Source organism: Dendrobates tinctorius, unplaced genomic scaffold, assembly GCF_039654945.1.
Source record: "Dendrobates tinctorius isolate UK_male_01 unplaced genomic scaffold, ASM3965494v1 ptg000065l, whole genome shotgun sequence".
Taxonomy (NCBI): domain Eukaryota; kingdom Metazoa; phylum Chordata; class Amphibia; order Anura; family Dendrobatidae; genus Dendrobates; species Dendrobates tinctorius.
Window position 1 is genome coordinate 23,088,603 of NW_027361733.1, and position 72,089 is coordinate 23,160,691.

Consider the following 72,089-nt stretch of genomic DNA (forward strand, 5'->3'; position numbering starts at 1 on the left):
GAGCTGTTTGGTAAACAGTAGAATTATTTGCTTTACCAGAAACTGAATGCCTACAAAGAAAAAGTATCTACAGTCAAATATGGAGGTTCAAAAGGTGTTTTGGTGCCTCAGGCACTGCATGCCTTGACTGTGTGCAAGGTATCATGAATAGAGTTGAGCAAATTTGTTTGGATTCAGATGCCAAATCTGAGTTTGCCATATTCATGCCGAATGAATGTTTGAGGATAGAAATTACCGAATGCCTGGAAACTACTCCCATTGACTAACGACGTTGGATGAATATTTCAAAAGCAATATTCGCTGCCAATCGTATTCGGAACTGAATCCAAACAAATTCGCTCAACTCTAATCAGGAAATCTGAAGCTTACCAATGGATTTTGGGTCACGGTGTAGTGCCCAGAATTAAAGCTGGGTTTAAGTCCTAGGTCATGGGTGTTCCAGCAGGACAATGACCCCATTTGGGAAAGGGGGGGGGGTAGTTCATTTGAATATTTAAACCCGCTATCATTGTTTGTACAATACCTGCACTTCATTGCAGTGAACGTTGTAATAATTCTATTATGGCAGACACAGACAATCATTAGGTTCCTACTTGCTATAACTCATCTGCACCACGCAATCATTTTAGGGGGATGTTTGGCCACGGTGACAGGTAGGCTTTTAGTAACCGTGTGTTTGAATGAAACAAAGATAACAGCATGTCGCCAGATAAGGCACGTTTTCTATAAAAATGGAGCACTTCTGCGCTCCCTGATCTGTCAGTCAAAGTGATACTGCTGCATTTCAGACAGGACAGTTGCCAAAAAAAAGCACCTAATAACATAAGCGTTATTCAACAACTGCACCATACAGCACGCAGCAGAGACTGATTGGGTCATAGAATACTGTTGGCCTTCCTCCATAAAGGGGTTCTGCGGCAGCTCTAATGGGAATGTCCAGGTTCGTGATACAGAGGACCAATCCTCAGGGTAGGTCATCACTATTCAAAATATTGTGGCAATCTTACACTTGGAAGCCCCACAATTAGCTGATCTGCAGTACCTGGCAACAGCAGCTACCCAACAGTTGTGCCATTTCAGTAAGTGAGCCGCTAACAGCTGGTTGGTGGCGGACCCCTCCAAAATGATGAATTCTAAGGTCATCAATATCACTAATCCAGAGAAACCCGAAACACTTTAAATCCAATTTCAAAGCCCAGGAATAAAGACAGTTGGAGCAACATTCACTCTTGAAATACAGAATTTTATTTAGAAATGGCTTAAAGTAGAAAAACTTGAGAAAGTAGAACGAACAGAGAGGGACAAAAATAAAAGGGTACTAAAATCTGAGAAATTGAAAAGAAAAAAAACCAAAAAACAAACATACTAAGAATTAAAGAGTCTTAAAAAAGGCCACAAGAGATTTAGAAAGCGTAGCACTGCAATGTCGGTGATGGCTTGCTACCAAGACAACACGGGTTCGATTCTTTCTAGCTTTTTCTTTTTTCATGCATTACACATTACTTTATCTTATCCAATAGTTTGTAAACAGAAATAACCAAACCATCCTTTCCCTCCCCCGGAGTGAACAGCCCAGTGATCTGGGAGGATACAGCAGATACATACAACACATTGAGATATTAAATAATAATATGTTGGCAAAATAAACTTATACAATAAAAAAAAAAAAAAAGTGACAAGGGGGTATATAGAGGGGAGGAGGCTTTAGAAAATCCCAAGAATCACCAAGCCTCAGTAAAAATTTCAACTCATTTTATTCTGGATATATATATTTAGTTTAAATTCTAACCTTGCGTTACCCTCGAGGGCTGCCAAAGGGGTCTGTATGCAACGATGCCATCTGACAGAAAGCAACAGGATGCAAGAGGTAGAGGCAGCCACACAAACCCATTCCCCTCAGCATCTAAGAGCGGGAGCAGCACGCCGGTGGGGGAGCTCTCCTACTACTTTTTGCAAGCATGAAACGATTAAGAAGAATGCGCGCCATCTTCATGGCATGCTCGGAAACTCGCTAGTGATGTGCTCAGTGGGCTGGGTTGTAGATTCTTAGGCTTCGATATGAAAGCACGTGTAAACTTAAGGCATTTTTCGGCTCCTAGTCGCTAGATTTGATCTCATTGCAAGGAATACAAGGTTTTGTTACACATTTTTTTCCTGTTCTCCCCACCGCACACTTCATTTAGCAACAATCAATTAAAACGTTTTTCAGCAACATCTCAACCTTCTCCAATCCTCAAAACGTTCCCGTAAGAACGTTAAAAAAAACAACAACATTACATTAATACTTTTCTTCGCTACAAAATGAGACATCTCCAAGGTCAAACCACTGTAAAATGAGTGAAACTTTGGCAAAGTACACTTTCAAAAAGTGAGGTGCTGAGCCAGCCCTCTGATAATAAAAGGGATATTTTACAGTTAAGCACATGATTTGGGAGGGAAACAAAATATATGTTTTTGAAAATGACTGCGTGGTAGGAGAGTACAGTTAATATTCTTCTTGGTCTTCTGGGGGAGCATCTTCATCTGGTATGACAAAGCCCTCCTGGAAAAAGAAAATCAAAATTACCCACCGCTTCTCTTTATTAACATGAACTAGCACTCTATAGCCTGATTTTTGTAAAGGGCTGTTTTAAAGTATCCCCTGTGATCAGCTAGAAATCTTTGAGATTCCTGGTAGTAAATATGCACCTACCCTGCAAGGCCACCATAAAGGGGGTTTTACACTAAGCAATATCGCTAGCAATATCGCTAAAACGTCACTGGTTTTGTGACGTTATAGCGATATCGCTATGTGTGATACTTACCAGCGACCGGCTCCCCCGCTGCTCATCGCTGATCGCGCGAGAATGTCCGGCTCCATTTCTCGTCAGGCGCTTCCTGCTGTGACGACGAGCGACGCGTGGACGCGGGCGGGCGGACGCAGGATCGCTGTGTGTGAATGGTAAGTATCGTGCGCTGCGTCGCTGCTGCATCGCTGTGAGATCTTTCTGTATGAAAGCTCACTAGCGATCATTTAGCGATGCACCAGCGATCCTGACCGGGTCGGATCGCTGGTTGGATCGCTAAATGTAAAAGGGCCTTAAGACACTGGTGATATATGCCACTAGTATCTGATCGACACGTGTCCCCCACCAATCACTAGAACAGTGTGGCCATAGCTGTCAGACACCAATCTACAAGACTTGTGTGACTAATTGCTAGGAAATGCCATCAATGTTTACTAACGCAAAATGTAAAAAAAATATTTTCGATTACCCACAAAGTCTGATGGTTCAAGAAAAACTCACGTCTGTGGCATAAAGTATGTCTACGATCTTTCGCAGCACGGGGTCACTCTCGCCTTCGTTCTCTTGACAGATCAGTTCAATATTTCTTAGCTTGCCAAAATAAAAGTCTCTTTCTTTCTCTAAGTCTTCAACGGTGATTTTCAGGACATTTATCTGAAAAAAAAAAAAAAAAAAAAAAACAACCCTCAAAACACCAGTGCATAAATATATAGTTAACATCTGTGGGCCAGACAGATCATTTTATTAACATTCTATGACCTACATCTCCTTATAGACTGCTTAGGAGGGTTGATGTTATAACATTCTCTTTAACCCCTTTCTGACATAATAGTACGCCAATGTTTGACTCCTTCCCTTTGACGTGGGCTCCGGCACTGGGCCCACATTTTTCCCAGCACGTCAGCTGTTTTGAACAGCTGACATGTGCCTCTAACAGCCGAGAGTGGAATTGCAATCTACCCACGGCTTTTAACTAGCTAAATGCCGCTGTCAAACTATGACAGCAGCATTTAACACGTGCTTCCAGCAAGAACGCCGGAAATCCTGCCCATCTGTGCCAGTGTCACATGATCACAGGTTGTGGATGGGTTGGCATGCCAACTAGAGGTCTCCAGCAGACCTCTATGGTTGCCACTGCCAGATTGCTCTGAGAGTCGCCCCGGTGGTTAGTGCTCATAGCAAGTGAGAAATTCTGTTACATACAGGCTGATCATTGTCTATGTAGCAGAGCTGATCAGACAACTGCAGCTTCTAGTCTCCCACAGAGTGTATTGAAGCATGCCAAAAGTTGGCACAGAAGTGTGGGATTGCACTTTTGCAATTTCACCACACTTGGATTTTTTTTACCATTTTCCAGTACACATTATGTTAAAACCAATGGTGTCGTTCAAAAGTATAACTCGTTCTGCAAAAAATAAGCTATATTAACAAAAAAAAAAAAAAAAAAAAAAAAAAAAGGTGGCACGCTTCATGCACATAAGACAGTCCTTTATTTAATCCATAAACCAAGTACAGAAGGGGAGGAGCTGATGCCTATAGACGACAGCAGTTTTGCACTGACTGCACTTCAACGGGTCATGTGCAAACTTCTTTTTTTGGACTATATTTGATCAGCTGACAGGTAGATTTTCAATTACAGCTGTGATAATCACAGTAGTCAGTGCCAGCAGCTAAACAAAAATACCTCCGGGGGTTAAAGTCCTCCTCTGGTACATACATGAACTACGAGGGTCTCTTCACTGCATTTTGTTATATATATGCCCTCTCAATATGCATGTGCAGAGCAGGTCCGCTGATTCGATACCTCCATGTCAGTCAGTGGCTTCTCAAAGAAGACCGATTCTAGTAATTAAAGTAAATGGAGACCAGCACTTTCCAGGGGGCTGGACGTACCACAAGATTTAAGAACCGAGACCAGTTACCTGTTGAATTAGCTCTGCAGACTCCTCTTCTCCATTTCCCACAGCTCCGGGCCTCCTGCCAACTGCTGGCGCAGGTTTGTTGGTTACTGCAGTCCTCTGGGTGGGGACAGCCCTCTGTGGAGCTGAGGGGAAAAAAAAAAAAAAATATAGTCATAGTAAGAACACTGCGGTTCAAGAGAGCAAAGTGCACAGTGCTCCCCTCTACATAACCAGGGGCCATCGTGACACCACCAAAATATGTGCACCCCACTCCCCAACACAGGTATGTACCAATTCTGGCCATTTTCTTTAACGCTTCTGTCTTTGTTGGCTTTGCATCAGCAGAGTCATCTGGAAGAGGTACAGTATTCACCAGCATCAGACACTTCCAAAGTGATAAATGCAAAAACCACAGAGATGGTGCACAATTCTCTAGCATTTTCACATGTCTGGGTGTGAATGGCAGTTTGTTGTCCTTTTGGGTGTAGGACTTATTTTGAGTCCTTTTTACCCTGCCATCACATTGTAATATATACCTGTAAAGCAGTCCATCACTGTGGGGGTTTTCTCCAACAGTCTTGGCTGCATTTCATATGCTCAGGAAAACGTTGAACAAAATCCAAAGATTAGAGTATATCCCCCCCTCTGTCTTCTACATCAGAGAAGTGATGATCTGCATGACATGGTGCCGGAGCATTAGCTTAGAAGATGCAGTGACTTATGTGCCACTGCTGGTTATGATCTGGGCATACAGTTTACACTACAAAAGGAATTATAAAGCCGTCCAAAAGTTGTATCCTCCACACATCTAACTAATCTCCCAATATCTTTTCACACTTAGGGTCCCGTTACACTAAACGACGCACCAGCGATCCCGACAACGATACGACCTGGTCAGGATTGCTGGTGCGACGCTACATGATCGCTGGTGAGCTGCCAAACATTCACACTCCCAGTCTGAGCACGCTGGTATCGAGGGTAACTAAGTGACGCGTGCGCTTAGTTACCCGCTATTTACCCTGGATACCAGCTCCCAGCTGCTTACAGCACTGGGCGCTCGCTGATCTCCCGCTGCCACACGCAGCAATGCGTGCTGGCCAGCAGGAGCCCAACAATCAAAAAAAATGGCCCAGCACATTCCTGCACAATCAGTGATACCCAGAGGGGGGCGGTCGCTGATAGGTGTCACACAGCGAGATCGCTGTTGCATCACAAAACGGTGACGCATCAGCGATCTCGCTTAGTGCGAAGTACCCCTTAATCGGAAGTCCTAACAAGATCTCCTTGCGTTCACTCTCGTATGTTCCTCACTCAATTGTCTTCCAAGGCTTTTCAAAAACATCCCCGCCCTCAGGAATCCTGTACCCAACATGTGCTATTATCTCCACAGCTTGCAATAACCCCCATTGTCACGTCACTACAACCATAGCTGGTGCAACCTCCCCAATCTACTGTCTACTCCCCTATGTCATGTAGACCAAGGCCACAAGGGCAGGGGGGTGCTGCTGCTACGACTACTTAAAAAACCAGTTGCTACTGATAACCACCATAAAAATAACGAGACTGATGTGTGATATTATGCCCGTGGCAGCCCGAATACGCCACTGAAGTAAATGGAGCTGCCACAACCGATGTGGCAAGTTTTTGGGAAGAAACTACCCGTGTTTTTCCACAAACAGAACCAATGCCGATTCCATAGGAGGATGGGGTCTTAGGTGGCAGTTTGGAGCTGCATCAAGGCTACCAATCTAACAGGTTTCAGTTAGGGTTTGTTATTTTAGACAACCCCTTTCCGACATGTGACCTACATGTATATCACGTCGGGTGCAGACAAAAGCAGAAATCAAAGCAAGCTCCAATGCCATGTGTAATGTCATGGTGTTTTTTTTTGCCATCAATCAGTCCCTACAGAAGGTATGGAGACTGCTCCTTTAAAATGGTATTTCAATGGAGTATTGAACAAGGGAGCAGGTAATGCCCAGTCTCCCAATTTGTGAGGTTACCATTCTGAGCCCCAACGCCAATTAGATAGTTATAGCTTATCCCATCAATGTGGAAGACAGGTCAAAGATAATATGCCTCATTTTTATTGTGGCCGTTGGGAATACTGCAGTCTGATCATACCTGACCCTTGGTCGATAAGAAAGTCCTATTGAGATGCAAATGAAGGGTCTTAAAGCTTGCACTCCTGCTCTAAAGACTCAATAGGATCTGTATAGGTGCAGACCCTTATAGCTCACTACAAAAGGATGTCTGGGTGTAAGACATACAGTTAGGTTCATATATATACAATTATTTAATCTGTCCAATTACTTTTGGTCCCTTTAAAAACAGGGTGGCACATGTTAAGGAGCTGAAACTCCTAAACCCTTCATCCAATTTTAATGTGGATACCCTCAAATGAAAGCTGAAAGTCTGAACTTCAACTGCATCTGAATTGTTTTGTTTAAAATTCATTGTGGTAATGTCTAGAACCAAAATTGGAAAAATGTTGTCTGTCCAAATATATAGACCCAACTGTAATACAGACACCAAAACGTAGCCATATTATAGCGGTGTAAAGTCGCCAAAAGCATTAAGAAAGCAGAGTGGGTAACTGCCAGTACCGGAGTTTGTGGATCCCATTGGCCTCTTGGGCTTGTTCATGACTGGAGTGGGGAGGACGGGTGCAGGGGCAGATTCTTGTCCTTGTCTAGCAGCAACGGGGTCGTAGTCTTTCCCATCGTAGTTTGCATCGAAGAACTTCTTAAACCACTGTACAAACTCAAAGTTATCCTGGAACTTCCCCTTCACCAACTTGTCTACTGGAATTATCTACAGAGAAAGGTTATTCAGGAACATTTATGTGAGAATGAAAACATTCATCTGATCGTCCATTATTCATAATAACGTCACCAACACATGGTAAGGTTAAAAGACGTTAAGACCTTCCCGATTTGGGTACACTTGGGTGCTGGTGGGATGGCTTTTACACACTTTTTCCTTCAAAAATATTGTTTACCAAGTACCCCATCTTATTTATATGCACTATTGCCATTACTTACAGCAGGGCATATGTTCACTTCATTTCTTAGGTTGTCTCTAATCAATAGAAGAGAAAGATGCGGCCAATGGCAATTGAGCATCCACTAGGACTTCAATAACGACGATAGATTGCCCCACAATGTATTCCCCCTACACATATAGAAGCAATTGTGCACATCTGAAAATTGCTCCAAGACTGGTGGGTCACCCATCATAGCAATGGTCTTGAGCACAAATACCATTCTTTCCAATGAAGCCATTAGGCTGTTGTGAGAAGTCTCTTGATTGGAGTACCCCTCTAAAGCATCCAATCTTCTGAAAACTCACTGCTCTGTAGGTGGGCACCAGTTTGCATTAAATTTTATATGCTAGAAGTGCAGTCGCTGCTGCCAGATCACCGCAGCAGAATCCCCTGCATGGTGGGAAGCACTAGCTAGAGCCCGCACATTTATCTAGGTAGTGGGGGGATTAAGAATATGGGAATATCAACCCTTTACTCGCTGTATCTGCCAAGGACTGGGGAAATCTGTTGTGCCTGTTCCATGCTAGCCATACTCTGGGCACATCAGGATTACAGCTTGCAAACAATGCAGTAATGACCCGACAGTTGTAGGTCAGTGCCGGACTTCTGCCCAATATGCCGCACATAAGGTCACGTTGTACTCACTTTGTCAACGCCCATCTTCTTGAAGCCAGCCTGTAGCACTTTGAAGTTCTGGATGTACTCGTGTTCAAGTTTGGCTTGAAATTTCACCTTCTTTAATGTGACTGATCCGGGAAACAACATGTCCATAAACTGACAATATACGCTACCTGCCAGGAGAAAAGTAGGACAAGCATTAATAGCTGCACATCCAGACTCTGCTCCGCTCCCACAGGCCAGACACCCGAGACAAGGTGCCAGCACTCCTAGTGTCATCCTCCTTAGCCAACCACAGTGAAGCCATGACAAGTATCGGCATTTCCTGTATGCAGAGACCCCCTTTAGTCTCCGAAAACAAAAAGGACAATAGTACCTTAACCCTTTAGCTCCAGAGCCCGTTTTCATCATCCTGACCAGGCCAATTATTTCAATTCAGTTTATATGGTAATAAGTCTGAGCTAGTCAATGGATGCCACAGATTTGGATATTTTTTTTCGTGACACATTGTACTTTACACGTTAGTGGTAAATTTAGGTCTATATATTTTTTACGTTTGAAAACCTTGGAATTTTGGCAAAAATTTTGCAGTTTTCAAACTTTTACACCCTTAAACCAGATTGCTACATCACGCAAAATAGGTAATAAATTTAATCTCACATGTCTACTTTACAACTGCATCATTTCTTTTTAAAACAATTAGTGATAGGAAGTTTGACGGGAAGGTCTTGTTTGTTAGGAAGTTAGAAGTTGATCAGCAATTTCTCATTTTTCCAACAAAGTTTTATTTTATTTTTGCTTTTAAAGACCACATTTGAAGTGATTTTAAGGGACCTATATGACAGAAAATTCCCAAACCACCATTTTAAAAACAGCACCTCTCAAAGTGTTCAAAACCACATTCAACAAGTTTATTAACTCCTTCATGTGCTTCACTGGAATTAAAGCAATGTGAAAGGAAATTTTCTTTATTCTCACAAGGGTAAAAGGAGAAAATGGACCATACAATTTGTTAATATGTTCCAGACACAATATCAAATGTGTACTTTTATTTTTACATAATATATTTATTATTTTTTTACTATATTACTCTGTATAGCCCCTGTATGCATCAGCCCAGGAAAACTGAAACCACAAACAAAAAAAACAAAAAAAAAAAAACACGTTAGATAGGTTCCCAGAAAAGAATATCACCTTGTCAAGGCTGCTGGGCACACACTGATTGGCCAATTTATGCACCAAGTATCTTTGTTTTTTTCCTATTTTCTAGAGCAGTAATGAAATCCTAATTTCATATACTTCATGTTTACAAGCTATATATAGCATTACAGAGTGCCAATTTATTTGATAATTATGTATGGATATGGCTACTCTTAGTATACACTAGTTCAGACCAGTATTCTGGTTGGGAGGTGATGGTCAATCTTTTGATGTTTATCATCAGCAGTTGTGAAGGCTTTAACATGCTGGGGATTTCCAGTGATGTTTAGAGGACATGTACCAGGATTATTCCATGGAGGGAGGAGGTTTGAATCAGGGTTATGGAGTCAGAGCCCATTTTCGGGGAGTCGGAGTCATGGCTTACCGACTCCACAGCCCTGGTATGAATTTGTGCCGTGCCTTCATTTGGTATTCTTTTTCTAACCCAGTTACATTGTTAATTCAGCTACCTTCGTGGCTTCTCTGATCTCACCAATGGAGAGCCAATAACTTATGGGCCTGAAATAGGATGCAAGAAATGTCAATTTCAACAGGGGAGTCAGATCAAACACCCCCAAAATACATGTCTTGGTAGTAGCCTGCGGCTGATCAGTATTTACTCTCACTAATGATAATATTCTGAACCAAATGACTCCAGTCATGGTGCGATCCTACACAATGTGCATGAGGTCCATCTACAGCAGAGCTTTGGCACCTGGGACAGGCAGCGTCCATGTGGATTCTACATACGAAGCGGACACTCGACTAGGGGTTTAACCCCTTAGCGACAGCCAGTTTGCAGCTTAATGACCAGGCCAATTTTTACAATTTTGACCACTGTCCCTTTAGGAGGTTATAACTCTGGAACGCTTTAATTGATCCCGCTGATTCTGAGACTGTTTTTTCGTGACATTGTACTTCATGTTAGTGGTAAAATTTCTTCGATAAGTCTTGTGTTTATTTATGAAAAAAAACAGAAATATGGCGAAAATTTTGCAATTTTAAAACTTTTAATTTTTACGCCCTTAAATCAGAGAGATGTGCCACAAAAATGTCTTCATAAACATTTCCCACATGTCTACTTTACATCACCACAATTTTGGTGAGCGCCGCTTATCACGGCCGGGTATCAGCTGATTATCACAGCTGACACCCGGCACAATGTGTCAGGGGCGGTCACGGACCACCAAACACGTTAACCCCTTGCACACCGCGATCAAACACGATCGCGGTGTACCGGGGGTTAAAGGGACGCATCGGCAGGGAGGGGGCTCCCTCCGTGCTTCCCTGAGCCCCCCACAGCAGCGCAATGTACAGCGCTGCTGCGGGGGGCTCTTTCCCTGCAGGTCCCCAGATCCAAGATGGCGACAGGGACCTGGCTTCCTCAGTGCCTGCAAAGCGCAGGCATGAGGAAGCCTTGTGCAGTGCCTGTGACAGATCGCTGATCTGTCACAGTGATCTGTGATGTGACAGATCAGCGATCTGTCGATCTGTCACAGGACAGTGATGTCCCACCTGGGACAATGTAATAAAGTTAAAAAAAGTGTAAAAATAATTTTTAAAAAAAATATATATTCCCAAATTAATTCATTTTTTTGGAAATAAAAAAACAAAATAAAAGTACACATATTTGGTATTGCCGCGTCCGTAACGACCCGCCTTATAAAACTGTCCCATTAGCGAACCCCTTAAAAAATAACAAAAAACGAAGCAAAATATAATGATTTATTATCATACCGAACAAAAAGTGCAATAACGCGCGATCAAAAAGACGCATATAAATATCCATGGTACAGCTGAAAACGTCATCTTGTCCCGCAAAAAAACGAGCCGCCATACAGCGTCATCAGCAAAAAAAATTAAAAAGTTATAGCTCGCAGAATAAAGCGATGCAAAAATAATTTATATAAAATGGTTTTCATTGCATAAAAGCGCCAACACATAAAAAAACGACCTAAATGAGGCATCGCTGTGACCGTACTGACCCGAAGAATAAAAGCGCTTTATCAATTTTACCGCAGGCGGAACGGTGTAAACCCACCCCCCAAAAGAAATTCATGAAATGCTGGTTTTTGTTCATTCTGCGCCACAAAAATCAGAATAAAAAAGTGATCAAAAGATGTCACGTGCCTGAAAATGATACCAATAAAAACGTCAACTCGTCCCGCAAAAAATAAGACCACACATGACTCAGTGGGTCAAAATATGGAAAAATTATAGCCCTCAATATGGGGTGATGCAAAAACTATTTTTACAATAAAAAGCGTCTTTTAGCGTGTGACAGCTGCCAAACATAAAAACCGCCATAAATAGTAAATCAAACCCCCCGTTATCACCCTCTTAGTTAGGGAAAAAAAATAATAAAAATTAAAAGAAAATGTATTTATTTCCATTTTCCCATTAGGGCTAGGGTTAGTGCTGAGATTAGGGTTAGGGGTGGAGTTATAGTTGGGGGTTTCCACTGTTTGGGCACATCAGATGCTCTCCAAATGAAACATAGCGTCTGATCTCAATTCCAGCCAATTCTGCGTTGAAAAAGTCAAATGGTGCTCCTTCCCTTCCAAGCTCTGCCATGCGCCCAAACAGTGGTTTACCCCCACATATATGGGGTATCCGCCTACTCAGGACAAATTGCAAAACTTCTTTTGGGGTCCAATTTCTCCTGTTACCCTTAGGAAAATAAAAAATTGGGGGCAAAAATATCTATTTTTGTGGGAAAAAATGATTTTTTTTATTTTCACGCCCGGGCGTTATAAGCTTCTGTGAAGCCCTTGGGGGTTCAAAGTGCTCACCACACATATAGATAAGTTCCGGGGGGGGGGGGGGGGGGTCTAGTTTCCAACATGGTGTCATTTGTGGGTGGTTTCCATAGTTTTGGTACATCAGGGGCTTTCCAATCGCGACATGGTGTCCGATCTCAATTCCAGCCAAGTCAAATGGCGCTGCTTCCCTGCTGAGCTCTGCCATGCGCCCAAATAGTCGTTTACACCCACATATGGTGTATCAGCGTACTCAGGACAAATTGTACAATATCTTTTAGGGTCCTGTTACCCTTGAGAAAATAAAAATTGGGGGTGAAAAGATCATTTTTGTGGAAAATATATGATTAATTGTACCGCTGTACGTTATAAACTTCTGTGAAGCCCTTGTGGGTTCAAAGTTCTCACCACATATCTAGATAAGTTCCTTGGGGGATCTAGTTTCCAAAATGGGGTCACTTGTGGGGGGTTTCCACTGTTTAGGTACATCAGGGGCTCTCCAAACGTGACATGGCGTCCAATCTGAATTCCAGCCAATTTTGCATTGAAAAAGTCAAATGGCGCTCCTTCCCTTCTGAGCTCTGCCATGCGCCGAAACAGTGGTTCCCAACCACATATCAGGTATCAGCGTACTCAGGATAAACTGCACGATAACTTTTGCAGTCCAATTTCTCCTGTTACCCTTGGTAAAATAAAAAAATAAAAAATTGAACCTGAAGTTTTTTTTGTGAAAAAAAAAAAAAAGCTTTTTTTTTTTTTTAAAATATTCAAAAAAAATTCCTGTGACGCACCTGAAGGGGTAATAAACTTCTTGAATGTGGTTTTGAGCACCTTAAGGGGGTGCAGTTTTTAGAATGGTGTCACTTTTGGGTATTTTCTATCATATAGACCCCTCAAAGTGGCTTCAAATGTGAAGTGGTCCGTAAAAATAAAATGGTGTTGCAAAAATCAGAAATCGCTGGTCAACTTTTAACCCTTATAACTTCCTAACAAGACAAAAACATTTTGGTTCCAAAATTGTGCTGATGTAAAGTAAACATGTGGGAAATGTTACTTATTAAGTTTGTGTGCCGTATCTCTGATTTAAGGGCATAAAAATTCAAAGTTGGAAAATTGCGAAATTAAAAATTTTCGCCAAATTTCCATTTTCACAAATAAACGTAAGTTATTTGAATGTAATTATACCACTAACATGAAGTACAATATGTCACGAGAAAATAATGTCAATCACCGGGATCCACGGAAGCGTTTCAGAGTTATGACCTCATAAAGGGACAGTGGTCAGAATTGTAAAAATTGGTCTGGGAGTTAACGTGCAAACCACCCTTGGTAGTGAAGGGGTTAAAACATTTTTTATATTAGCCCTTCCATTACAATAGCAGATACATTACTTCTATAAGGGAATGGTCCTCTACCATTATTCTATTCTACTGTAGTTGGCATGTCAAGCTGCAACTATGGATAAAACATCTTAATGGACGATATAAAAACGCTAAAATTGCAGTTGTTTGAGACTTCCATATACTTCCCCGTGAAATAAGTGCTGTCAGGCAGCCACAACCATCCTCCCAAATACTAAACATTTATACAATGCCAGTAATGAGGGAATTAGGGCAAGACTGATCTAAATTAGTGCAACTCTTAATCCTAGTAACTCCTTTCCACTGACAGGTTCCCTTTAAAAGATAAAATACATGAAACCAGTCAAGTGATTCATGCCACCCAAACCAAAAGGCAGCATAAATCATATCCTGGTTTCACGATTGCTGCTAGGTATATTTTTCTCTGAAATGCTCCCGTATGTTAGGGAGAATATAGTTAGAAGATCCAGCTGGGGGACCATAGACCATGCTAGTCTTGTGCGATCCCTAGCTGGCTTCTCCTGCACAGTTACGGGCAATTGACAGGTCTTGCCCTCATGTGTCCATAGAGAGACCTGTCAATCACCTGTAGCAGTGTTGGGAAGATTAACTCAGGGCAGAGTCAAACTATCATAGGCTCCAGGCCAAGGTCCTCAGCTGGAACTTATTTTCTCTGAAATGCTGAGAAAAATACACCCGACTACTATCAGGACCTGATCCATGCTGCCAGCAGGAATTGGATGACAGGTTCCCTTTAAAGGTTTTCTGGAATCATAATACTGATGCCCCATCATTAATGTAGACAAGAAATATCACATCATTTGGGGGTCTGAATTCCAAAAACTCCCACCAAGCAGCTTACTGAAAGGGATGAATCCCCTTCATTGTTTACCGGGCAAAGTTTTGTACAAAATATTTCCGCTCCATCCCACAAATGCATCAATATTGCAGTCTTTTAATCCCTTTATTATAGCCTATACATGTTTTTACTGTGGCTGTGCAGAGGCCATGTTCCTCAGCATCACAAAAGTCAGGTGTCCTGTGGAGAGAAGAGAAGCATTGCTGAACTCTGCCTTCTGTACCTCTGCATGCACAGCGCCAAGGGACGGAGGCAAGAGCCAACACTTCTGGCCATGAAAGCCAGTCCCACTGACCATAAACGGTCTGCACCATCCCAGCTGTGCACTGGGCAGTAGAGGTCTTTTTTTGGCCAAGGCTATGTGCACACGTATGCAGAAAATTTCTGCATAAAATCCTGAATCCTTCCCAGAAAATGCACATTTTCTGCGCAAAACGTGCGTTTTTTGCGGTTTATTTCTGCGCGGTTCCAGACAGAAAATAGCTAAAAAATGCGGAATTTTTCGCAAATTAATGAGCATGCTGCGTTTTTGGTATTTTTTACCGCGAAGCGGGTTTTTTTCCCACGGTAAATACCGCATACATCTGCACAAAAATTGCGGGATTTAAATGAATGGTAAGCTTCTTTTAGGCGTTTTTGACGCGGTTTATTTGGTAAAACCGCTACGTGTGAACACAGCCTTAGGGATGTTAGGACAGTGAATACATCTAATACTGAATATATTTCTGGCCCAATGGACCATAGTTAAAGTAGTTTTTAGGCCTTAGGCTACAACAGCAGACTTGTGAATATTCACACTGAGAACTTAAGGATGATTCAAGCAGCATTTGCGTGAGTGCAAGCATTGCATACAAGGCGTCACATGCTGACTAGTTGGGCGCAGCCTCGCTAAATGCAAGTATATTGGAGCAAGGTGAGATACAGTATCAGAAAATTTGGCCAGAAGTATGCAAATTGCATGCTTGCAGTCATATGACCGCCAGCTCCAGCAAATCCTCGCAGTACACGAATCCGATGCACAGTGCACGCAGACTTGTAGCCAAGACCAGACAGCCCCTTTAGAGAGAACCAGTCATCAGGATCAAGCATGACAAACTAAAGATAAGGCCATAGAGTCACTGTTCTGATAACTTAACCCCTTCATGACCAAGCCTATTTTGACCCCTTCATGACCAAGCCATTTTTTGCAATTCTGACCAGTGAGGAATAACTCAGGAACGCTCCAACGGATCCGAGCGATTCTGAGATTGTTTTTTCGTGACATATTGGGCTTCATGTTAGTGGTAAATTTAGGTTGATAAGAAATTTGACGAAAATTTAGAAAAATTTTGCAATTTTCAAATTTTTTATTTTTTTTCTGTTAAACCAGAGTGTTGTGACACAAAATAGTTACTAAATAACATTTCCCACATGTCTACTTTACATCAGCACAATTTTGGAAACAAAATATTTTTTTGTTAGGAAGTTAAGGGTTAAAAGTTGACCAGCGATTTCTCATTTTTACAATAACATTTACAAAATTATTTTTTTTAGGGACCACCTCACATTTGAAGTCACTTTGAGGGGTCTATATGGCAGAAAATACCCAAAAGTGACACCATTCTAAAAACTGCACCCCTCAAGCTACTCAAAACTACATTCAAGGAGATTAACCCTTCAGGTGTTTCACAGGAACTAAAATAATGTGGAAAGAAAAAAAATGGACATTTTAATTTTTCCTACAAAAATTTTCTTTTAGCATCAATTTTTTCATTTTCACATGGGCAACAGGATAAAATGGATCCTAAAATTTGTTGAGCAATTTCTCCTGAGTGCACCGATACCTTATATGTGGTCATAAACCACTGTTTGGGTGCACGGCAGGGCCCGGAAGGGAAGGAGCGCCATTTGACTTTTTGAATGGAAAATTAGCTCCAATCGTTATCGGACACCATGTCGCATTTGGAGAGCCCCTGTGCACCTAAACATTGGAGCTCCCCCACAAGTGACACCATTTTGGAAACTAGACCCCCTAAGGAACTTATCTAGATGTGTGGTGAGCACCTTGAAGCCTCAAGTGCTTCACAAAAGTTTATGACGCAGAGCCGTGAAAATAAAAAAAATTCCCCTCAAAATTATTTAGTGCGCAATTTTTTATTTTCACAAGGGTACCAGGATAAATTAGACCCCAAAATTTGTTGTCCAGTTTGTCCTGAGTACGCTGATACCTCATATGTGGGTGGGGACCACTGTTTGGGTACACGTCGGGGCTCGGAAGGAAAGTAAAGTAGTGACATTATGAAATGCTGACTTTGATGGAATGGTCTGCGGGCATCATGTTACATTTGCAGAACCCCTGATGTACCTAAACTGTGGAACCCCACCACAAGTGACCCCATTTTGGAAACTAGACCCCCCCCCCCCCCCCCCCAAGTAACTTATCTAGATGTGTGGTGAGCACCTTGAACCCCCAAGTACTTCACAGAAGTTTATAACGCAGAGACGTGAAAATAAAAAATAATTTTTTTTTTCCCCTGAAAAAAATGATTTTTAGCCAGCAATTTTTAGCAGGATAAATTGGACCCCAAAAGTTGTCGTCCAGTTTGTCCTCAGTACGCTGGTGCCCCATATATGGGGGGGACTATTATTTGGGCACACGTAAGGCTCGGAATGGAAGTAGTGGCGTTTTGAAATGCAGACTTTGATGGAATGGTCTGCGGTCGTCATTACGTTTGCAGAGCCCCTGATGTGCCTAAACAATAGAAACCCCCCACAAGTGACCTCATTTTGGAAACTAGACCTCCCAAGTAACTTATCTAGATGCCTGGTGAGCACTTTGGACCCCCAAGTGCTTCACAGAAGTTTATAATGCACGTGAAAATAAAAAAAAATAAAAAATTTCCACAAAAATATTTTTTTAGCCCCCAATTTTTTATTTTCCCAAGGGTACCAGGAGAAATTAGACCCCCAAAGTTGTTATGCAATTTTTCCTGAGTACGCTGATACCCCATATGTTGGGGTAAACCACTGTTTGGGCACACGTCGGGGCTTGGAAGGGAGGAAGCACCGTTTAACTTTTTGAACGCAAAATTGGCTGGAATCAATGGTTGCACCATGTCGCGTTTGGAGACCCCCTGATGTGCCTAAACAGTGGAAACCCCTCAATTCTAACTCCAGCCCTAACCCCAACACATCCCTAACCCTCTTTCCAACCCTAACCCTCTTTCCAACCCCAACGGGAAAAGTAAAAATAAAAATATTTTCTTTATTTTATTAGTTCTGCCTACCTATGGGGGTGATAATCGGGGGGTTTATTTACTTTTCTTTTCATTTTGATCACTGTGAGAGTGATCAAAATGAAAGAATGGAATCTGCAGCCGGCAGATTCGGGCAGGCGCACTGCGCATGCGCCCGCCATTTTCCAAGATGGCGGCACCCATCATCCGGACCCGAGGGACACCGGGAAGGACTCAGGAGGTACCGGGGGGGGGGCAGATCGCCGCTGTCATTCAGTTGCGGGGGGTCCTCCATCGCCGGTGGGGGGCGGTGGAATCGGTGTCTCCAGCCATGTCGGATGCTACAGCAGCGTTGGACATGGCTGGATTGTAATATTTCATCAATTTTCATTGATGAAATATTACTAGCGCTCTGATTGGCTGTTAAAAGTGAAACAGCCAATCAGAGCGATCGTAGCCACGTGGGGGTGAAGCCACGCCCCCTGTGGTGAATTACAAAGCCCCCTGTATCTGCGGGTCGGGTGACCTTTCAGTGACCTAGGTCACCCGACCCGCAGGGGTGCTTTAAAGTCATGACGCCACATAGGTGTCACTGGTCAGATTTGAACCAGGTTTCATGACGCCTATGTGGCGTCTTTGGTCGTGAAGGGGTTAATCGGTACCTTCCTAGTTATCCAATCAACAATTGAATTTGATTAAACAAGCCAATTGTTGTATCAGTGCGGCCCTGTGGGTAGGGCCTTCATCTCAGCCACGGCCCCTCACCTGCCTCTGGTGCAAGGATCTACAAACTGTTTAAAATTCCATGCCATTCTAGCCACAGGTGGCTCTCGCATAGACCAATCCGGCCACCCCGATGCACGAACAGCTTTGTTGCAACCAAAACTTCTATTGGTGTATAAATAGCCACCAGGATGAGGATTTCTACAGTGACCGTACCTATTAAAGCACGTGTCTTTAGTTTATCATGCCCGATTGTGATGACTGGTTCCCTTTAAGTAATTACACGAATTGGGATTTATTGTACTTTGATTTTTTTTTTTTTTTTTTTTTTTTTGACAGTTTAGTTCACTTTGGGACAGTTTAATATTCCTTTAACATTGGCCTAATATTTACATATTTGACTGCTGTTATCCTCCTTTATACATATATGGCTTTTCATATGACCAGGTAAAGTATACATTAGGGGCATGAGCGGTGCCGCTATATCTTTACATTTAGGGTATCAACCTCCTTTGTAAGGTAGGGACTACTAGGGTTGTGCAGGGATAGTAAATCACAATATTTCCCTGTCCTTTCTTTACTATTCACCAAGTATTTATGCTTTGTTAACATTTGTTTTTCTTGCATGTTAAACATCTGATCCATCTGCTGTTATACACCTAGATTTAATACTTAAAATGAGAAATCTTTACATTAAAGTAGGATTTTGTTTTTCTTGGTTTATTATATATTGGCCCCCACAAAGAATTGGTTCCGAAATCAACTATCCGACCGTGAGACATCACCAAGAAGCCTATTGATAGACAAGTTGTTATTTAAGGACAACCCTTCTAAAAAGGGTTAAGCACCCAAAAAGCCACCCCGGTGTTTTAAATTATGTTTTGGAAGCGTGCTGGATAATCAGATATTTTGGACTAAAAAGGGCTGGCAGGTACGAATAGAAACATACCCCATAAAGAAAGCAGAAATATCTGGCACGTTCAGACCAGACATTCATTTAATTGTTGCGTGAACTGGGAGTGACGGCTCTGGAGTCACATGGGCAATAAAGGGGGAAAAGTCTGGAGTTCTTAGACCCCACACAACTCACTACAGCTGAAGCCAGGACTAGATCCAAACAGGAGACAAAACCTTCGATTATACTCCTGGCTTCACAGTGGTGGCAGTGTATAATCCTGGTCCTGTATGGCCACGGGGCAACTGCATCTCAGGTTATGTGCCCACGTTGCAGAATTGTCCGCAGCATTTCCGCAACTCCCCGCCAAGGGTAAAAGGCATGCGTTTTCCTGCAAAACAAGCGATTTTAGCTTGCAGAATGCTAGCGCTTTTCCAAGCAATTTGAATCATCTCTTGGAAAGATGATTGACAGGTTGGTCACACTTGTCAAGCATAGTGCTTGACAGGCACGACCAACTTTTTACTATTGATGCTGCCTATGTGGCATCAGTAGTAAAAGATAGGATGCTAAAAATAGGGATATTCTTGCCCTCTGTTGGCCCCCGGAGTCCTCCTGGTCCTCATGGCGCTGGCGGCAACTTCCGTTCCCAGGGATTCATTGTGCGAATGACCTCTGATGATGTAGCGGTATTGCGAGACCATTACGTCAGAGGTCATTCGCGCAATGCATCCCTGGGAACGGAAGTTGCCGCCAGCGCCATGAGGGCTCCGGGGGCCAACAGAGGGCAAGAATATCCCTATTTTTTATTTTAATTCTATTTTTTTTACTGGGATATGGTACCCAGGGCATGGAGGAGATAGCCCCATGCATAAAGTGAGCGCTTCAATACAATCCTATGGCGACGGAATTAGTTGACATGAGTCGACGGAGTTAGTTGACATGCTGCGGATTTTACCGCTATGCGATTCCACAGCGGAAAAATCTGCAGCATTGGCACAGCAACTGCGGAATCCCATAGGATTGCGTTTTGTTAGCTCTTTTTTTTTTTTAAAGTTTCTGCAGCGGCAAAAATGCTTAAAAAACACAACATGGGCACACAGCCTTAATCTATTCCTAATATCCAAGGAAAAATGGAAGAGAAAAAAAAAAATCTCCAGCGTGTAATACAATAAAATCAATTTTTTTTTTTTATTTAAGACATGTTCATGGTATGCATGGGGGCATTCAGACACGTCTCCCAGCGTACAGTGGCCATTGCAGGGGAAATATAGCTACCATGTACACATATATGAAGGGCTGCCCACACTCTGCTCGGGTAGAAACAAGAAACACAGGAACACCAAAAATCTGGATTACAAAAAAAAAAAAAAAAAAAAATTAGTAAGGTGGCTCTTTGATTGAAAGGCAACGAGATCTGAGGTGCCTTTTATTTCTTCACAGCAGGGACTTGTGTAGACCTGCGTAAAGTAGTTATTCATAGACGCAGGGAGCTGTGCAGAATAGGAAAACAAGACCCAGGAGACCACACCGGAGAAAAGCAGATCTGAATATGGAGTTTACGAGCATCTGAGGGTGAACGAGTAAGTGAAGAAAAGGAGGAGATTTCCCCACGGGAACCACACTAGAAGTCTACCGGGTAATACTGCACAGTCCACTATATAGTGGCTCACACACATATCAAAGCCATTGTTCAGTACCAGCAGTATGCAGAGTCCTGGTTACCATGGCTATTGTGGGGGGGGGGGGGTATTGCCCCCACGCTTCATAAAAGCAAAAACATCCAACTTTAGCATTAAAAGAAACGTGTAGTGCTAAATTCTCAGCTGAACCCATCCAAAAACTACACAATAGTCATCATTTATAGTCAACACTGCACAATAATGAAAGTATTTGTCCCTGGATTTTAGGAAAAAACAAGCAAAACTATTAACACGTTCAAATACAAAGGCCAGTGACTAAGGGTCTCTAAAAGGTAAATACAATGGCCTCCGTTACATGGCAACGGTACAGAAGCCAAACCGGAGAGAGCAACAAAGCGGTACCATAGATGGTCTCTACAGTGGACACGTCAGGAGCCACTCACAACCCAAAACGTCAGGCACTGTGGCAGATTCCCATGAACACTGGTTGCCAGGCTTTGGGAATTTGCCATGTCCTGACTTGTAGAATAGAGTCCTAAATTTCATAGCAAGGGGGGGGGGGGGGGGAGAGGCTCATCATCTGGGTATAATCCTCTAAAATGCAGTTTAACTCTAGAGACTTCAGAAAAAGTGGGGGAGCAAAAAAAAAAAAAAAAAAAAAAAAAAAAAAAAACACGAATTGGACTTGGCTGAACCCCATCATTCCTGGTACTGCTCACCAAGTAACTGCTGCGGTCACTGCTGCAGCCAATTGGTCCAAGGTACTAAGGCAACAGTACCAAGAAATGGAGGGGTCCAATAGTTTTGAATTTAAAGATATAATGTATAGATATAAATTTTTTATCATATTATAATTGTATTTTCTGACCACCACAGGACCATTTTTTCATGAGTGCACCCCAGTTACGGTTATTACCGATATCTAAAAAAGTACAATGTTACTATGGTGACATTTTAGCCATGGTACTGTAGTACTGGAAACCCCCCACAGTCTCACTGAATTGAACCCAAATCACTGCATGGTCCTACAGTGAAATCAGTACAAGTCAGTAGTGGTGGAGGGGGAAAAGGCAGGAGACAGGTCAACCATCGCCACACTCATGGCAACGTGGCGATATAAATTGTGGACTGACCCCATGGTGGATCTCCACAAGCTCCTGTGGTACAGCAGCAGTAAACAGCAATCCTTACCATCAACTTCCCCAAGAGAAGAGGAAGGCTTCTACTGATTATTATGGTGTGTGCACACGCTGCGGAATGCTCTGCGGATTTGTCCGCGCGGATATAGTAAAGTCCGCAGGACAAAAGACCTGCGGTTTATCTGCAGATTAGCCCTGCAGTTTAGCATCTCTACAATGGAGCAGATGGCAAATCGCAGCAGATGCCGCATGTCAATTCTTTCTGCGGTTTTGAAACTGCAGCAAATCAGAGCAGAAAATTCCGTAGCATGTGCACTGCGGTTTTCATTTTGCATAGAAAATAAAGGTACTGTACAACACAAGAGAAACTGCTGCGGATCCGCAGGGCCAAATCCGCTGCGGATCCGCAGCAGAATCCGCACCGTGTGCACACACCCTTAGGACCTCCCTACACGGACTGTTCAGCAGAAACACAAGAACAAAGGAGGGTATCTTTGGCACCCCTCTCAGAATAAAGTAAAAAATTCTGTTGTGTGTGCCTTACCTGAACACAGATGCTCTATCTTGGTCAGGTTGAGCTGTAGAGACTCATTGATCCAGGCGAGCATGTCATGACGACTTAGATTGTCACTTGTTACCGACGTGGAATAAACATTGACAGCCATTGTTCTGGAGGGAGAAAGGATGCAGTCAGGAATCAAAAATATCATGTGCCTGCTCCTGCAGCCCCGACTACAGATCACTACATTCCCCAGTCTCCTCAAGACTATAACCCACTCCGTCACACAGGAAGAAAGAGGAACTCTAACCAGATACTGGCCATCATTCTTCCTCTTTTCAGCCTGGTTTCAGAAGGCCATAACATCCGGGCACAATGTAGTTGTACTAGGGTGGTCTAATGTTTGGGTTTTGCAGACACTACAGATGCCAAAACCTGGCCATTACAGCCAACTAAAACCAGAATTTGCCTATTAGGCTATGTGCACATGCTGCGGATTCACCTGCGGATTTTTCTGTGCGGATCCACAGGTAAATTGACCTGTAGATTGGCCTGGAATAGGTGGCAAACCACAGCGGAATCCGCAGAAAGAATTGACATGTCATTTCTGCAGATTCAAAACCGCAGCTTTTCAAAGTGTAAAAACTGAAGCATGTGCACTGCGGATAGTAAATCCCATAGACTTACATGGTATTGTACACTGTCTGCAGAACTGCTGCGGATCTGCAGAGGCCAAATCCGCTGTGGATCCGCAGTGTGCACATACCCTTAGAGGGAACCTGTCACTAGATTCAGGCTGCCCAAACCATGACCGGCATAAATCAGAGTCTGGCTGAACAATTGTGACCAGGTATGTTACTCTGAAGTGTGCTGACATTCCAGGAAAATAAAATATAGTCAGACTTAAAGCGTTATCTGTAGGCAGAAGCTGCGTATGGGACAAGTGTACGATTGCTGGGACCCCCATTCATATCGTGAACGGAGTATTTTGTCATGCATGTGCTCCACTTCTGACCTCACACTGGAGATGTCATACGCCCCCACCTTATCAGTCAGATCTGCAGCGACCATAAGACCATCTCCTCTCATGGTGACGCATTTGCTTTTAAGACAACCCCCTTTTAGTGATAAATTAGTCCAACCCATGCTGCCCATCTTCCAAAAATTGGAAAGGCAGTCATGTTTGATTTCTCCAAACCCTTTACTTTGATCCTGCACACACATGGGATAGACCTGTCAATCAACTAGAACGATGTTGGCAGAAGCCAACTGCGGGTGGCACCGGACCAGTCACGTCTATTCCGGTAGTCCCCGGCTAACTCCATGATAAGAGATATGCGCATGATCACTGGGAATCTGACCAAAATGGAGTACGGGGGTCCTGAAGTCTCCAGTGCGAGTTCAGCAGTGCACATGTATGACTCGAGCTGCATTCGCAGTATCAGTGGGGGTCCCTGATCCTGTAGGCAGAAGTTCCTTATGGGACAACCATTGTAAGTTTATGGCCAGCTTTACCCAATTCCCCAGCACTGGTGAGGTGGACACGATCTCATCTCCCACCCACTTCGGACTTCTGGTATGTTTTACGGAGAGCAGAAAGTGACAGGGAACATGGCTGTCAGTCTTCAGTGCTGCGCCTGCCTGTTACCAAGTGACAGACTACTGCACTACAGACTAGGAGACCTGCAGATATGGCAGACCCTTCATCACACAGAGCCACTCATCCCAGCAGAGGGGCGCACCAACAGGGACAAGCTTCAAGAGCGGGCTTTAATTTAACAGTGCAGTAGAGTGCCTTCAATAAAAGTCAGGATTATCAGATTGTGACAGAACAGAAAACTGCCATGTTAGACTAGACAAGCTTCAGGACCGGGCACCCAAAATGCCCACACAAGGTCATAATCACAGGAAGTTTTGCTTCCAGTCTTGTGAAATACATTAATCCAGAGTGATCAGATGGAATAAAGGAATCTAACCAATACAAATTCAGCCAATATGGCGACAGATCTGTCTTGTGCTCTTGGTGGTCCGAATATCGCTGCCCGCAGTGAGATTCTTGCTGACCCCATTCTAAATCAAGGGGCCTGAGGATTTAGGATTTATTGGGATACTCCTCTATCACAGCGGTGGAAGAAATGACAGAGTGGAGAGAGACTAAAGGGCAGATAACAGGCGGATGTATGGGGAGAAGGCGAGAGGATAATGGGGGGAAATAACAGGCAGATGTATGGGGAGAAGGCGAGAGGGTAATAGGGGGGGAAACAACAGGCGATGTATGGGGAGAAAGTGAGAGGATAATAAGGGGGGGGGGAATAACAGGCGATGTATGGGGAGAAGGCAAGAGGGTAATAGGGGGGGAAATAACAGGTGATGTATGGGGAGAAGGCGAGAGGATAATGGGGGGAAATAACAGGCAAATGTATTGGGAGAAGGCGAGAGGATAATGGGGGGAAATAACAGGCGATGTATGGGGAGAAGGCAAGAGGGTAATAGGGGGGGAAATAACAGGCGATGTATGGGGAGAAGGCGAGAGGATAATGGGGGGAAATAACAGGCGATGTATGGGGAGAAGGCAAGAGGGTAATAGGGGGGGAAATAACAGGCGATGTATGGGGAGAAGGCGAGAGGATAATGGGGGGAAATAACAGGCAAATGTATTGGGAGAAGGCGAGAGGATAATGGGGGGAAACAACAGGCAGATGTATGGGGAGAAGACGAGAGGATAATGGGGGAAATAACAGGCGATGTATGGGGAGGGAGTAACAGGAGGCAGAAAATGGGAAATGTACAAAAAGACGTTGAGAATTTAAAAGTAGGCAGGGGAGGAGGTGAGTGGTATTTTGTGTACTTGGGGCAGATAATGGGCAATGTACAGGGAGGAGGTGAGGTAATATGGGGCAGATAATGACAATGTACAGGGAGGTAATATGGGATACATGATGGGTGATGTATGATGTCTGTACTTGGGGCAGATTGGCGATGTACATGGAGAAGGTGAGGCACTAACAGGGGGCAGATAATGGACAGTGTACAGGGAGGAGGGTGACAGGTTATACGGGGCACGTACGAGGTGTGTCCTTGGGGCAGATAATGGGTATTGTATGAGGAGGAGGTGAGTCGCTAGTAGAGGGCAGATAATGGGCAGTGACCAGAGATGGGGTGAGGTGCTAATAGGGGGCAGTGTAGGAGGAGCAGGTGAGGAGCTAACAGGGGGCAGTGTATGAGGAGGTGGTGACAGGGGGGCAGATAATGGGCAGTGTATGAGGTGGTGAGGCGCTAATAGGGGGCAGATAATGAGCAGTGACCAGAGATGGGGTGAGGTGCTAACAGGGGGCAGTGTATGAGGTGGTGGTGACAGGGTGCAGATAATGGGCAGTGTATGAGGAGGTGAGGCGCTAATAGGGGGCAGATAATGAGCAGTGACCAGAGATGGGGTGAGGCACTAATAGGGGGCAGTGTATGAGGAGGTGGTGACAGGGGGGCAGATAATGGGTAGTGTATGAGGAGGAGGTGAGGCGCTAATAGGGGGCAGATAACGGGCAGTGACCAAAGATGGGGTGAGGCGCTAATAGGGGGCAGTGTATGATGAGGTGGTGACAGGGGGGCAGATAATGGGCAGTGTATGATGAGGTGGTGACAGGGGGGCAGATAATGGGCAGTGTATGATGAGGTGGTAACAGGGGGGCAGATAATGGGCAGTGTATGATGAGGTGGTGACAGGGGGGCAGATAATGGGCAGTGTATGATGAGGTGGTGACAGGGGGGCAGATAATGGGCAGTGTATGATGAGGTGGTGACAGGGGGGGCAGATAATGGGCAGTGTATGATGAGGTGGTGACAGGGGGGGCAGATAATGGGCAGTGTATGATGAGGTGGTGACAGGGGGGCAGATAATGGGCAGTGTATGATGAGGTGGTGACAGGGGGGCAGATAATGGGCAGTGTATGATGAGGTGGTGACAGGGGGGCAGATAATGGGCAGTGTATGATGAGGTGGTGACAGGGGGGCAGATAATGGGCAGTGTATGATGAGGTGGTGACAGGGGGGCAGATAATGGGCAGTGTATGATGAGGTGGTGACAGGGGGGCAGATAATGGGCAGTGTATGATGAGGTGGTGACAGGGGGGCAGATAATGGGCAGTGTATGATGAGGTGGTGACAGGGGGGCAGATAATGGGCAGTGTATGATGAGGTGGTGACAGGGGGGCAGATAATGGGCAGTGACCAGAGATGGGGTGAGGCGCTAATAGGGGGCCGTGTATGAGGAGGTGGTGACAGGGGGCAGATAATGGGCAGTGACCAGAGATAGGGTGAAGTGCTAATAGGGGGCAGTGTATGAGGAGGTGGTGACAGGGGGGCAGATAATGGGAAGTGTATGATGAGGTGGTGACAGGGGGGCAGATAATGGGCAGTGACCAGAGATAGGGTGAAGTGCTAATAGGGGGCAGTGTATGAGGAGGTGGTGACAGGGGGGCAGATAATGGGCAGTGACCAGAGATGGGGTGAAGTGCTAATAGGGGGCAGTGTATGAGGAGGTGGTGACAGGGGGGCAGATAATGGGCAGTGACCAGAGATGGGGTGAAGTGCTAATAGGGGGCAGTGTATGAGGAGGTGGTGACAGGGGGGCAGATAATGGGCAGTGACCAGAGATGGGGTGAAGTGCTAATAGGGGGCAGTGTATGAGGAGGTGGTGACAGGGGGGCAGATAATGGGCAGTGACCAGAGATGGGGTGAAGTGCTAATAGGGGGCAGTGTATGAGGAGGTGGTGACAGGGGGGCAGATAATGGGCAGTGACCAGAGATGGGGTGAAGTGCTAATAGGGGGCAGTGTATGAGGAGGTGGTGACAGGGGGCAGATAATGGGCAGTGACCAGAGATGGGGTGAAGTGCTAATAGGGGGCAGTGTATGAGGAGGTGGTGACAGGGGGGCAGATAATAGTCGATGTACGGGGAGATGAGAGGTAATATGGGGCACGTATGAGGCGTGTCCTTGGGTCAGATAACGGGGCCAGTAGGGGGCGCGCAGTGGCTGCGGGCAGGACGTGCCGGTCTCCGTACACGTTACCGTGAGATGTCGGAAATCTCAGCCACGACTCCGATAGTCTCCCGAGTGACATCGTATGAAGGACTCATGGCCAAACCACCAAGCCGCCGCCCCTACCGTACACACCCGGGCCTACCTTCCCTCTCTCCCGCCGTTGCCGTTACCTTGTACTGTGTCGTTCAAACCGGCCTCACCCGTGCTGATGTCACACGCCTGTGAAAGAACGTGCCGTACGGGGTGACATCACCTCATGAATAATTTATACGTCGAACAGTTGCTAGGTGACGCTTTGTCTGAAGCTGAGAAAAACCACACCCAAGCATCACGTGACAAATGAGAGGAAGCGAATTCAACACGACAGACGTCATTTCTCCTGTCCCGGCCACTGTAGCCATTTTCCTGAAGATTCACATTGTTATATAACGATATGTAGGCTAAACAAAAATGGCGCTGGTCTTAGTAGGTGCTGAGAGGGGTAGAGACTCTTTGGTGATCGTCACTGTCTTCCTCTATCGGCTGCGGGTGCCAGGCTGGATGTGACGGTTGGCAGGCAGACTCCGACGGACACTACCGCATTGTCAGGCTGCTGGGCGGGGCCGTGCGTACTGCAGAGAAACGCCCTCCTCCTGTGTCATACTGCAGAGCTGCACTGACAGGTGGCGGCCAATGGGGGCAGCAAAACGGCTTACCTACCTAGCCGGCGAGCTGCGCCTTGTGTATACGGGGGACGTGCGGCCGGAAAGTTGTCAGTGTGTCCGGTTATGTCACCACATGAGGTGTGGAGAAGCTCCCGTGTCTGTGGCTGCACACGAGGCATGGTAACACTCCACCAGTTATGTCTGTGACCCACAGAGGGATGGTATCCAGGCAGTCAACTGAGCTCCCCTCCAGAAGGAAGGAACACGTCCAGGACTAGTTCCACATTTTCAGTTCAGTTTTCTCCCTTCTTCCAGGAGCCATAACTGTTTTTCTTATTATTCCTCTGCTGACCCATCTAGGAGCTTGTTTTTAGCAGGACAAGTTGTAGTTATTAATGCCGCCATAATGCACCCGTTAACCCCTTCACCCCCAAGGGTGGTTTGCACGTTCATGACCGGGCCAATTTTTACAATTCTGACCACTGTCCCTTTATGAGGTCATAACTCTGGAACGCTTCCATTGATCCCGGTGATTCTGACACTGTTTTCTCGTGACATATTGTACTTCATGTTGGTGGTAAAATTTCATTCATATAACTTGTGTTTATTTGTGAAAAAAACGTTGAATTTTTATGCCCTTAGATCACAGAGATACAGCACTCAAAAAACTTAATAAGTAACATTTCCCACATGTTTACATCAGCACAGTTTGGGAGCCAAATTTTTATTTTTTTAATATAGGAAGTTATAAGGGTTAAAAGTTGACCAGCGATTTCTCATTTTTGCAACACCATTTTATTTTTACGGACCACATCACATTTGAAGCCACTTTGAGGGGTCTATGTGATAGAAAATACCCAAAAGTGACACCATTCTAAAAACTGCACCCCTTAAGGTGCTCAAAACCACATTCAAGAAGTTTATTAACCCTTCAGGTGCATCACAGGAATTTTTTTAATATAAAAAAATTAACATTTAACTTTTTTTCACAAAAAAATACTTCAGGTTCAATTTTTTTTATTTTACCAAGGGTAACAGGAGAAATTGGACTGCAAAAGTTATTGTGCAGTTTGTCCTGAGTACGCAGATACCTGATATGTGGGGGGAACCACTGTTTAGGCGCATGGCAGAGCTCAGAATGGAAGGAGCGCCGTTTGACTTTTTCAATGCAAAATTGGCTGGAATTCAGATCGGACGCCATGTCGCGTTTGGAGAGCCCCTGATGTACCTAAACAGTGGAAACCCCCACAAGTGACCCCATTTTGGAAACTAGACCCCACAAGGAACTTATCTAGATATGTGGTGAGAACTTTGAACCCACAAGGGCTTCACAGAAGTTTATAACGTACAGCGGTACAATTAAAAAATCATTTTTTCCAAGAAAAGGTTTTTTCACCTCCAATTTTTATATTCCCAAGGGTAACAGGACCATAAAAGTTATTGGGCAATTTGTCCTGAGTACGCTGATACCCCATATGTGGGGGTAAACGACTATTTGGGCGCATGGCAGAGCTCAGAAGGGAAGCAGCGCCATTTGACGTTTTTGGCTGGAATTGAGATCGGACACCATGTCGCGTTTGGAAAGCCGCTGATCTACCAAAACAGTGGAAACCCCCCCCCCACAAATGACACCATTTTGAAAACTATACCCCCTAAGGAACTCTAGATGTGTGGTGAGCAATTTGAACCCCCCAGTGCTTCACAGAAGTTTATAATGCCCGGGCGTGAGAATAAAAAAATCGTATTTTTTCCACAAACATGATCTTTTAGTCACCAATTTTTTTATTTTCCCAAGGGTAACAGAAGAAATTAGACCCCAAGAGTTGTTGTCCAATTTGTCCTGAGTATGCTGATACCCATATGTGGGAGAAAACTACTGTATGGGCACACGTCAGGGATCGGAAGGGAAGTAGTGACGTTTTGGAATGCAGACTTTGATGGAATGGTCTGCGGGTGTCATGTTGCCTTGGAGAGCCCCTGATGTACCTAAACAGTGGAAACCCCCACAAATGATACCATTTTGGAAACTAGACCCCCTAAGGAACTTATCTACATGTTTGGTGAGCACTTTGAACCCCCCAGTGCTTCACAGAAGTTTATAACGCCCGGGCGTGAAAATAAAATAATCGTATTTTTTCCACAAACATGATCTTTTAGTCACCAATTTTTTTATTTTCCCAAGGGTAACAGAAGAAATTAGACCCCAAAAGTTGTTGTCCAATTTGTCCTGAGTACGCTGATACCCCATATGTGGGAGAAAACTACTGTATGGGCACACGTCGGGGCTCGGAAGGGAAGTAGTGACGTTTTGGAATGCAGACTTTGATGGAATGGTCTGTGGGTGTCCCGATGCTTTTGGAGAGCCCCTGATGTACCTAAACAGTGGAAAACCCCCAAAAATGACACCATTTTGGAAACAAGACCCCCTAAGGAACTTATCTAGATGTCTGGTGAGCACTTTGAACCCCCCCAGTGCTTCACAGAAGTTTATAACGCCCGGGTGTGAAAATAAAAAAATCGTATTTTTTCCACAAACATGATCATTTAGTCACCAATTTTTTTATTTTCTCAAGGGTAACAGGAGAAATTAGACCCCAAAAGTTGTTGTCCAATTTGTCCTGAGTATGCTGATACCCATATGTGGGAGAAAACTACTGTATGGGCACACGTCAGGGCTCGGAAGGGAAGTAGTGACGTTTTGGAATGCAGACTTTGATGGAATGGTCTGCGGGTGTCATGTTGCCTTGGAGAGCCCCTGATGCACCTAAACAGTGGAAACCCCCAAAAATGACACCATTTTGGAAACTAGACCCCCTAAGGAACTTATCTACATGTTTGGTGAGCACTTTGAACCCCCCAGTGCTTCACAGAAGATTATAACGCCCGGGCGTGAAAATAAAATAATCGTATTTTTTCCACAAACATGATCTTTTAGTCACCAATTTTTTTATTTTCCCAAGGGTAACAGAAGAAATTAGACCCCAAAAGTTGTTGTCCAATTTGTCCTGAGTACGCTGATACCCCATATGTGGGAGAAAACTACTGTATGGGCACACGTCGGGGCTCGGAAGGGAAGTAGTGACGTTTTGGAATGCAGACTTTGATGGAATGGTCTGTGGGTGTCCCGATGCTTTTGGAGAGCCCCTGATGTACCTAAACAGTGGAAAACCCCCAAAAATGACACCATTTTGGAAACTAGACCCCCTAAGGAACTTATCTAGATGTCTGGTGAGCACTTTGAACCCCCCAGTGCTTCACAGAAGTTTATAACGCCCGGGTGTGAAAATAAAAAAATCGTATTTTTTCCACAAACATGATCATTTAGTCACCAATTTTTTTTATTTTCTCAAGGGTAACAGGAGAAATTGGACCCCAAAAGTTGTTGTCCAATTTGTCCTGAGTATGCTGATACCCCATATGTGGGAGAAAAGTACTGTATGGGCACACGTCGGGGCTCGGAAGGGAAGTAGTGACGTTTTGGAATACAGACTTTAATGGAATGGTCTGCGGGTGTCATGTGCATTTGGAGAGCCCCTGATGTACCTAAACTATTGAAACTCCCCACAAGTGATCCCATTTTGGACACTAGGCCCCCCACGGAACTTATCTAGATGTGTGGTGAGCACTTTGAACGACCAAGTGCTTCACAGAAGTTTATAATGCCCGAGCTTGAAAATAAAACATTTTTTTTCCACAAAAATGATATTTTTGCCCCCAATTTTTTATTTTCCTAAGGGTAACAGGAGAAGTTGGACCCCAAAAGTTGTTTTGCAATTTGTCCTGAGTAGGCGGATACCCCATATATGTGGGGGTAAAACACTGTTTGGGCGCATGGCAGAGCTTGGAAGGGAATGAGCACCATTTGACTTTTTCAACGCAAAATTGGCTGGAATGGAGATCAGACGCCATGTTGCATTTGTAGAGCACCTGATGTGCCCAAACAGTGGAAACCCCCAATTCTAACTCCAACCCTAACCCCAACACACCCTAACCCTAATCTCAGCCCTAACCCTAGCCCTAACCCTAATGGGAAAATGGAAATAAATACATTTTCTTTTAATTTTATTATTTTTCCCTTACTAAGGGGGTGATAACGGGGTGGGTTTGATTTACTATTTATGGCGGGTTTTATATTTGGCAGCTGTCACACGCTAAAAGACGCTTTTTATTGTAAAAATAGCTTTTGCATCACCACATATTGAGAGCTATAATTTTTCCATATTTTGACCCACTGAGGAGTCATGTGAGGTCTTATTTTTTGCGGGACGAGTTGACGTTTTTATTGGTATCATGTTCGGGCACGTGACATTTTTTGATCGCTTTTTATTCCGATTTTTGGGACGCAGAATGAACAAAAACCAGCGTTTCATGAATTTCTTTTGGGGGGTGCGTTTACACCGTTCCGCCTGCAGTGAAATTGATAAGATGGTTTTATTCTTCAGGTCAGTACGGTTACAGCGATACCTCATTTATGTCTTTTTTTATGTTTTGTCGGTTTTATGCAATGAAAACAATTTTATACAAAAAATAATTATTTTTGCATCGCTTTATTCTGCGAGCTATAACTGGTTTTTTTTTTCGCTGATGATGCTGTGTGGCAGCTTGTTTTTTGCGGGACAAGATGACGTTTTCAGCGGTACCATGGATATTTATATGCGTCTTTTTGATCGCGCGTTATTGCACTTTTTGTTCGGCGGTATGATAAATCATTATTTTTTGCTTCGTTTTTTATTTTTATTTTCTAAGGGGTTCGCTAAAGGGGTTAACTAATGGGACAGTTTTATAGGGCAGGTCGTTACGGACGCGGCGATACCAAATAAGTGTAATTTCCAAAAAATAAATTTATTAGGGAATATTTTTTTTTTATTAATTTAATTAGCGATTTTTTAAAATTATTTTTACACATTTTTTTTTTTAACCTTATTACATTGTCCCAGGTGGGACATCACTGTCCTGTGACAGATCGCTGATCTGTCACATCACAGGTCACTGTGACATATCAGCGATCTGTCACAGGCACTGCACAAGGCTTCCTCGTGCCTGCGCTTTGCAGGCACTGAGGAAGCCAGCTCCCTCCAGGCCCCCAAAGATCCCCGTCGCCATCTTGGATTCGGGGACCTGCAGGAATGGAGACCCCCGCAGCAGCGCTGTACATTGCGCTGCTGTGGGCGGCTCAGGGAAGCACGGAGGGAGCCCCCTCCCTGCCGATGCTTCCCTTTAACCCCCGGGACACGCGATCGTGTTTGATCGCGGTGTGCAAGGGGTTAACGTGTTGGGGGCGGTCCGTGACCACATTCTGCCGGGTGTCAGCTGTGATAATCAGCTGACACCCGGCCACGATCAGCGGCGCTCACCATGTGAGCGCCGCTAATCGCGCTAGACGTACTGTCCCGTCCATGGGCATAGGGGCCCGGGCCCCATGGACAGGATAGTACGTCTGATGTCAGGAAGGGGTTACTAGTGGTGCAATAGACGCTTTTTCGTGGTCAGTACTTCCGGGGCTCATTGTACGCTTAGGCTGTGTGCACACACAGCGTTTTTTTAGCGGATTTGCCAATAAAACCGCTAAAAATAAGCTTCCCATTCATTTCTATGCATTTTGCACTTTTTGTGCATACTGATGCGTTTTTTACCACGAAAAAAACGCTTTGCGGTAAAAAGCGCAGAATGCTCATTAATTTCGCTGATTTTTCCGCGTTTCTGGCTATTTCTATGCGTCTTGAAAACGCGCGGAAAAAAACGCAGAAAAACCGCGCAGAAAAAAAACGCGCGGTTTCTGGGAAGGGAGTCAGGTTTTTCAGCAGAAATTTTCTGCTACGTGTGTATTGTGCACATAGCCTAACACTGACATGACGGCATAATTGTGCTGACATTTCTATCAGTAGCTTATTGGGAAGCGTATGACGCGTGAACATTTTTTATTACATTTTTTAAAGGACAGGCAGCTGACGAAAAACACGAATTTTGGCCCTTTTTGTTTTTCCTTACAGTACATATTCCTATAATTACCACCAAAACGTATATAATGAAGTACAAAATAACCCCTCTTACTAATAATATAGCAACTTTATTAATAAATTCAACATAACACCAAAAGACAATAACCCTGAAGAAACCCCATAAAACCTGACTACAAGGAAAATGAGTCGGTGTGGTCAGAAAAAGCATGACAATGCTCACGGCAGACAATTTAGTAAGTAGGTAAGGGCAGGAGCTTAACGACCGCACACGCAGCTGTCGCGACCAATGCCAGCGCAACCTTCAACTGAAGTGTATTGGGGTGCAGAGATCCATCAGGTCCATGTATGACGATACACGCTGCCGGCCAATCAGAGGGCAGCTGTTGACATCGGCGTGCACGTGACTTGGGATGCATGGCAGTGACGTCATGCTCTCCCGTCAATTGCATGCTGAAGTCAGCAGCCGACTTCAGAAGAGGACCCCGCACAGCAGGGAGAGCGGAGGGAAGGTGAGTATAATAGCTTATTTTTTTCTATACATTAAAGAACAGCCGCAGAACAGAGGACATGTACCAGGATTTGGAAATATATACCAGGATGAGGGACATTTATACCAGCATGGGCAACATACATACCAAGATGGGGCCCATGATGAGGGACATATATACTAGTAAGGGAGACAAATATACCTGGATAAGGGACAAATATACCAGGATGGGGTATTGAGATATATATATATATATATATTACATACACACACACACCACGTTGAGGCAAAGAAGGGGAACATATATACTAGTATTGAGGAGCTATATATATATGTATATATATATACATACACACACACCAGGTTGAGGCAAAGAAGGGGAACATATATAACAGTATGGAGGAGATACAGTATTTATACAGTGACTTGTGAAAGTATTCGACCCCCTGGAACTTTTCAACCTTTTCCCACATATCACGCTTCAAACATAAAGATACCAAATGTAAATTTTGGTGAAGAATCAACAACAAGTGGAACACAATTGTGAAGTTGAACGAAATTAATTGGTGATTTTAAATTTTTGTGGAAATTCAAAAACTGAAAAGTGGGGTGTGCAATATTATTCGGCCCCTTTACTTTCAATGCAGCACACTCACTCCAGAAGTTCATTGTGGATCTCTGAATGATTCACTGTTGTCATAAATGACTAATGAAGATAAATATAATCCACCTGTGTGTAATCAAGTCTCCTTATAAATGCACCTGCTCTGTGATAGTCTCAGGGTTCTGTTTGAAGCACATAGAGCATCATGAACACAACAGGCAGGTCCGTGATACTGTTGTGGAGAAGTTTAAAGCCGGATTTGGATTCAAAATGATTTCCAACACTTTAAACAGCCCAAGGAGCACTGTGCAAGCGATCATATTGAAACGGAAGGAGTATCATACCACTGCAAATCTACGAAGACCCGGCCGTTCCTCTAAACTTTCATCTCAAACAAGGAGAAGACTGATCAGACATGCAGCCAAGAGGCCCATGATCACTCTGGATGAACTGCAGAGATCTACAGCTGAGGTGGGACAGTCTGTCCATAGGACAACAATCAGTGGTACACTGCACAAATCTGGCCTTTATGGAAGAGTGGCAAGAAGAAAGCCATTTCTCAAAGATATCCATAAAAAGTGTCATTTAAAGTTGCAACAAGCCACCTGGGAGACACACCAAACGTGGAATATGGTGCTCTGGTCAGATGAAACCAAAATCAAACTTTTTGGCAACAATGCCAAGTGATATGTTTGGTGTAAAGGCAACACAGCTCATCACCCTGAACACACCATACCCACTGTCAAACATGGTGGTGGCAGCATCATGGTTTGGGCCTGCTTTTCTTCAGCAGGGACAGGGAAGATGGTTAAAATTGATTGGAAGATGGATGTAGCTAAATACAGGACCATTCTTGAAGAAAACCTGTTGGAGTTTGCAAAAGACCTGAGACTGGGACGGAGATTTGTCTTCCAACAAGACAATGATCCCAAACATAAAGCAAAATCTACAATGGAATGGTTCACAAATAAACGTATCCAGGTGTTAGAATGGCAAAGTCAAAGTCCAGACCTGAATTCAATCGAGAATCTGTGGAAAGAGCTGAAAACTGCTGTTCACAAACTATCTCCATCAAGCCTCACTGAGCTCGAGCTGTTTGCCAAGGAAGAATGGGCAAGAATTTCAGTCTCTCGATGTACAAAACTGATAGAGACATACCCCAAGCGACTTGCAGCTGTAAACGCAGCAAAAGGTGGCGCAACAAAGTATTAAGCTAAAGGGGCCGAATAATATTGCACGCCCCACTTTTCAGTTTTAGCATTTCTTCAAAAATTTAAAATAGCCAATAAATTTTGTTCAACTTCACAATTGTGTCCCACTTGTTGTTGATTCTTCACCTAAAATTTACATTTGGCATCTTCATGTTTGAAGCATGATATGTGGGAAAAGGTTGAAAAGTTCCAGGGGGCCGAATACTTTCGCTAGGCACTGTATATATATATATATATATATATATATATTCAAACAATGTGAAAAACATATAGCCAGCTCACCATAAAGGAGTTCCTCTTGATGCAGTAATCGGTGTTCACCCTATACTTTGCACGGATCCAGGCAGGGAGTATGCCCCAACAATTAGAAATATGAGGAAATTGGGATCCAGCAAAAGGATGAAAGTTTAACTTCTTTATTAATCCATTATGTCATAAAAAGTATAAGGAACTCCAATCAATTAGTAGCATTCCAGCAAGGGACTACATGTTTCAACACTATGTGCCTTCCTCACGGTCCGCCTTATTGGGACACCCAAGTGATGGGTGTCTCAATATGGAAACTGCTTCTGGTACCAACCTATTGCACGGTACCACCAGCGGAACACCGTTGCACCACATACACACACACTGTATACTCCGAACGCACCACACACACTCTCACACACTCACTCTCATGCACACTATCACACTCATGCAGCCTCTTGCGCGGTACCACCAGCGGAACACCGTCGCACTGCGCCTGCGCAAATTCTGTGCAGGTACAGTGAATCATTTGGCTGATCCCAGCAGCAGAAGCGCGACGTGTCTACAGACAGAGGTAGCCGGTCACATTAACAAACGAAAGTTCATTTTAAAAATTGTCTGTGTCTGACCATGTAAGGAGCATACCACATCTCCTGGGCAGGGGAGGAAGCAAAAGACAATACTGACATTACAGCAGGGGATCACAGAGGATTCATTTTGTGAGGTAAAATATTTCACTGACTGTTTTTAAACAATATTTTACCTCACAAAATGTTTCCTCTGTGATCTTCTGCTGTAATGTCAGTATTGTCTTCTGCTTCCTCCCCTGCCCAGGAGCTGTGGTATGTTCTGTACACGGTCAGACACAGAGGTGAGAGACAGAGCACAGGGGGAGACAGCTCAAATGGGACAGCACATGAGGGGAGAACACAGCACAGGAAGGAGAGAGACAGCAGACAAGAGGGATAGCACATGGGGTAGACAGGTCAAAGAAGAGAGCACAGACAGGAGAAGTCAGCACATGGGGAAAGAGAGAGTGGATAGGTGAGTGAGCACATGGGGGGAGAGATTATCATCATTGCAAAACCTTCCCCCATCATGATATTACCGCCTCCATCTAGTATAACATAAAACAATAAAAAGAACCCCCTGTATTCGTGCCTACAGGGCCGGCGTTAGGGGCAGGCAGACCAGGCAGCTGCCTAGGGCCCCTGCTCCTCCAGGGGCCCCCAGCCAGCGGCACATCACACAGCCGCTATGGGGCCCCTGTGAGGCAGGGGGGCCTGCCTGCCCCCAGCGCCGACTCCCGCCGCCGCCGCATTGAAGGAGGCAGTGATGGAGGAGAGAGCGTCAGCTGACGCTCCCTCTCCCATCATTCCCCGCTCTGCCTCTGACACAGCGGGGGCGCGATGACGTCATTGCGCTCTCACTGTGTGCCAGACAGAGCAGGAAGAGACAGGAGCAGCCAGCAGCGTGGGCACGAGGAGAAGGTGAGGAGTGTTTTTTTTTTGTTTTTTTTAAATCAGTGTGAGTGTTGGACTGTGGGGCCACTCTGGGGGGGCTATATACCATGCTCAGCTGTATCATACCATGCTGGGGGGGCCATATACCATGCTGGGCTGTATCATACCATGCTGGGGGGGCCATATACCATGCTGGGCTGTATCATACCATGCTGGGGGGGGCTATATTCCATGCTGGGCAGTATTACACCATTCTGTATCATATCATGCTGGGGGGGCTATATACCATGCTGGGCCGTATTATACCAAGCTGGGATGTATTACACCATTCTGGGGCGCTATACACCATGCTGGGCTGTATTATATCATGCTGGGCTGTATTACACCATTCTGGGAGGGGCTATAAACCATGCTGGGCTGTATTATACCAGGCTGGGCTGTATCATACCATGCTGGGGGGGCTATATACCATGCTGGGCGGTATTATACCATGCTGGGCTGTATTACACCATTCTGGGGGGGCTATATACCATGCTGGGCTGTATTATACCGTGCTGGGCTGTATTATACCATTCTGGGGGGGCTAAATACCATGCTGAGCTGTATTATACCTTGCTGGGCTGTATTATACCATTCTAGGGGGGCTATAAACCATGCTGGGCTGTATTATACTGTACTGGGCTGTATTATACCATTCTGGGGGGGCTATATACCATGCTGGGCTGTATTATACCATTCTGGGGGGCTATATACCATGCTGGGCTGTATTATACCGTGCTGGGCTGTATTATACCATTCTGGGGGGCTATATACCATGCTTGGCTGTATTCTACCATGTTGGGCTGTATTATACTATTCTGGGGGACTATATACCATACTGGGCTGTATTATACCATTCTGAGGGGGCTATATACCATGCTGGGCTATATTATACCATGCTGGACTGTATTATACCATGCTGGGGGGCTATACACCATGCTGGGCTGTATTATACTACTGAGCTGTATTATTCCATTCTGGGGGGCTATATACCATGCTGGGCTGTATTATACCATGGTGGGCTGTATACCATGGTGGGCTGTGCTGTATACCATGGTGGGCTGGGCTGTATAGCATGTGGTGCTGGGCAATATACTATGTGGCTGTGTTATATACCATGGGGTACATTTTACATTATATTCTATAGGGGGAGGCTGTGTTATATAATATGGGGGGGCTACATTATATTCTATGGGGAGGTGGGCTGTATTATATTCTATTTGGGGCTACGTTATATTCTATGGGGGGGCTGTATTATATTATATTCGATGGAGGCTGCATTATACTATATGAGGAGGGCTACATTGTATTCTATGGAGGGGCTACATTATACTATATAAGGGGCTGCATTATATCCTATGAGGGGGTTGCCATATATTCTGTGGAGGGGCTGCATTATACTATATGGGGGTGGGGCTGCATTATTTTCTATGGGGGTTACATTATATTCTGTGGAGTGGCTGCATTATACTCTGGGGTAGCTGCATTATTCTCTAAGGGGTGGCTGCATTATACTATAAGAGGTGGGCTGCATTATATTCTATGGGGGTTACATTATATTTTATGGCGGGGCTGCATTATACTCTGTGGGGTGGCTGCATTATGCTCTATGGCGTGGCTGCATTATACTATATGTGGGCTGCGTTATACTGTATTGAGGACTATGGGGAATACATTATATGAAGAACTATGGGTGACTATGGCGGTGCATTATACTATATGGAGAACTATGCCGAGTGTATTATACTATATGGAGGACTGAGCAGTGTATTTTAATATATGGAGGGCTATGAGAAGTTTATTATACTATATAGAGGACTGAGGAGTGTATTATACTATATGGAGGACTATGGGGCAGATTATATTATATGGAGGACTAGGGGGTGTAAACTGTAGATGTGCTGCTGATAACATGATACTGTATGGTGATCTGTTAGGGTGTGTGCACACGTTGCGGATTAGTCTGTGACTTTTTCTGCAGAGAATCCATATATCTTGGCCGAAACCGCAGGGTAAAACACATGCATTTTTCCTGCGGATTCCTAGCATGTGTACAGTGGATTTGATGCAGGTTCTAGTGCGGTTTGGCAGTGCAGATGAGAGAGAGAGATTGATTTGTATGTCCCGGAACGTACACTGCAGCTGCGGTTCCGCAAAAAAGAAGTAACATGCTGTGGAAAATAAACCGCAGCAAATCTGTGTGGAATTTTCCGCAGCATGTGCATGGCGAATTTGGTTTTCCATAGGTTTACATGGTACTGTAAACCGCATGGAAACTGCTGCGGATACGCAGGACCAAATCCGCTGCGGATCCGCAGCAAAAACCGCAACATGTGCACACACCCTTAGGAATCCATTAGTGATCGTTCTGTTCCCATCATTCTTTCTCAGACGGTGGAAAGAGGCCGGGAAACAAGTGTTGAATGACTTCTTTAGTATTGTCGATCACACTCATTTAGCGGACTGAACTCAGCACATGTAAATACAATCGAAATGCTTCTGTGATGTGCTATATGTTATCATTTGGGGCCCCAATTTAAACTTTGCCTAGGGCCCCACTTTGCCTAAATCCGGCCCTGCGTGCCTATATTATAAAGTAGTATATCAATTAGCCACTTTACCCACCATGAGCTATTATGAATCAAAGGCCATATAGCCCAGTACCCCAATGCAAGTTTCGCATGCAGCTTCATCAGGGATCCCTTTACTTTAAAATTTTTAATAAACATCTGTTATTTACAGGTGATTCCTTTTTATTTGCATACTTCTTTTTTGTTTGTTGGTTTATTTATGGCAGGCATGAGGAACATCCAGCCTGCGGGCCGTTTACTGAACGCTGCTGCATGAGAAATAAAGGATTATGTCCTATGTGTGCCAGCATCAGGACTTCCTATGAGTGTGGAGTCAGCACGCTTTGCTCTCCAGTCTCACACCAACAACTACAATAGCAGCAGCAGTCCCTAATGTGAAGCATATGCCCCCACCCCATCCTGTGATGAATGTGCACCCAGCCCCTTATGTGATGTATGTGTCCCCAGTCCCTCCTATGATATACACTGCTCAACAAAATAAAGGGAACACTTAAACAACAGAATATAACTCCAAGTTAGGCTATGTACCCACGTATGCAGAAAATTCCTGACTAAAAACCGGACTCCTTCCCAGGAAACACGCTTTTTTTCGTGCGTTTTTTGAGCATTTTACACGTTTTTTTATGCGTTTTTTTCCAAAGCATCCCCAGTCTCATAGAATATAGTTAGAAATGCGGATTTTTCCTTGAAATTAATGAGCATGCTGGGTTTTTTACCGTGATGCGTTTTTTTCGCCAAAAAAAACATCAATATGCACAAAAAGTGCAGAAATTCATTAAAATGAATGGGATGCTTCTTGTAACCATTTTTAAGCATTTTTGCCAGTAAAAACGCTTAAAAAACACGAAAAAAAGCTTATGTGTGCACACAGCCTAAATCAAACTACTATGAAATCAAACTGTCCATAGGAAGCAACACTGATTGACAAGCAATTTCACATGCTGTTGTGCAAACGGAATAGACAACAGATTGAAATTATTGGCAATTATCAAGACACACTCAATAAAGGAGTGGTTCTGCAGGTGGGGACCACAGACCACATCTCAGTACCAATGCTTTCTGGCTGATGTTTTGGTCACTTTTGAATGTTGGTTGTGCTTTCACACTCGTGGTAGTATGAGACGGACTCTACAACCCACACAAATGGCTCAGGTAGTGCAGCTCATCCAGGAAGGCACATCAATGCGAGCTGTGGCAAGAAGGTTTGCTGTGTCTGTCAGCGTAGTGTCCAGAGACTGGAAGTGCTACCAGGAAACAGGCCAGAACACCAGGAGACCTGAAGGGGTCCGTAGGAGGGCAACAACCCAGCAGCAGGACTGCTACCTCCGCCTTTGTGCAAGGAGGAACAGGAGGAGCACTGCCAGAGCCCTGCAAAATGACCTCCAGCAGGCCACAAATGTGCATGTGTCTGCACAAACGGTTAGAAACCGACTCCATGAGGATGGTCTGAGTGTCCGACGTCCACAGATGGGGGTTGTGCTCACAGCTCAACACCGTGCAGGACGCTTGGCATTTGCCACAGAACACCAGGATTGGCAAATTCATCACTGGTGCCCTATGCTCTTCACAGATGAAAGCAGGTTCACACTGAGCACGTGACAGAGTCTGGAGACACCATGGAGAGTGATCTGCTGCCTGCAACATTCTTCAGCATGACCGGTTTGGCAGTGGGTCAGTAATGGAATGGAGTGGCATTTCTTTGGAGGGCCGCACAGTGTTTGGCTGTGAGCACAACCCCCATCTGTGGACGTCGGGCACTCAGACCGTCCTCATAGAGTCGGTTTCTAACCATTTGTGCAGTCATATGCACATTTGTGGTCTGATGGAGGTCATTTTGCAGGGCTCCGGCAGTGCTCCTCCTGTTCCTCCTTGCACAAAGGCTGAGGTAGCGGTCCTGCTGCTGGGTTGTTGCCCTCCTACGGCCCCCTCCACGTCTCCGGGTGTACTGGCCTGTCTCCTGGTAGCGCCTCCAGCCTCTGGACACTACGCTGACAGTCACAGCAAACCTTCTAGCCACAGCTCGCATTGATGTGCCATCCTGGATAGCTGCACTACCTGAGCCACTTGTGTGTGTTGTAGAGTCCGTCTCATGCTACCACGAGTATGAAAGCACAACCAATATTCAAAAGTGACCAAAACATCAGCCAGAAAGCATTAGTACTGAGATGTGGCCTGTGGTCCTCACCTGCAGAACCACTCCTTTATTGAGGGTGTCTTGATAATTGCCAATAATTTCCATATGTTGTCTATTCCATTTGCACAACAGCATGTGAAATTGATTGTCAAACAGTGTTGCTTCCTAAGTGGACAGTTTGATTTCACAGAATTTTGATTTACTTGGAGTTATATTCTGTTGTTTAAGTGTTCCCTTTATTTTTTTAGCAGTGTATATATGCTTCAATGTCTTTTGTGATGTACAGTATATATGCCCCAACATCTCCTATGATGTATATACCCCAGCCCCAGTGTATGCTATGTGATGTATATGCTCCAGCCCAAGCATCTGCTATGTGATGTATATACAGCTGTCCCGGTGTCTCCTATGTGATGCATAATAGCTTGTGAAAATATTCACACACACACCCCTGGCATTTTTTGTGTTTTGCTACCTCATAACCTGGAATTTCCCTGTTTTTTTTAGGGTTTCCATCAGTTTATATAAAGAACATGCCTACAACTGTGAACATTTGGTTTTCTTTTTATTGTGAAACAAGCAACAAATACGACAAAATAACTGAAAACTTCAGTGTGTACAACTACTCAGTGTACTCAATACTTTGTAGAGCCTCTTTTTGCAGCAATTACAGCTGCAAGTCGCTTTGGATAAGCTTCTATGAACTTTCCACATCTTGCCACTGGGATTTTTGCCCATTCCTCAAGGCAAAACTGCTCCAGCTCCTTCAACTTAGATTGTTTGATCTGGTGAACAGCAATCTTCGTCTGACCACAAATTCCCCCTGTATTTTGCACCACCTTCCACTCGACTAGGACCATTTTCCCTGTCCCCACCATGTTTCCCTCTGGGGATGGTGTTCTTGGGGTGACGGGGCTGTGTTGCTTTGGCACCAGACATAGCGTTTACTTTAGTGATCAAAAAGTTCAATTTTGGTCTCATCTGACCACAGTACCTTTCTCCATACATTTGGGGAGTCTCCCACATGTCTTTCGGCAAACTTAAAATGAGCCTTACAATTTTTGTGTAAGTAAAGGTTTTTTCTGCCCACTATAAAGGCCACCTCTATGGAGTGTACAACTTATTGTGGTCATATGGACACACCATCTCTTAGGGTATGTTCCCACAGTCAGGAATGGCTCAGTATTTGCCCAGGATTTGACGCAGGTGAAATCTGCACCAAATCTGCATCTGAGGTCACTGGCAGGTCACCTGCGTTTTTGATACGGTTTTTACATGCATTTTTGATGCGTTTTTTCATTGCATGCATTTTTTTGTCACTTGAAATAAAACTAATTGAAAGTTGGCTTCTGGGAAGGAAAAAAGTGATTTCCTGTTTGCAGATATATTGGGGTATGCTCCCACGGTCAGTAAATGCTGCGGGTTGGACACTCAAATCCCAAGAAATTTCATGCCCACTATCTGTGCACCGATGCCCGCGGCTCACCTACAAAGACGGACATGTGGCACGTCTTTCCAGACCTCAGCATGTCAATTTATGTAGTGGAGACGCTCTTTCTCCGCTGCGTAAATTACCAATACACTTTCATTAGATGCAGTAAAACCTCATTATCTTCCTAGTCACAAGCGTATTAAGTGTGGGAACTCAGCTTACTACGCATGAATACTAATTTACATAATGATAAATCTTGTGACACAGCCAGAAGTACACGACACAGGGAGTGGAGGAAAGCACAGAGAGAGGTCCCCTCCTTTTTAATAACTAAATAATAAAAAAGGCGTGGGGTCCCTCTATACTTGTTAACCAGCCAGAGTAAAGCAGACTACTGGGGCTCGTATTTCAGGCTGGTAAGGACCCAATATCCATGAACCTTACCAGGCTGATGTCAGGCTGCAGCAGTCTGCTTACCTTGGATGGTTAGCAAAAATAGTGGGATTCCCTCCAAAAAAACAGCTTGGGGTCCCCCTATCTTTGTTAACCAGCCAAGGAAAAGCAGACAGCTGCAGCCTGGTATTCTCAGGCTGGCGAGGCCCATGGATGTTGGCCCTCACCAGCCTAAAAATAGTAGCCCGCAGCTGCCCCACAATTGGCGCATCCAAAGATGCGCCAATCATGGCACTTTAACTGGCTCTTTCCACTTGCCCTGTAGCGGTGGTAAGTGGGGTAATATTTGTGGGGTTAATGTCACCTCTGTATTGTCCGGTGACATCAAGCCCACGGCTTAGTAATGGAGAGGCATCTATAAGACACCTATCTATTACTAATCCTATAGTTTCATGGTAAATAAAGACAAAGCCAGAATCAAGTACTTTAATAGAAATAATTACACAGACTCCTTTAATATTCTCAAATTAATCCATACTTACTGCATCACCTAATTCCACCGAAGCCCTCGTTCTCCTGTAAGAGAAATAAAATAAAAAAGCAATAATATACCATACCTGTCCACTGAGAAGATATACAGTGGGAGAGGCCTGCAATTGACATCATAGGTAGACCACAATTATGAGTGTCAAAATGAGAAAACAAATCCAGAAAATCACCTTGTCTGATTTGGCAAGATTTATTTTGCAAATTATGTTGGAAAATAAGTATTTGGTCACCTAAAAACATGCAAGATTTCTGGCTCTCACAGACTTGTAACTTCTTTAAGAGGCTCCTGTGAGGGCCCCGGGGTCAGGTACGGCCGGGAAGCTCAGACAAACAGGACCTGGGGACGCTGAAGTTTAGCAGGCAGTGAAGGACCTACGGTCATGTGACTGCAAGGGGCGGGGCTTAGCGTCCTGCAGCCAGAGATCGGCAGGACACAACTACAGGAATGCTCAAAGTCAGGCAAATGGGGGCCATACACAGAGATAGCAGTAAAGTACCAGGGATGAGACAGAACGGATAGTCAGGGCCAAGCAGAGGCAAAACCAAACAGACATAGAAGGTACCAAGCAGAATCCAACAAGCAGTATCCAGAGAACAGACCGAGTCAAAACCAAAGTATCAGGCAACCAGCACACAGCACAAACACACTCAGGGGTCAACATACTCTGCCAAGGGCGAAAATATAACTGACGGGGATTGGAGCTTCCTGAGGCTATAAAGAAGCCTTCCCAGAACCAAGGAGAGGCCACAATAATAAGCCCCAGGTGTGCAGGTAAGAGTCTGCACTGAGATCATAACATTAACTCCAGAAATGCAGGTCCACCAGCACTGGTTCCAGACATTAACCCCAAGCGTGCAGGTCCAACCCGTATTGGGATCATGACAGTACCCCCCTCTCAACAGGGGCCTCTGGACCCCCAGGCTTGCCCAGGTACCTAGCATGGAAAGCCCGAACCAGGCGATCCGCATGCATCAACCGGGCCGGGACCCAGGACCTGTCCTCCGGCCCATACCCCTTCCAATGAACCAGGTACTGTACTGACCGCCGTACCAACCTGGAATCTACGATATGACCAATCTCATATTCCACATGTCCCTCAACCGAAACCGGTGGAGCAGCGGACTCGGATTCTCCCCGGGCTGCTTCAAAAGGTTTCAGTAGAGATCTATGGAAGATGTTAGGGATCTTGAAAGAAGGTGGAAGGCACAGCCTGTACTCCACTGGATTGATTTATTCCACAATCTTGTACGGGCCATTGAATTTGGGGCCCAACTTGGCTGACGGAATCTTTATCTTAATGTTTCGCGTGGAGAGCCAAACTTTCTCTCCAACCTGAAACGTGGGACCAGGTGTTCGTTTCCTGATCACGAAAAACTTATACCTGCCTTGAGACCTAGATATACTCCGCTGGACTTCTGCCCATGTATCTTTTAACCGCTGAACAGAGTCCTCAGCCCCTGGACACCCCGAATCCAGACGAGAAAACTCACCAAAATGAGGACTGAACCCATAGTTGACCAAGAAAGGAGACATACCCGTGGATTGACTCACCCGACTATTGAAGGCAAATTCAGCCAACGGCAGTACATCACACCAGTCATTCTGTATAGCAGAAGTCAGACATCTGAGGATCTGTTCCAGAGACTGATTAGTGCGTTCCGTCTGACCATTGCTCTCGGGATGGTATGCAGCTGAAAAGGACAGAGACACCCCTAATTTTTTGCAGAAAGCACGCCAAAACTTAGCCACAAACTGAACACCACGGTCAGACACCACATTCAGGGGTACCCCATTGCAACCGAACCACATGCTGCACAAACAATCTGGATAAAGTCTCAGCTGAAGGTAGTGCGGACAGGGGTACAAAATGAGCCTGCTTTAAAAATCTGTCCACCACTACCCTTACCACCGTATTACCCCTGGATGGAGGAAGATTGGTAACAAAATCCATGGACAGGTGGGTCCATGGTCTCTCGGGAACTGCCAAGGGCATCAGCTCCCCGCCGACCGGCTATGAGAGCTTTTAGAACGAGCGCAGACCCCACAACCAGAAACAAACTTTTTTATGTCAACCAAGGGTAGGCCACCAAAAGATCCTAGCCACCGCCAGACGCGTGGCTGATATACCAGGGTGAGCACTCAGCTTGGATTCATGGAACTCCTACAAGAGTCTAAGGCGAAGTTCCTCTGGGACAAACAACTTGCCCCCTGGCTTGGCCGCAGGAGCCAGCGACTGGGCCCCCTCAATCTCCAGTTCCAATTCAGACAAGATCCCTGCCAACACAACCCCAGGGTGAAGAATGGAGGACGGTGGCTCAGGGGAAGACACAGGATGAAAACTGCGAGATAAGGCGTCAGCCTTGACATTCTTTGACCCTGGACGAAATGTAATAGTAAACTGAAAACGGGGAAAAAAAGCGGCGTTAGTCTTTTAGCAGACTCAATGTATGACAAATTTTTGTGATCGGTGATCACAGTAACCAGGTGACTGGCCCCCTCCAAAAAGTGCCTCCACTCCTCAAACGCCAACTTGACCGCAAGAATCTCTCTATTGCCTACATCATAATTTCTTTCAGCAGCAGAGAACTGCCTGGAAAAGAAAGCACATGGCCTGAGGTTGGTAAGAGTGGCAGGCCCTTGGGACAACACTGCCCCCACCCCCACTTCGGAGGCGTTCTCCTCCACCACAAATGGTTGGGACGGATCTGGCTGTACCAACACAGGAGCAGACATAAAACATTTTTTCAGAGTCGCAAAGGTCTCTTTTGCGAGCGAGGACCAATTTCTCACATCTGCACCTTTGCATGTTAGATCTGCGAGTGGTTTGACCACCTGCGAAAACCCCCGAATAAATTTGCGGTAATAATTGGCTAACCCCAAGAAGCGCTTAAGACCCTTAAGATCTCGGGGTTGCACCCAATCCGCAATGGCCTGCACCTTCTTGGGGTCCATGCGAAAACCTTCACAGGACACAATTAATCCCAAAAAAGACAATTCCTGAACACAAAATACACATTTCTCCAATTTGGCAAACAGATGCTTTTCCCTCAGTCTTTGGAGAACGGTTCGTACATGTTCCAGATGAGAATGCCTGTCGGAGGAGTATATCAAAATATCATCTAAGTAGATAACAACAAAACGGCCAATGAGATCCGAGAATACTACGTTGATGAAATTCTGAAATATGGCGGGGGCATTGGTAAGACCAAACGGCATGACTAAATTTTCAAACAGTCCCTCGGACGTGAGGAACGCAGTTTTCCATTCATCCCCCTCTCGGACCCTTATCAAATTATATGCCCCCCGAAGATCCAGTTTAGAGAACCATTTTGCCCCTGATAGTTGGTTACGCAAATCGGGAATCAACGGAAGGGGGTATGTATTCTGTACAGTAATCTGATTAAGCTCATGAAAATCAAGACAGGGACGTAAACCGCCATCTTTTTTCTTTACAAAAAAGAAACCTGCCGCCACAGGTGAGACTGAGGGACGTACGTGTCCTTTGCGAAAACTTTCAGCAATGTAATCCTTCATAGCTAAGCGCTCAGGGCCGGATAAATTAAACAGACGGGCTTTAGGTAATTTAGCCCCCGGGACCAGCTCGATAGCGCAGTCAAAGGGTCTATGTGGCAGCAACGTCTCGGCCTCACTTTCAGAGAATACATATTCGAAATCCTTCAGGTACTCCGGAATACCTTCCAGCTCGACAGATGACACAGACACAGATTTAACAGGTTCAACCAGCAGTGCGGATTTATCACATAACTTAAAATCATTAAACCACCATTGAACAATCTCCCCCATTTTCCAGTTAATAACTGGGTTATGGCATTGTAACCAGGGCATGCCCAACACCAACCCTGCAGGTAGATTGTCCAGAACCAAACAACTAAGGTTTTCCACAAGAGTAGCGCCCACTCTGAGCGCAAATAAATCAGACATGAAAAGAATTCCCTCTTTAGTGAGGGGGAGGAGTCAATGGCCACCACCTTGATCGGAACCTTGAGCCTAACTGTCCTTATCTTGCAATGTGTGACCAATTGGGAGTCAATAAGATTAATGGATGATCCGCAGTCCACGAAGGCTGTAGAGGGAAAAGAACTACCGTCCACAAACAGTTCCACATGAAGCAAAACTTTAGAAAATGAGGAAAAGGGTACCTGAGGGTCTGAGTAGTCTCCCCGCTGACTACCCTGACCTAGTTGTTTCCCGCCGACCGGGTCGAAGATGGGCAATCAGGACACTCCCTTTTCCAATGTCCCGTTTTACCACAGTAGAAGCATAACTGCTTGTCCCTCCGGCGTTTTCTCTCCGTATCCTTGAGGGAAAGGGCGCCTACGTCCAAGAGCTCAGGGACAGTCTCTTTTCCACTGGGGAACAATGGAGTCTCCACCTGCATCACCCCTCTGGCCCCCAACCTGCGGTCCATCCGGACGGCCTGGGTCATGGCGTCCTCAAGAGAGTTAGGTGGAGGATGTAACGCCAAGGCATCCTGCAGTCGCTCGGACAAGCCTCTGCGAAAGAGTCCTCGAAGCGCGGCGGCGTCCCAAGAGACCTCTGCAGCCTGGCGGCGGAATTCAGTACAAAACCACTCAGCCGAGTGTTTCCCCTGACAGACGCTCCTCACCATGTCCTCTGCCAATCGCACTCGGTCAGGCTCATCATATATGTGCCCGACGGCCTCAAAGAATGCATTCACAGACACTCTCTCAGGGGCAGTGGGAGGAAGGGAAAATGCCCAAGCTTGTGGAGACCCTCTTAATAAGGACATAATGACCCCTACCTTCTGGTTTTTGTCCCCAGAGGAACATGGTCTCAAACTAAAAAAAAAGTTTGCAACCCTCCATGAAGATCCTGAACTCCTTTTTGTTCCCAGAAAAGAAGTCAGGCAGTTTAACAGGTGGTTCCGGGGACACCAGAACAACATCACTCGCCCCTGCCCCCAGAGACCCAGCAGATAAAGCCCCCCGCACTGTCTCAGAAACCTGCTGCTGAGAACGAGCAAGAGCTTGATGTTCCAGAGATAAACCCTGAAACATCTGACTCAGATTTTTCATCTGTTGGGCCAGAGACTGTATGGAATCCATAATTCTCTGCACAAAACCCCCCAAAACTTAATGGTCAGTTATAATGTCAGGGTCCTGTCAGCGCCGGCGTGCAGCCTCCGCAGAGCAGGGACTCACCCGCACTGTAGGGCTGCCCGGGGTCAGGTACGGCCGGGAAGCTCAGACAAACAGGACCTGGGGACGCTGAAGTTTAGCAAGCAGTGAAGGACCTACGGTCATGTGACTGCAAGGGGCGGGGCTTAGCATCCTGCTGCCAGAGATCAGCAGGACACAACTACAGGAATGCTCAAAGTCAGGCAAACGGGGGTCATACACAGAGATAGCAGTAAAGTACCAGGGATGAGACAGAACAGATAGTCAGGGCCACGCAGAGGTCAAAACCAAACAGACATAGAAGGTACCAAGCAGAATCCAACAAGCAATATCCAGAGAACAGACTGAGTTGAAACCAAAGTATCAGGCAACGAGAACACAGCACAAACACACTCAGGGGTCAACACACTCTGCCAAGGGCGAAAGTATAACTGACGGGGATTGGTGCTTCCTAAGGCTATAAGAAGCCTTCCCAGAACCATAGAGAGGCCACAATAATAAGCCCCAGGTGTGCAGGTAAGAGTCTGCACTGAGATCATAACATTAACCCCAGAAGTGCAGGTCCACCAGCACTGGTTCCAGACATTAATCCCAAGTGTGCGGGTCCAACCCTTACTGAGATCATGACAGTTCCTCTGTCCTCCACACATTACCTGTAGTAATGATACCTGTTTGAACTTGTTATTGTAACAAATGGAAGCGGAGGCAGAGATGGTGAAGTTCACATTCGTTTTTTATTTTTAAAGTGGAACATCTGGACCACGGTCCGGGGGGCTCCAAAGGGGGCGAAACTAGTGAGCCCCGGGTACCCGTAGTAAAGTCCCTTAGACAGGACCAGAATGGAATACCCAGAGGACACAGGTGCTACTTCCAGTTAGACCCCAGACACGTGGCAGCTGTCCCAGCGGGACCAAAAGGGGTAACAGATACAATAGCAGAGTCTGTAGTGAGGCAGGTCCTGGATCCGGGTAGTTGGTACATAGCAGGCTCCAATAACCTTGTCACAGTCCACGGACTCTGATGGCTGTTGGCGGAACGGGATGGCTTTTGCACAGATGATTGCAGAGATAGTCAGTGTTATCAGGATACAGATAATCTGTGGAGACAGAGAGCATGAGAAAATGCACAGAGACTGCAAACGCAGCGCAGACAGGTTAGGAACAGAACCGGATGTAGCAATGATAGATACTCGTTGCTCCGGTGCTCTCCCTATGGAGGAGAGACCAGAAATAGCAGCCAGTGCTCTGCCATTGGATAATTACCAAATTTGAAAAATGCACGCTGTCCCTTTAAGTAGCCAGGGGAGCGCGCGTGCTCTAATAGCTTTCCCTGAAGACCTGCTGAGGGGATGCCAGGAGGTGGGGGAAGGGGAAAGAGCAGGACGCCGGGAGCAGCATGAGACATATAGGGAGCTTGCTGCTGCACAGGGACAGCGTGCAAGGCACGAGGTGAGTGGCCTGAACAGGGTGCAGTGGCAGACCGGGGCGCAGAGCCAGCACGGGGACTGGGTGTAACAGTTATCAGTATCAAAGATACCGGTCCACAACCTCAAACAGTCACACTTCAAACTCCACTATGGGGAAGACCAAAGAGCTGTCGAAGGACACCAGAAACAAAATTGGAGCCCTGCACCAGGCTGGGAAGACTGAATCTGAAATAGGCAAGCAGCTATGTGTGATGAAATCAACTGTGGGAGCAATAATAAGAAAATGGAAGACATACAAGACCACTGATAATCTCCCTTGATCTGGGGCTACACGCAAGACCTCACCCTGTGGGGTCAAAATGATCACAAGAACGGTGAGCAAAAATCCCAAAACCACACGGGGTAACCTAGTAAATGACCTTCATAGAGCTGGGACCACCGTAACAAAGGCTACCATCAGTAACACATTATGAAGCCAGGAACTTAGATCCTGCATTGCCAGATGTGTCCCCCTTTTTAACCCAGTACATGTTGGGGCCCATCTGAAGTTTGCAAGAGAACATTTGGATTATCCAGAAGAGTATTGGGAGAATGTCATATGGTCTGATGAAATCAAAGTAGAACTGTTTGGTAGAAACAAAACGCATCGTGTTTGGAGGAGAGAATGCAGAGTTGCATTTAAAGAACACCATACCTACTGTGAAGGATGGGGGTGGTAAGATAATGCTTTGGGGCTGTTTCTCTGCAAAGGGACCAGGACGACTGATCCGTGTACATGAAAGAATGAATGGGGCCATGTATCGTGAGATTTTGAGTGCAAACCTCCTTCCATCAGCAAGGGCATTGAAGATGAAACGTGGATGTGTCTTTCAGCATGATAATGATCCCAAGCACACCGCCAGGGCAATGAAGGAGTGACTTTGTAAGAAGCATATGAAGATGCTGGAGTGGCCTAGCCAGTCTCCAGATCTCAACCCCATAGAAAATCTTTGGAGGGATTTGAAAGTCCGTGTTGCCCAGCGACAGGCCCAAAACATCACTGCTCTAGAGGAGATCTGCCAGGTGGAATGGGCCAACATACCAACAGTGTGTGCCAACCTTGTGAAGACTTACAGAAAACTTTTGACCTCTGTCATTGCCAATGAGGGATTTATAACAAAATATTGAGATGAACTTTTGTTAATGACCAAATAATTATTTTCCACCATAATTTGCAAAATAAATCTTGCCATATCAGTCAAGGTGATTTTCTGGATTTGTTTTCTCATTTTGACTCTCATAGTTGTGGTCTACCTATGACGTCAATTACAGGCGTCTCTCTTCTTTTTAAGTGGGAGAACTTGCACAATTGGTGGCTGACTAAATGCTTTTTTCCTCCCTGTACATACTATCCCACGACGAGTCCAGCTCTGCTACATCTGGATGCCTTTGGCTGAACGGTGGCATTATGCCACGAATCAGCCTGACATTCAGACATAGCAGAGCTTGAAGATGATCACCTGAGATAACTAGGTCTCCAGCGGTCACCTGCTCTGCAGTTCTCACAATCAGCTGACCATGAGAACTTGCCTAATGACCTGAGATAACCCCAGCGGTCACGTGCACAGCAGTTCTTGCGGTCAGCTCATCGCGAGAACTGCAGTGGACGTGGACTACCGGCTATGGCACAAGGTAAGACATTATTTAAATTAGTTCACATGCGTAGTAAGGTGCGCAAGTGAATCTATGATTCTATATAGTGTCAGTGTACAGGTATACAGTGATCACCAGGGACATTATACACAGGTGCTCTGTATATAGTGTCAGTGTACAGGTAATACAGTGATCTACAGTGACATTATACACAGGAGCTTTGTATGTAGTGTTAGTGTGCAGGTAATACAGTGATCACCAGTGACATTAAACACAGGAGCGTTGTATATAGTGTCAGTGTACAGGTAATATAGTGATGACCAGTGACAATATACACAGAAGCTCTGTATATAGTGTCAGTGTACAGGTATTACACTGATCTATGGTGACATTCTACACAGGAGCTCTATATATAGTGTATAGTGTACAGGTAATACAGTGATCACCAGTGACATTATAGACAGTGGTTCTGCATATAGTGATCGTGTACAGGTAATACATTGATCACCGGTCACATTATACACAGGAGCTCTGTATATAGTGTGTGTACAGGTAATATAGTGATCACCAGTGACGACATAGACAATGGTTCTGTATATAGTCTCAGTGTACAGGTAATACAGTAATCACCAGTGATATTATACACAGGAGCTCTGTATATAGTGTCAGTGTACAGTTAATACAGGGATCACCAGTGACATTATATACAGGAGCTATGTAAATAGTGTGCAGTGTTTAGTGTCAGTTTACAGAAAACACACTGACTCACCAGTGACATTATATAAAGGTGTTGTGTATAATAATAATAATCATAATAATAATTTTATTTCTATAGCGCCAACATATTCCGCAGAACTTTACTTTATAGACGTGACTCCAGCAGACAATAGACATTACAGCATACCAATAAACACATATATCAAAACAGATACCAAGAGTAGTGAGGGCCCTGCTCGCAAGCTTACAATCTATAAGGAAAAAGGGAGACACGAAAGGTGGATGGTAACAATTGCTTTTATTATTTGAACCTGCCATAGTGTAAGAATCCGATGTTCCTGTTGCTGCATGAACCAGTTAACAGTCTAAATATGTAACAGTACAGACACAGAGGGCTGTTAAATGCATAAAGCATGTGAGAACATGATGCGAGGAACCTGGTTATGGTAAAAATTTTGAATGAGCCACATAGGGATATTTAGGTCAATGCACTGTGGCGATAGGCCAGTCTGAACAAATCTGTTTTTAGGGCACGCTTAAAACTGTGGGGATTGGGTATTAATTGTATTAACCTGGGTAGTGCATTCCAATGAATTGGTGCAGCACGTGAAAAGTCTTGGAAAGGGGAGTGGGAGGTTCTGATTATTGAGGATGTTAACCTCAGGTCATTAGCAGAACGGAGGGCACGGGTAGGGTGGTAGGCTGAGATGAGGTAGGAGATGTAGGGTGGTGCTGAGCCATGGAGTGCTTTGTGGGTGAGGGTAATAAGTTTATACTGATTTCTGTAGTGGATGGGTAACCAGGGTAAGGACTGGTACAAGGTAGAGGCATCAGTATAATGATTGGTGAGCAATATATTCCTATCTGAAGGATTCAGGACAGATTAGAGAGGGGAGAGTTTGGTAAGGGAGAGACCAATTAGTAAAGAGTTACAATAGTCCAGACGAGAATGAATAAGAGAAATAGAGTTTTTGCAGAAACGAAAGTAAGAAAGAGTCAAATTCTAGAAATGTTTTTGAGGTGCAGATAACAAGAGCGAGCCAGTGATGGGATGTGGGGGGTGAATGAAAGCTCGGAATCAAGTATGACCCAAAGACAGTGGGCATGTTGCTGGGGAGTAATGGTGGAACCACACACGGAAATGGCAGTGTCGGGCATAGGTCGGTTAGTAGAGGGAGGAAAAACGAGAAGTTCAGTTTTTGACGGGTTCAGTTTCAGACAGAGGGAGGACAAGATGTTAGAGACAGCAGTAAGACAATCACTGGTGTTTTCCAAAAAGGCAAGCGTGATATCAGGAGAAGTGTATAATTGGGTGTCATCAGCATAGAGATGGTACTGGAACCCAAAACTAATGATTGCTTGTCCAATAGGGGCAGTATACAGAGAAGAGGAGGGGGCTTAGACCCAGTCCTTGAGGAACCCCAACAGTAAGGGGAAGATGAGAGGAGTGTTATGATTGAGTCACCGTAGGAGACAAAAACAGAAATGCTAGCTAAGTCCAGAAAACCAGAGAGGTTGGCAACTATCGGATTGCAGACCCCTGATCCTATCCACAACAACTAACAGTAGCCGTGGGGGGTTCCTACGATGCCCTAGACCTCTCGATCACAGCCGGAGAATTAAATAGGCCTAAAGAAAGAAAGGGGAAATCTAAACTGCCCCAGAGCAGACCCCAAAGCAATAGGCAGCCCCCAACATATAATGACGGTGAAGCAAGATGAAAACACTAACACAGACAGAAAGATAGACTGAGCAAAGATGGGGCCCAAGCTAACTAGATAGGAAAGGACAGGAAGGCTGCTGTCTGCAATCCGTGAAAAACCCTATGAAAATAAGAGCCAACAGACTGACAGTGAAAAAGGCCCTGAAGACGCTAGGCTTCAAAAAAGCTATGTCAGTACTCAGGAATATTCTGAAGACAGAGCAACCGGCAAAAGGAGATTCAGCTCACCCCAGCAGGGAATGGCAGAATCCAGAAAAGCAAGGAAAACAAAAACAAAACACAAATGCTAACAAAGCAGAAAACTTAGCTTTAAAGGAGCAGGAATCAGACTGGTGTCCTAGAAGTCCACATAGAAATCACCCGCAGGGCAGAAGGGCGTCGGCAGCCTTATATCCAGTCCGTGACTCCACTCAGCCAGTCATCCTCATTAGGCTCAGGTGCCTGATAATCAGGCTCATTACCTTCCTTTACCAGAATAGGGAGTTCACCAGACCTCAGTGACGAAGGGGAAAATGAACTCACAACAAAGGAGGAGCGAGCAAAAGATACAGTAAAGGAGCGCTCAGAGAGATAGGAGGAGAACCAGGAGTGAACGGTGTCCTTGAGGCCGATGGAGCAGAGCATAGTGAGGAGGAGCTGATGATCCACAGTGTTGAATGCTGCGGAGAGATCCAAGAGAATTAGCATGGAGTAGGGACCATTAGATTTAGCTTTTAGAAGATCATTAGAGACTTTAGTGAGGGCAGATTCAGTAGAGTGAAGAGAGCGGAAACCGGATTGTAGAGGGTTGAGGAGAGAGTTATCTGAGAGATAGCGGATAAGTCGGGCGTGAACCAGGCGTTCCAGGAGTTTAGATATGAAGGGAAGATTAGAGACAGGTCTATAGTTAGAGACACAGTTTTGGTTGAGGGGTGTTTTTTTAAGTAATGGCTGTATGATGGCATGCTTAAATGAGGGGGGAAAGATACCGAAAGAGAGAGAGAGGTTAAATATTTTTGTTAGGTGAGTGGTGACAGCAGGGGAAAGGGACTGGAGATGTGATGGAATGGGTCACTGGTGCAAGTGGTAGGGCGAGAAGATGCAAGGAGCCTGATTACTACTTCTTCTGTTACTGGTTCAAAATCAGAGAGTGAGCTAGATGCAGTGGGGGAGGGAGGACAGTGCATGGTATAAGGGGATTGAGAGATAATTTCCTGTTGGATATGGTCAATTTTTTCTTTGAAATAATTAGCCAGATCGTCAGCGTGGAGATCCGAGGTTGGGGCCTGCACTCTTGGGTTGAGTAGGGAATGAAAAGTGTCAAAGAGACGTTTCGGATTATTGGACAGTGAGGTGATGAGGGTGTTGAAATAGGTTTGTTTTGAGAGGTGAATAGCAATGTTGTATGTTTTACGCATAAACTCATAATGAATGAAATCTTCGGGTAGACTGGATTTTCTCCACAGACGTTTGGTGCACCTGGAGCACCGCTGTAGGAAGCGTGCTTGCAGCTTGTGCCAGGACTGTCGCCGTCTGTGCCTAGTTGAGCTATGTATAGGAGGTGCAGTTTCAGCCAGGGCACTTTGAAGTGTTTCATTGTAATGCTTCAGTGCAGAATCAGGACATGAGAGGGAGGAGATAGGGGCCAATGATGACTGCAAGTTCTTCATAAGTTTTGGGGTGTTAATGGCCTGTATTTTTCTAAAAGTGTGGAAAGTGGGGGTGAACTGGGCAGGATGGCAGTACTTGAAAGAGAGTGATAGAAGGTTGTGGTCAGAGAGCAGGAGAGGGAAGTTTGTGAAATCATCCCCTGAGCATGGCTGGGAGAAGACCAAGTCGAGGGAGTTTCCATCTTCATGCGTGGGGGAGTTAGTAAGCTGCGAGAGGCCGAAAGAGGAGGTTAGAGATAAAAGGTGAGAAGCAGATGGTAAGAGGGGAAGAGCAATGGGGATGTTGAAGTCTCCCATGATGAGGGTGGGGATGTCACAGGAGAGATAGTGTGGAAGCCAGGTGGCAAAGTTAACCAGAAACTGTTGGGAGGGGTCCGGAGGACGATACACCACCGCCACTCGAATGGAGATGGGGATGTAGAGACTGATAGCATGGACCATAGAGTTTAAGTGTACAGGTAACACACTAAGGCTAAGTTCACACTTGGGTATGTCTGGTCTGTGGATGGCTGCGTACGTCCTCCCTTAAACTCCGCCTACTTCTGCATGCATCCTGCGTACCCATCTTTAACATTGGGTACGCAGGGACATGCCTTGTATGCCGAAGCGTCTGCATGCTGCGGTTTGACGTGACCGCCAACCGCACAGAAATGCAACATGTTGCGTTCCCGTGCGGTCGGTGGTCACGTCAAAACGCCGCATATGGACGCATCCGCATTCAACGCATGTCCCTGCGTACCATGGAGAACCATGGGGGATCAATTGTATTCTATGGAGGACCATGGGGATGCATTATATTGTATAGAGGACCATTGGAGATGCATTATATTGTTTGGAGGACCATGGGGGATGCATTATATTGTATGGAGGACCATGGGGATGCATTATATTGTATGGAGGACCATGGAGGACGCATTATATTGTATGTTGGACCATGTGGGATGCATTATACTGTATGAATGTTACACCGCTCCGCCATACTCACCCAGCCTCCGCTCCCACGCCGCAGTCGCCCTCCGCTCCCACGCCGCAGCCTCTCTCCACCCGACGGCCGCGGTGGTCACCTGAGACAGGCCCGCGACCGATGCCTTCCCTGCATGCTATGCGCATGCGCCATAGGCCGCGGCCGCGCCTCCTTCCTGCTTCTTATGCTCCGGCTGTGCCCTGACCCGGAAGCACCTTTGGACCAATGGCTGACCAGACGGGGCCATATCAGGCCGCTTCCCCCTGAGGGAGGCGCCTGATCGTTGTGTTTCCTGACACTCTGGCCTCGCTCCATCGTGCACACTCTGCTCCTGCAGTTCCTGTCTCGGCTGCTCCTCACAGCAGCTTCTCAGTCCTGCTACCCATGTTCCTGGTTACCTACTCCAGTCCTGCCTTGTGTTCCTGCCGTCCTACTCCAGTCCTGTCTTCAGTGCTCCTGCCGTCCTACTCCAGTCTCAGTCTTACTCCGGTCCATCCTGAGCCGCCCCTCTCGGTACCGGCTACCGTGGTACTCGAACCCCTGGGCCTGCTCCTAACGGTCCCTGTATAGGGGTCGGTTCCACCTGGCAGCTCGCCCGGGGTCCCTCGGTGCCACGCTCCAGAGGGACCACTCTCGGAGTTCCCGCTCCTGACCACCCGCGCTAACAGTACGATCAGGCCATGGACTCCGCCGGTACTACGGCTGCTACCCAGAAAGAGTTGCTATTCCTACGGGAGAATCAGGGGTGCATTATGTCAATCATGAAGTCGATGGACACCCGTTTGTCGGCCTTACAGGTGGCCGATCCTGGAAATGCCACTCAGCTGGCCAGTCTCCAACAGGAGCTGGGTCAGCAGCAAGATACTCAAACCCACATTTTGTCCTACATGGCCTCCTTTGATAGTCGCTTGTCGGCCCTCCAGGCTGCCGCTGCAGTGCCGACTCCTCCCCCTGCGTCTGCTGCTCCTCCGACGCCTCGCCAAGCCGCCTCGTTTCACCGGGGATCCCAAGCTCTGTAGGGGGTTCTTAAATCAGTGTAGTCTCCACTTTGAATGGCTGCCGCAGCAATATCCCTCGGACCGGGCCAAAGTGGCCTTCATCATGTCCCATCTGGAGGGAGAGGCCCTTTCTTGGGTAAACCCGCTCTGGGATCGTGACGACCCGGTCGTTTCGAGTTTCCCGGTTTTCCTGGATACGTTTCGTAAGGTTTTCGATGAGCCGGGCCGGTTAGCCTTTCTCACTGAGTCACTCTTTAACTTACACCAGGGCTCTCTCACGGTCGGACAGTACGCTATTCGCTTTCGCACTATTTCCTCCAAGCTCGGCTGGAATAAAGCAGCTTTGGTGGGGGCATTCTGGCGTGGTCTTTCTAGTAAAATAAAGGATGAACTCGCAGGTCGAGATACCCCGTCCACCTTAGAGGACCTTATCTCGCTGGCTACCCGCATTGACCTGCGCTTCCTGGAGCGCGCTCGGGAGTCAGTGAGAGACAGGCGCTCCTCCAGGTCAGTTTCTCCTTTCACTCAGTCGGCCAGCTCACGTTCAGTCGGATCTTCTTCCCTCTCTTCGGGTGAGCCCATGCAGATAGATCATCTCAGGTTGGCCGAGTTACGTCAGAGAGGGAGATGGGCACAAGGTCTGTGCCTCTATTGCGGTCATTCGTCACACTATATCCGCACCTGTCCTAAGAGACAGGGAAACGACTCCACCTAGGTCAGGTAAGAGAGGCCTTCCTAGGTGATGATGATGATTCCTCTCAACCCCTTACGATTTCTGTGCTTTTGGTTTCAGGAGGGAGGCGTGGTTCCGAGGTGGCCTATGTGGATTTGGGCTCAGCGGGTAACTTCATTCGGCCGGAAGAGGTAGACAAATACCAAATTCCTGTAGTCACTCTATCTAACCCAATTCAGATTGCCACCGTGGATGGCAAACCGCTACAGGTGACCGTCACCTTGGTCACTGAAGAGGTGGAATTGCAAATCGGAGCCTTACATCGAGAGAAGATAGCCTTTTACGTTTTACCTAAGCTCTCTCACGCCATTCTACTCGGTCTTCCATGGTTAAGGACTCATCAGCCTGTTCTCGACTGGTCTTCTGGGGAGATACTCCACTGGGGGCACCCGTGCCAAGCTCACTGTCTGACTCCTGTCCGCCTGGCGGCCGCTCCACGGTCACCTCCAGACCTCCCGGGTCTTCCTCCAGCTTACAGCTCCTACGCCGATGTTTTTGATAAGAAGGAAGCGGAGGTCCTCCCTCCACACCGGCCGTTTGACTGCCCAATTGAACTTGTTTCTGGTTCAACCCCCCCAAGGGGCAGAATCTACCCTCTGTCTCCCGCGGAGACCACCGCCATGTCCGAGTACGTCCGAGAGAACCTCGCCAAAGGCTTTATACGGAAATCCTCTTCGCCCGCGGGAGCCGGGTTCTTCTTCGTCAAAAAGAAGGACGGGACTCTACGGCCATGCATTGACTATAGGGGCTTGAATGAGATTACCATCAAGAACAGGTACCCCCTTCCACTCATTCCGGAACTGTTTGACCGTCTCAGAGGGGCTCGGGTCTTTACCAAGCTGGACCTCAGAGGAGCCTACAATCTGGTCCGTATCCGTGCAGGTGACGAGTGGAAGACCGCTTTCAACACTCGAGATGGCCATTACGAGTACCTGGTCATGCCCTTCGGTCTTTGCAATGCTCCTGCAGTCTTTCAAGAGTTCGTCAATGAGATCTTCCGGGATCTCTTGTACTCCTGTGTGGTCGTGTACTTAGACGACATCCTCGTCTTCTCGCCGGACCTCTCGTCCCACAGAAGGAGTGTCCGCCTGGTGCTTCAGCGTCTTCGGGAGAACCGTCTGTATGCAAAGATCGAGAAATGTCTCTTCGAACAGACCTCTCTGCCAATCTGGGATACATTATCTCCGACGCTGGTCTAAGGATGGATCCCGAGAAGTTGTCTGCCATCCTCAAATGGCCTCGCCCCGTCGGATTAAAGGCGATACAACGATTCCTCGGGTTCGCTAACTATTACTGGCAATTTGTCTCCCACTTCTCCGCGATCACAAGACCCATTTCTGTGCTCACCCGTAAAGGGTCTACTTCCAAGGATTGGTCTCCTGAGGCAGAGGAGGCCTTTCTGTCCCTAAAACGGGCTTTCTCCACGGCTCCGGTCCTGCATCGCCCTGAGAGCGATCGACCTTTTGTACTCGAGGTGGACGCTTCCTCGACTGGTGCCGGGGCGGTGCTGTCCCAGAGAACCGCCTCCGGTCGTCTGCACCCTTGTGGCTTCTTCTCGAAGGCCTTTTCTCCATCCGAGTGTAACTACTCGATCGGTGACCGGGAACTTTTGGCCATCAAGTTGGCCTTGGAGGAATGGCGCCACCTCCTGGAAGGAGCTGTCCATCCTTTTGTCATCTTCTCGGACCACAAGAATCTGGCCTATCTCCAGTCTGCCCAGAGACTAAACCCTCGCCAGGCCAGATGGTCTTTATTTTTTGCCCGATTTGATTTCGAGCTCCGATTCCGTCCCGGCAACAAGAATTCCAAAGCCGACGCCCTGTCCAGGGTCTTCCAACCACACGAATCCACGGAGGAACCGTCACATATCATTGATCCCACTAGGATCATCACCGTGGCTCCAGTGAACTGGTTTACTCCTCCGCCTGGCAAGACGCTTGTGCCAGAGAATCTCAAGCAAAAGGTTCTTCTATGGGGGCACTCCTCCAAACTGGCCAGCCATGCCGGAACTAAGAAGACCCTTGACCTTATCAAACGTCACTACTGGTGGCCCTCACTTCGCCAAGATGTACTCGACTTTGTGGCTTCTTGTCCATCCTGTGCAAAGAACAAGGTGCCACGGAGATCTCCGTCCGGCTTGTTGCTTCCGTTGCCTGTCCCTACGGTTCCTTGGGAGAACATCGCCATGGATTTCATCACCGACCTACCCTGCTCTGCGGGCTGCTCAGTCATTCTGGTGGTGGTGGATCGTTTTTCCAAGATGGCTCACTTCATCCCTCTGCCCGGTCTTCCCTCAGCGCCAGAGCTGGCCGAAATCTTCATTCATCAAGTCTTCAGGCTTCATGGACTACCTCGACGCATTGTGTCTGACCGAGGGGTTCAGTTTACCTCCAAGTTCTGGCGTTCGCTTTGTAAGCTTATGAACGTTTCCCTCGACTTCTCCTCGGCCTACCATCCACAGTCCAACGGACAAGTAGAGCGTACCAACCAGACGCTTACGGGATACTTACGTCACTTCTCTAACGCCCACCAGAACGATTGGGTCAACTTACTCCCCTGGGCAGAGTTCGCTTATAACAACCATGCTGGTGAGTCTTCGGCCAAGTCTCCGTTTTTCATTGTTTTTGGCAGACATCCTGGTGTCCCTCTTCCGATAACCCCTGCCTCTGAGGTACCCGCGGCCAATGCCTTGTCCTCGGAATTTTCTAAGATTTGGGCTGAGACCAACACATCACTCAAGAGATCCGCTGATCAGATGAAGAACTATGCAGACAAAAAGAGGTTGGATTCTCCTCCGTATCGTGTTGGCGACAAGGTCTGGCTCTCCTCCAAATTCGTCCGACTAAAACTGCCCTCCTACAAGTTGGGTCCACGCTACATCGGTCCGTTTGAAATTCTGGGACGTATTAACGAAGTTGCCTACAAATTGAGGTTGCCTCCTTCGCTCCGGATCCCGAACACCTTTCACGTCTCTCTCCTGAAGCCTGTGGTGCTGAATCGTTTCCATTCCTCGCTTGATCTTGGTCCTCAGCCGGTGGGTGCCGACAACGTTTTTGAAGTGCAGGACATCCTCGCTGTGAAAAGGGTTAGAGGTAGGACTTTCTTTCTCGTTGATTGGAAGGGCTTTGGTCCTGAGGAGAGATCCTGGGAGCCTCGGGAGAATATTAATGCTCCCCGTATCCTCAAGAGGTTTCTTGTTAATCTCCGGGGGGGGCGGCTTAGGGGAGGGGGTACTGTTACACCGCTCCGCCATACTCACCCGGCCTCCGCTCCCACGCCGCAGTCGCCCTCCGCTCCCACGCCGCAGCCTCTCTCCACCCGACGGCCGCGGCGGTCACCTGAGACAGGCCCGCGACCGATGCCTTCCCTGCATGCTATGCGCATGCGCCATAGGCCGCGGCCGCGCCTCCTTCCTGCTTCTTATGCTCCGGCTGTGCCCTGACCCGGAAGCACCTTTGGACCAATGGCTGACCAGACGGGGCCATATCAGGCCGCTTCCCCCTGAGGGAGGCGCCTGATCGTTGTGTTTCCTGACACTCTGGCCTCGCTCCATCGTGCATACTCTGCTCCTGCAGTTCCTGTCTCGGCTGCTCCTCACAGCAGCTTCTCAGTCCTGCTACCCGTGTTCCTGGTTACCTACTCCAGTCCTGCCTTGTGTTCCTGCCGTCCTACTCCAGTCCTGCCTTCAGTGTTCCTGCCGTCCTACTCCAGTCCTGCCTTCAGTGTTCCTGTCGTCCTACTCCAGTCTTGTCTTCAGTGCTCCTGCCGTCCTACTCCAGTCTCAGACTTACTCCGGTCCATCCTGAGCCGCCCCTCTCGGTACCGGCTACCGTGGTACTCGAACCCCTGGGCCTGCTCCTAACGGTCCCTGTATAGGGGTCGGTTCCACCTGGCAGCTCACCCGGGGTCCCTCGGTGCCACGGTCCAGAGGGTCCACTCTCGGAGTTCCCGCTCCTGACCACCCGCGCTAACAATGAAGAACCATGGGGGTGCACATTATATTGCGTGGAGGACCATGGAAGAGCGCATTATATTGTATGGGGTGCATTGTATTGTATGGAGGACCATGGGGGGTGCATTATATTGTATGGAGGATCATGGGGGTGCATCATATGGTAAGGAGGACCATGGGTGTGCATCATATTGTATGGAGGACCATTAGGAATGCGTTATATTGTATGAAGTACCATGGGGGTTGCATTATATCTTATGGGGTACCATGGGGGAGTGCATTATATTGTATGGAGGACCATGGGGGTGCATTATGTTGTATGGAGGACAATATACACTTCAACTGTGAGAGACAGAATCTAAAAATAAACACCATTAAATCACATTGTGTGATTTTTAAATAATTAAATTTAAATTGCATTTTATTGAATTAAATAAGAACCATATTTTTCAGATTATAAGACGCTCCGGATTATAAAACGCACCCCAAATTTTCAGGAGAAAAATAGGAAAAACATTTTTTTTTTTATAAAATGGTGGTGCTTCTTATAATCCATGTGTCTTATTGCTTACCGGGGGTGGTGGCTGTGGTGAAGCAGGGTCCCAGGGTCGCTGCTGGAGGAAGCAGGAGTGGGGTGATGCTGCAGGCCATAGGCTGGGAAGAGGGGGTGTCTGGTGCTGCAGGTGTCCTCGGCGGTGCGGCTGGGGTGCCAGGTGCTGCTGCTCGGGGTGTCCGCCGCCGCCGCTGCTGCCAGCCCCTGCTGTGGGAGGGCTCTGCCGACATTTTGCCTTTCAAGAAATGTTGGCAGAGCCCCCCCCGCAGCGGCGGACCCCCTGGGCAGCAACGGTACCAGTAAGGTATATAAGAATTATAAGACGCACCCCCATTTCCACCCCAAATTTTGGGAAAATAAGTGCGTCTTATAATGCATAAATTACGATATTTTATCATCTACCAACCAGCAAGAATTCTGGCTCTCGCAGACCTGTTAGGTTTTTTTTTTTAAGAAGCCCTCCTACTCTGCTCTCTTTACCTGTATTAATTGCACACAGTATACTGACCCCTTAGTAGCCCCCAAACTGTTTGATGGCTCCAACATTGTATGATGGCCCCCACACTGTACAAACACCCAATATTAGCTCCCACACTGTATGATGATCCCCTAAATAGCCTCTATATAGTATAATGCACTTCATAGTCCTCCATATAGTATAAGGCACTCCTCATAGGCCTCTATATAGTATAAATGCACTCCTCATAGGCCTCTACATAGTATAATACACTGCCCATAGGCCCCTATACAGTTTAATGGACTGGCGTAACTACCGGGGCAGAAGCCATAGCGGTTGCTTTGGGGCCCGGCCCATATAGGGGCCAGGGTCCCCGGCTCTGATCGGCGCTAACCCAGGGGCGGACCTACCGCCCGTGCAGCCCGTGCATTGCACAGGGGCCCCAGGGGAGAGGGGGCCCCTCCAGCACCGCATAGCTAATTATTCAAATTAGCCATGTGGAGCGCCAGGAGCAAGGAGGAGAGGAGCCAGCCCTGAGCCTGAGGTTAGATGACATCAGCGTCAATCACGCTGTGCTGCGCTGCTGCTGTGGGGGAGGAGAAGAGGAGACAGACTGTCTCACTCACTGTGCCTGTGGCACCGGCCGGACGGTGGCTGCAGCCGCAAGTCAGTCAGTCACTTGTGTGTATGTGTGTATGTATGTGTGTATGATGTATGTGTGTGTCTGTCTGTGTGTGTGTCTGTGTGTATGTATGTGTGTATGTCTGTGCGTGTATGTGTGTATATGTCTGTGTGTATGTGTGTATGTATGTGTGTATGTTTGTGTATGTGTGTATGTTTGTATGTGTGTGTGTCTGTGTGTATGTATGTGTGTCTGTATATATGTATGTATGTATGTGTGTCTGTATTTATGTGTGTATATGTCTGTGTGTGCATGTATGTGTATGTCTGTGTGTATGTATGTATGTCTGTGTGTATGTATGTATGTGTGTATGTCTGTGTGTGTATGTATGTGTATATGTCTGTGTATGTATGTGTGTGTGTGTATGTATGTGTTTATGTTTGTATGTCTGTGTGTTTGTGTATGTGTGTGTATGTCTGTGTGTATGTATGTGTGTGTATGTATGTCTGTATGTATGCATATGTGTGTATGTCTGTGTGTGTCTGTATGTATATATGTATGTGTGTCTGTGTGTATGTCTGTGTGTGTATGTCTGTGTGTATGTATGTGTGTATATATGCATGTGTGTCTGAGTGTATGTATGTGTGTGTGTGTGTATGTATGTCTGTGTGTATGTATGTGTGTATGTCTGTGTGTGTATGTATGTATTTGTGTATGTCTGTGTATGTGTATGTATGCATGTGTGTCTGTGTGTATATGTATGTCTGTGTGTATGTATATGTGTATGTATGTGTGTGTATGTCTGTATGTATGTATGTGTGTATGTGTGTCTGTGTGTGTGTAGGTTAGCCTGGCCCTGGAGGAAATGCGGACATGAGAAGACTGTGATGAGGAGAGAAGGCCATGATGCCCGGGGTGATGGGAGAAGGCCATGAGGGGTAATGGGAGAAGGCCATGGGGGGTGATGGAAAGAAGGCATTGATGGGGAGAAGGCAATGATGGGAGTGATGGAGAGAAGGGAGTGATGGGGAGAAGGCAATGATGGGAGTGATGGAGAGAAGGGAGTGATGGGGAGAAGGCAATGAAAGGAGTGATGGGGTGATGGAGCAGGCAATGATGGGAGTGATTGGAAGAAGGCAGTGATGGGGTGATGGAGAAGGCAATGATGGGAGTGATGGGGGGAAGGCAGTTTTGGGAGTGATGGGGTGATGGAGCAGGCAATGATGGGAGTGATGGGGAGAAGGCAATGATGGGAGTGATGGGGAGAAGGCAGTGATGGGATGATGGAGAAGGCAATGATGGGGTGAGGGAGAGGGCAATGATGGGGTGGTGGGGGAAAAAGAAATGATGATGGGGTGGTGGGGGAGAATGCACTGGTGGTGGTGGAAAGGGCAATAATGGGGGTGGTGGAGGAGGAAATGATGGAGGTGGTGGATGGGCAATGATGGGAGTGGTGGGGGAGAAAGCAAAGATAGTGGTGGGAGAGAAGAAAATGATGGAGGTGGTGAAGAGGGCAATGATGGGGTGGGGGAGATGACAATAATGGGATGCGAGGGGAGGAGGACAATGAGGGGGGTGGGGGATTGGGATGTTAGGAAGGGGGACTTATAATGGCCTTAGGAACAGGGGGAGGTGGAGGAAGACGTTATCGCTTATTATGTCTAACACAGTCCCTTAGTGTATAGCGTACTCACTATGTCTAACACTGTCCCTTAGTATATAGTGGACTCACTAATTCTGTATAACACCACCCTTAGTTGCATAGTTTCCTCTTTTATTATGTATAACACGTCCCTTATTACGTACCATCCTCTCTAGTTATATATGGTGCAGTCCCTTATTATATAGCTTCCTCTGCTGTTATGTATAGTGCTGTCTCATACATAGTGTATTCTTGTTAATTTTGTTATTTACAGTGCCTTCTTTTATTACATAGTCCCCTCTCTTGTTAGATATAAAATGACTGCTGATGGAGCAGCTGGTGACCAAATTACCAGTCCATCAGCTCCTCCATTAGAAAGGAAGCTTTCCCATGCTCCGTCAGCCATCATTGCATTATACAACTAACAAGACAGGATGGTATGTAATAAAAAACAGGGCTCTATATAATTCAATATGTAAGGGACGGTACTGTACATAAGAGAAGGCACTGTGTAAGGGACAGCAATATACATAATAAAGGAGACTATGTAATATATATACATGTGTGTGTGGCTATATATATATATATATATATATATATATATATATATATATATATATATATACACACTCACTGGCCACTTTATTAGGTACACCATGCTAGTAACGGGTTGGACCCCCTTTTGCCTTCAGAACTGCCTCAATTCTTCGTGGCAGAGATTCAACAAGGTGCTGGAAGCATTCCTCAGAGATTTTGGACCATATTGACATGATGGCATCACACAGTTGGCGCAGATTTGTCGGCTGCACATCCCTGATGCGAATCTCCCGTTCCACCACATCCCAAAGATGCTCTATTGGATTGAGATCTGGTGACTGAGGAGGCCATTTGAGTACAGTGAACTCATTGTCATGTTCAAGAAACCAATCTGAGATGATTCGAGCTTTATGACATGGCGCATTATCCTGCTGAAAGTAGCCATCAGATGTTGGGTACATTGTGGTCATAAAGGGATGGACATGGTCAGCAACAATACTCAGGTAGGCTGTGGCGTTGCAACGATGCTCAATTGGTACCAAGGGGCCCAAAGAGTGCCAAGAAAAAATTCCCCACACCATGACACCACCACCACCAGCCTGAACCGTTGATACAAGGCAGGATGGATCCATGCTTTCATGTTGTTTACGCCAAATTCTGACCCTACCATCCGAATGTCGCAGCAGAAATCGAGACTCATCAGACCAGGCAACGTTTTTCCAATCTTCTACTGTCCAATTTCGATGAGCTTGTGCAAATTGTAGCCTCAGTTTCCTGTTCTTAGCTGAGAGGAGTGGTACCCAGTGTGGTCTTCTGCTGCTGTAGCCCATCTGCCTCAAAGTTCGACGCACTGTGCGTTCAGAGATGCTCTTCTGCCTACCTTGGTTGTAACGGGTGGCAATTTGAGTCACTGTTGCCTTTCTATCAGCTCGAACCAGTCTGCCCATTCTCCTCTGACCTCTGGCATCAACAAGGCATTTCCGGCCACAGAACTGCCGCTCACTGGATTTTTTTTCTTTTTCGGACCATTCTCTGTAAACCCTAGAGATGGTTGTGCGTGAAAATCCCAGTAGATCAGCAGTTTCTGAAATACTCAGACCAGCCCTTCTGGCACCAACAATCATGCCACGTTCAAAGGCACTCAAATCACCTTTCTTCCCCATACTGATGCTCGGTTTGAACTGCAGGAGATTGTCTTGACCATGTCTACATGCCTAAATGCACTGAGTTGCCGCCATGTGATTGGCAGATTAGAAATTAAGTCTTAACACACAGTTGGACAGGTGTACCTAATAAAGTGGCCAGTGAGTGTATATATATATAGCGTTGACGCCATAAAAGGAGGGGGGCCCAGACACATTTCTTGCACAGGGGCCCCAAGCTGTCAGTGTCCGCCCCTGCGCTACCCGGTAGTGCAATTTAATTAAGTACATTACTGCGGCGCCAACGCTGGGTGGCCAACGCTGTCTTGGGGGCCCGCCGGCCCGGTGCGTGTAGTGTAGGGGATCCGGGGCCCCGGCGGAAAAAAATGTACACTATGATTTTGCAGCCTACGCTGCATTTCTGTGCCTGCTGTGCGGAGCGAAACACATATTGGGCCCGCATCCCTGCCTGCAGCCAGTCACAGAGTGTATTGCTTCAGACTACTTCAGTCCCGCCCCTTCCCTGAGCCCTCGCTGTCTATTAGCTCTGCAGAGCTGCCTGCCGCATGGAACTCTGGGAATGTCTTGAAGGGGGTGTTTCTTTGAGGGGGCTCCGTTTAAAAGTTTGCTATGGAGCCCAATCAGTTCTAGTTACGCCCCTAGTTTAATGCACTCGTCATAAGCCTCTATATAATAAAATGCACTCTTCATAGGCCGGCCCCCCATACTGTACATTGCATTCCCCATAGGCCTCCATATAGTATAATGCACTCCCCATAGTCCTCCATATAGTATACTGCACTCCTCATAGGCCTCTATATAGTATAATGCAATCCCCATAAGCCTTCATATTGTATAATGCACTCCCCACAGGCCTCCATATAGTACAATACACTCCCCTTAGGCCTCTATATAGTATGTTGCACTCCCCTTAGGCCTCTATATAGTATACTGCACTCCCCATAGACCTCTATAATGTATACTGCACTACTCATAGGCCTCTATATAGTATAATGCACTCCCCATAGACCTCCATACAGTATAACTGCACTCCCAATAGACCTTCATGTAGTATAATGCACACCCCTAGGCTTTCATATGGTATAGTGCACTCCCTATAAGCCTCCATATAGTATAATGCACTCCCCATAGGCCTCTATATAGTATACTGCACTCCCCTTAGGCCTCTATAATGTATACTGTACAAAACATAGGCCACTATATAGTATAATGCACTCCACATAGACCTTCATATAGTATAATGCACTCCCCATAGTATACTGCACTCCTTATAGCCCTCTATATTGTATAATGCACTCCCCATAGGTCTTCATATAGTATAATGCACTCCCCATAGGCCTTAATATAATGCACTCCCCAAAGTCCTCCATACAGTATAATTGCCCTCTTCATAGGCCTCTATATAGTATAATGCACTCCCCATAGGCCTCCTTATAGTATAATGCACTCCCCATAGGCATTCATAATGTTAGGCGTCGGGTTCCTGCAGCTGCACAGCTGGAATCCAGAGCCTTGCATCCAGCGGTCTCCCATTCTCCACCGACCGCTCAGGAGCCTGCACAGCAATCTCGGCGTCCCAGACGCTCTGCTCAGACCAGCTCTGTAGGACTGGTTGCTGCCACCTCTGGGTCAGCAATAGCAGCGCAGGCTGTCCTGCAGCAAGCCACTCCAGAGGCTAAGTCCTCCCGTCGCGCTACTGGGCATGCTCACGAGACGATCTCCCATTGGAGATCGGGAATCACGTGCTCAGGTCCTTCTCCTGTTCTGAATGGTCCATCTCAGAGATCTGGAAGGTATCGGAAGCGCACGGCTATTAAAGGCCTGCATATGCGCTAGTATAGACCCTAATTGCTACTGTGTGTATGGTGATGGATGTATGGACTGCGAATGACTCATTAAGATTCTCCTCCCTCTGATATTACGAGTGCATTTAGGGATCTAGTTATAGAGTCAGCGCCAGTCAGTGGCAAGTTACTGGCACGACACATCCTCCACAGTGCTAGCGTCCGACAGTGTGCCCCTCTTGGGCACTGTCGCATTGCGGCTGGGTCAGTCGCCGCGCTGCTGTAGCAGCACTAGTTGGCGTCCGCGGTAGGTCTAGACAGACATCATCCTGAGTCTTGGGCTTAGTCCTGTGACCACATACTGTGCGTGCACTTCGCCGAGTCCTGTGAGGTCAACAGGCTCGGCATTTATGTTCATGCCTTAGGCGACTCTGTGAATCAACAGAGTACGCCCAGCGCACATCAGGTGACGTATAACCCGCGTGTGCTATACCGCCATATAGCGCGTCTGCCATTGTCTAGCAGCGGTTTTAACACCTACTGCACGGTGGACCCCGGGCGGCGAACGCACTTTCTATTATTTAGTATTTAGTGCATTCCGCCGTCCCTAAAACATATAGCATAATGCACTTCCCTAACACATATAGCATAATGCACTACCCATTGGCCTTCATATAATAAAATTCACACCCCATAGGCCTCTATATAGTATAATGCACTCCCCAAAGTCCTCCATACAGTATAATTGCACTCCCCATATATAGCACTATGCACTCCCCATAGGCCTCTATATAGTATAATGCACTTCTCATAAAAAAATACAATACTCACCTCTCCTCCTCATTCCCCCACTGATCCAAGCAGCAGCACAGCGGGAGCCATGCAGTGATGTCATTGCTCCCACTGTCAGTATTTGCATCGGTGATGTCAGACGCAGAGGGG

General features: G+C 46.2%; 1 protein-coding gene across 4 annotated transcripts; it reads right to left on the reverse strand.

Annotated features, from left to right (window-relative positions):
- Positions 1–1,222: 1,222 nt before the first annotated feature.
- Positions 1,223–28,000, reverse strand: MAPRE1 (microtubule associated protein RP/EB family member 1). Of its 4 annotated transcripts, none has more exons than XM_073580707.1 (8): positions 27,853–28,000; positions 22,690–22,814; positions 8,379–8,524; positions 7,294–7,501; positions 4,979–5,038; positions 4,709–4,830; positions 3,288–3,440; positions 1,223–2,542 (listed from the first exon to the last, which is right to left on the reverse strand). In XM_073580707.1, the coding sequence occupies exons 2-8, from the start codon at positions 22,808–22,810 to the stop codon at positions 2,486–2,488; spliced, it is 867 nt and encodes a 288-aa protein (XP_073436808.1). In that variant the 5' UTR covers positions 22,811–22,814; positions 27,853–28,000; the 3' UTR covers positions 1,223–2,485. The 4 variants fall into 4 exon arrangements, with proteins under 4 accessions (XP_073436808.1, XP_073436809.1, XP_073436806.1 ...); XM_073580708.1 differs by having other exon boundaries at positions 27,825–27,934; XM_073580705.1 differs by lacking the exon at positions 27,853–28,000 and adding an exon at positions 27,710–27,820.
- Between the last annotated feature and the right edge of the window lie 44,089 nt (positions 28,001–72,089).

Bases quoted from the DNA above. Each gene is read 5' to 3' on its own strand.
- MAPRE1 (XM_073580705.1), bottom strand. From the start codon at position 27,777: ATGAGTCCTTCATACGATGTCACTCGGGAGACTATCGGAGTCGTGGCT. The intron at 22,815-27,709 runs GTAACGTGTACG...TTCTCCCTCCAG, and splicing joins GAGATTTCCGACATCTCACG to AACAATGGCTGTCAATGTTT. The intron at 3,441-4,708 runs GTAACTGGTCTC...TTTTTTTTTCAG, and splicing joins CTGCAGAGCTAATTCAACAG to ATAAATGTCCTGAAAATCAC.